The sequence below is a fragment of the Dysidea avara genome, chromosome 13 (genome assembly GCF_963678975.1).
Source record: "Dysidea avara chromosome 13, odDysAvar1.4, whole genome shotgun sequence".
Classification (NCBI taxonomy): Eukaryota; Metazoa; Porifera; class Demospongiae; order Dictyoceratida; family Dysideidae; genus Dysidea; species Dysidea avara.
The window spans coordinates 11,553,775-11,625,863 of NC_089284.1; the positions used below are offsets into that span (position 1 = coordinate 11,553,775).

General features: G+C 37.0%; 4 protein-coding genes and 1 long non-coding RNA gene across 9 annotated transcripts; 1 reads left to right on the plus strand and 4 right to left on the minus strand.

Moving 5' to 3' along the window:
- The first annotated feature begins 5,049 nt into the window (after window positions 1–5,049).
- Window positions 5,050–8,390, plus strand: LOC136242022 (uncharacterized). 5 transcript variants are annotated; one of them, XM_066033336.1, is made up of 8 exons: window positions 5,050–6,379; window positions 6,434–6,614; window positions 6,663–6,825; window positions 6,952–7,078; window positions 7,332–7,485; window positions 7,576–7,668; window positions 8,114–8,178; window positions 8,238–8,390. In XM_066033336.1, exons 4-8 carry the CDS (start codon window positions 7,035–7,037, stop codon window positions 8,311–8,313), a joined length of 432 nt encoding a protein of 143 aa, XP_065889408.1. In that variant the 5' UTR covers window positions 5,050–6,379; window positions 6,434–6,614; window positions 6,663–6,825; window positions 6,952–7,034; the 3' UTR covers window positions 8,314–8,390. The 5 variants fall into 5 exon arrangements, 4 of the variants coding, with proteins under 4 accessions (XP_065889408.1, XP_065889409.1, XP_065889410.1 ...); XM_066033337.1 differs by having other exon boundaries at window positions 5,050–6,308; XM_066033338.1 differs by having other exon boundaries at window positions 5,056–6,614; window positions 7,332–7,396; window positions 7,457–7,485.
- Window positions 8,391–14,089: 5,699 nt separating this feature from the next.
- LOC136242828 (uncharacterized) lies at window positions 14,090–33,165 on the minus strand. Its single transcript, XM_066034316.1, has 7 exons — window positions 32,895–33,165; window positions 28,923–29,524; window positions 19,295–19,350; window positions 18,774–18,881; window positions 16,868–17,208; window positions 15,361–15,869; window positions 14,090–14,212 (listed from the first exon to the last, which is right to left on the minus strand). Exons 1-6 carry the CDS (start codon window positions 33,069–33,071, stop codon window positions 15,450–15,452), a joined length of 1,704 nt encoding a protein of 567 aa, XP_065890388.1. The 5' UTR covers window positions 33,072–33,165; the 3' UTR covers window positions 14,090–14,212; window positions 15,361–15,449.
- Window positions 33,166–38,846: 5,681 nt separating this feature from the next.
- LOC136242238 (uncharacterized) lies at window positions 38,847–44,532 on the minus strand. The gene is made up of 5 exons (XM_066033654.1): window positions 43,904–44,532; window positions 43,409–43,464; window positions 41,372–41,479; window positions 40,707–41,047; window positions 38,847–39,404 (listed from the first exon to the last, which is right to left on the minus strand). The coding sequence occupies exons 1-5, from the start codon at window positions 44,530–44,532 to the stop codon at window positions 38,964–38,966; spliced, it is 1,575 nt and encodes a 524-aa protein (XP_065889726.1). The 3' UTR covers window positions 38,847–38,963.
- A 12,307-nt stretch (window positions 44,533–56,839) lies between these two features.
- LOC136243312 (uncharacterized) lies at window positions 56,840–69,257 on the minus strand. The gene is made up of 6 exons (XM_066034838.1): window positions 68,861–69,257; window positions 63,458–64,077; window positions 63,315–63,370; window positions 57,924–58,031; window positions 57,441–57,781; window positions 56,840–57,313 (listed from the first exon to the last, which is right to left on the minus strand). Exons 1-6 carry the CDS (start codon window positions 69,251–69,253, stop codon window positions 56,855–56,857), a joined length of 1,977 nt encoding a protein of 658 aa, XP_065890910.1. The 5' UTR covers window positions 69,254–69,257; the 3' UTR covers window positions 56,840–56,854.
- Window positions 61,953–62,638, minus strand: LOC136243313 (uncharacterized). The gene is made up of 3 exons (XR_010694835.1): window positions 62,177–62,638; window positions 62,035–62,128; window positions 61,953–61,984 (listed from the first exon to the last, which is right to left on the minus strand). It is a non-coding gene; the product is annotated as an uncharacterized lncRNA (long non-coding RNA).
- Window positions 69,258–72,089: the final 2,832 nt, after the last annotated feature.

Sequence of the window (72,089 nt, forward strand, 5' to 3'; positions counted from 1 at the left end):
CCAAAAACCAAAGAATAGCGGTGTCCGGAAATGGTAGTCAACGAAACAGGCTGACTTCAACGAGCTGTATCTTCCAAACCAAACATAGCTGAGACTCCAAATTTTTATCAACACATGACCATAGACTGATGTTGCATGCCCTAGAGTTTGGCGGGCTGTAGTTACTGAGTTCAGGGCCACCATCCGGATTATTGATCGCTTTATCCGGTTATTGATTGCTTTTCCGGACAGATATATTGGCTTCGTATTCCTAGTTGCTTCAAGCGTTTGGGCTGAAATTTTATATTCAAAGTACTTTAGCCTAGACCTTTATACGCTCCAAATTTTAGACTGATCGGTTTATCTGTTTGGCAGCTACAGGTGTCCGGTAAAAGGATCGTCCGGTTATTGATGACTTACTCTATACCTACTATTGTAATGTAAGTATAAAGAAATACCCATATATTGTCAAAACACACTCCCCAAGTAATATATTAGACTATTATGGAGGTCTAGGATAACTCGGATAAAATTCTCGCTGGTACCTAACCCCCAAAACCACGAAATCAGTGAAAAGTTTCAGCTCCCGAAATATTTAGGCTATATATACGGTATTATGAAATAAACACAGCAAAGCTGGAAGTTACAATTACATACAGTACCATACTGTATGCAATTGTAATTTCCAGCTCTGCTGTGTTTATTTCATAATAAATCGTGACTAAGTTCGAAGTTCTACCCGAACTCTGGGATACTTAGACTTCTTCTCATTAAGTGAGCTGATCCCAACAAAGTAGCTTTCAATAAAGGGCCTATCTTGTGTAACAGTTCCAAGTTCTTTGGTAAATTAGGGGTAAATGATCCCAACACACCGATGAATATAGGAATAAATTTAATGCATCTAAGGTTCCATCTTTTGTAGCTCCATGCAATCGTAAGTCAACATACTTTAAGATCTTCTCACGTTCTGTATCAATGATGTTCACATCTGCTGGTATAGCAACATAAATAAGTATTGCAGAGCGTTCTAAACTGTCACGTATAACAATATCAGGTCTGTGAGCTGAAATGCTTCGATCAGTTCTGATATCAACATTACACAAGATTTTAACATGAGTAGATGTTAACATTGCTTGGGGGCTGTAGAGCAATGGCTTTTCACAAGTAGGTATACCATAAAACTCACATATATGCTGCAGCTACAGAATTGTGCCGCTGTAAGTGTCCAGTAGGAGCTAAAAAAGGACATGAGCTCAATATATGACATACAGTTTCATCAAAAGGATGGCACAGATGGCACAAAGGGTCACTAGAGCAGTGCAATACATTGGTATTGTAAGCATTTGTGCATAAAGCCTGGTCTGGGGCAGCTGTAATTAAGGCCTCAGTTTCAAATTTCAAGTATGACAATCGAAGCCACTTGTATGCACACTCTATCTTAGTCAAACGATCCATAGCAGTAGGGAATTGTCCATGTAATGGTTTTTGCTTCCATGAGTTAACATGGTCCTGTAGCCACCTAGACTTAAAGTAACTTTGGTAATGAATTAGTAGGTAGTGGAAGTAATCCACTTTGTTGTACAGCCAACAACAATGGCTTTACAGACTTGTTCTTGTAGACATAGTGTGCCAATGCTTGAGTTTCAACTGCCATCATTTGCTGAACATTAATAAGTCCTCACCCACCTGATTTCCTTGGAAAATTACAGACGATCAACATCTGCTTTAGGATGTAATCCTTTATAAATAGTCAACAGTTTTCTGGACTTACGGTCAATATCATCAAGCTCTGCTTGAGTCCAGTTAAGGATTCCAGCTGAATAGCATATAACAGGAATAGCATAACAATTCAGAGCAATCATCTTGTAATGACCATTAAGATGGGATGACAGAACACTACGAAATCGTGAATGATATTCAGCTATGACCTTCTGCTTGACCCTAGTGTCTATGGTCAACATATCCTGAATGATTCCAAAATACTTGTATCCATGATGCACATCCGTCATAGTTACCAAACTGTTCAGTTCAAAATCAGCTGAAGTAACAATTCTGCCTCTGGATACAATAAGCTTAGCACTTTTCTCAACATTAATTCTCATGCCTATATCATTGCTGAACAAATACACTGTATAGATATAAGAGAGTTCAAGTCCTTTTCATTTTTGGCATACAGTTTTAAATCATCCATATACAAAACATGCTGAATGAGTTCCCCATGCAGACTTTACAGTATATCCAAATTTGGTAGCCTTTATCACTTCACTTAATGGATTTAATGCCAAACAAAAGAGCAATGGGGAGATAGAATCCCCCTGGAAGATTCCACAGTTAATATTAACACACGCCATAAATTCTCCACCAGCAAACAGGGTGGTATTCCAGTGAGACATTGACTGCTGTAAAAACAACATTAATTTTACTAATGGATGAATTTTGTACAGTTTTAAGGTCTCAATAATCCAAGAATGTGGGACAGAGTCATAAACTTTCTGAAAATTGATCCATGCAACAACTAAGTTTGTTCATCTGGACTTACAGTCAGTACCTATCATTTTAGAAGTTGATCTTTAGTGCCCCTGCTTCCTGGTTGGATTCCCTTCTGCTCAAAAGCCAAAAGTTTATTAACAGTCAAATGTTTTAACATCTTTTGTGCAATAATTCCAGACAATAACTTCCACATTGCAGGTAGATAAGTGATAGGATGATAGTTTGAGGTAATTGTACCTTTCTCTAAATTCTTTAAAATAAGACTGGTCTTTCCAAACACCATCCATGCAGGTAAATAGTGAGGATTATCAATGACATTTTGAAACTGTACTGCAAGACAAGAATGAAATTCAGTCAGTTTCTTAAGCCAGTAAACAGGCACATGATCTAGTCCTGCAAATTTCCAATTAGCCATGTGTTTTACCTGAAATGCAATGTCATCAAAAGATATACATACTGGGGGTTGTTCCACTAGTGTTTCATGCTTGGAATAAGGTTGACTAAGCCACTGAGTAGACACATTATGTGACCTTTATAGCTACCCCCCAAATGTTGTTCCAAAATTGATTGACTTCCTGTCTAGCTATCAGGTAAAAAGATCAGTAAATAACGATACTGGTCTTTGAAAGCTTAGTTCTTAAAAAGATTATTCTGTTTGTATTGTTCAGATCGAGCAGTGTATCTCTTCAAACGATGGGAAAGTGCTAACAACCATTGCTTGGCATCTTCCTTTGCAACAGACAGACCTCTTTCCACTACATGATACTTGGATGCCAATTTATTACTCAGTGATACAGTGTGAATTCTTTCAGCAGCATTTAACTGACTTAATTTTTACAAAGCACAGAGACATGATTTTGTAATCTAAATTTCCATGGTGGAATAGCTGGTTGATGGTGAATACTTGTAGGTTGGAGGACAAACCTTTGAGGTTAGTACATTATTATTATTATTTATTAAACACAGTATACATAAAAATGCAACTGGTAGCTATAAACTGTCCAACTTGGATCTATCCTAGATCTGAAAGTTGAAGATCTCTGCAAAGCATTGCAGCAGTTCCCAGGATAGCAGTTTTCTGAAGAATATAGGGGTTAGGTTTTTGTAGCTGGAGGTCCTTAAGAAATCTGCTAAACCACTTTGAAATAACTCCTAGTGCACCAATATCTATTGGTCTACTCCTGTTACTAAATGGAAACCTTAATCCCATATTATCACTTGACACTGACTGATTATGCTGACTATAATATTTCTGATTGCATGCCTGAGATAAAGACACATACCCAGTTGCTGAATCAAGGAATTTTTAAGACTATATATATATATATATATATATATACACAAATTTAAACATTTCATTGCCTCAAATGTGTGTGCCATCACAGATATTAGGAAATATAGATATCTATATAGGGACGTTGAAAACAGGCTTTAAGCCTTCTCACAGGGATAGTATTCACAGAATAAAGACACTTAATTAGGTGCTATCTGCTTCAAAAACATTAAAAACTGTACATTTAGGATGCTATCCCCATCATAATCAGCTATACTAATGTATACTGGCCCATCCAAGGTGCGTAACCAGAAAAGCTACAATGATAGTAAGCAATGCATGTAAATTACTACACCCCAAAAACACCTTCGCTGTAAAAAAGGCGCGCCCAAGAAACTACAAGTACCTGGAACCCAATGTAAAAAACAAAAAGAAAAATCAGCTTAGCTGAAGTGAAAAGTAACTGGTAACTTAAAGAGCTGATATCTGAAGCGACCAAGAATACAATTACTAAAGTTTAATCCATGCAAGAACACCTTGGCTATAAAACAGGTGTATACATGAAAGTAACTGGCAACTGAAATGGCTGATATCTGAAGCGGCCAAGAATGAATGGTCATATACAACTAATTCAAAAATTTAACACTGAACCTTTATAATTCAGCTGTGTTCTATATTCACTCTTGCTGCATCGTAAAGTAATTTCTTTTAACTCTAATTGGCTGGTAATTTGGCCGCCTTTTTTAATAGTCAGTATAATAGAGCAAAAAAAGGCGGCCAAATTACCAGCCAATTAGAGTTAAAAGAAATTACTTTACGATGCAGCAAGAGTGAATATAGAACACAGCTGAATTATAAAGGTTCAGTGTTAAATTTTTGAATTAGTTGTATATGACCATTCATTCTTGGCCGCTTCAGATATCAGCCATTTCAGTTGCCAGTTACTTTCATGTATACACCTGTTTTATAGCCAAGGTGTTCTTGCATGGATTAAACTTTAGTAATTGTATTCTTGGCCGCTTCAGATATCAGCTCTTTAAGTTACCAGTTACTTTTCACTTCAGCTAAGCTGATTTTTCTTTTTGTTTTTTACATTGGGTTCCAGGTACTTGTAGTTTCTTGGGCACGCCTTTTTTACAGCGAAGGTGTTTTTTGGGGTGGATATCACTCATTTTTGTCAGTGATAGACTCTATATTTGGTTTAAAAGGTAATTTTTTTGGAAATGAGCAATTAACATTAATGCAGAATATTATCTTGGAGAGTTAGTAAAATCCATACATAATAATGATTGTTTCATAACACCGTAAATTCGGAAGTATGAATTTACGGTGTAGTATGACTGTTCTATTAGAGTAAATTTATCTTTACTGCCTGCACGTGATGAATATATCTCATATCTGTGCATGTTAAATGCTTCAGACACCTAATTAAACTTGCAAGTGCCTAATTAGTTCACAGTTGCTACACAGCTATAAATACATTTGTAATTGTTATCATCATAATCATTTAACCATTTTTTAATATTTTGGTCGCAACTTCAGGATTAGAGCAGCAAAGAAAGGAATAGAGGACTCAACCATCAAGACTTGTATATGGGAGATGGAACAGTATTGCGATGGACAATGCCGGTACTAACCCCTCAAGGGTGTTGCAGTACAGTATAGATGCAAGACCAGAGCCTCGATCGTCACCTTTTGACTGTGGTCACAACTTCAGGATTGGAGCAGCAGAGAAAGGAATGAAGGACTCAATCATCAAGACTCGGGGAGATGGAATAGTATTGCCATGGACAATGCCAGCACTAACCCCTCAAGGATGTCACAGTGCAGTATCGATACAACCACTCCAACCAGTGCATAAGACCAGAGCTCGATCATCACCTTTTGACTGAAATTTTTATACTTGATGAAGCAATTAAAACAAAAAAGTTGTAGTACTTATACTTTCCTGAGGGAACATGTCCCCAGAGTCCCAGACTCCCTTGCCTGTTCAGCAGAATAATAGGATTGAGCCTTACTACCACTTTCACCTTTATTCTTGGCCTGAATGTACATATCAGCAACATAATACAGTAGCTGTAGATAATGCTAGTTAATGCCCCTAGGCAGAGCTATAGGGGTGGGAATTTTTCCCTACTATCATACTATCATAGTAGTTCTTCTCGCAGTTCTTTGCCTGGCCATCATCAACTGCTGTCCATCAACTGCTGTCAAAACATTAGTCTCGTCCCCCAGACCCTTCCTCAAGCATGCTTATCACACAAAAATAACTTAGTTTAGTAGTGTACAAACAATTATTCATTGACAGCTTATACTACACTTACCGCATTGTTGAACCATGTATACCACCAGAATCCACCAGATTGACAACTAACACGTGATCTATTTAGGGGAAATCTCGTGGAAAGTCCCTAATTACCTTAAGCGGACACTCATGATACGTGGTTTTAAATTGAATGGTTTAAGAATGTAACTGGATGGTGAGGCGTACTTTAATCGGCTCGACTTTACTGAGAAACTCGAGCCCCTCGTGAGAAACTACATCGATTGAGCAACGCTTGAAAAAGTAAGAGTCAAGAATACTGAGGGACTCTATGATATATTCCGGTCTTGAATGCTAACGAAACGAGGAGTGAAGTTTGTGCAACGTGTCACATCGCCACACACTGATTCACCGTGTTTGTGCGATAGGGTTTTTGGACCTGTCCACCAGATGTTGAAAGGAAATTCATTCCAACTTGTGAAGTTGTTGGTATACTCATTGTTGGGGTCCATGGGGACATCGATGATCATTTACCAGTCAGCTGTAAGTAATGTCACAACAGAAGGAAAGGAACCATTTCCATACCCCTATGGCATACTGATTTTCCAGGTCAGTTTATGTACGCCCAACCACAGAAATGTAGAACTTTGGTTGCAGGTGGAAAATAAACACCTTTTTACTCAGTTACAAGAGATTCACCCAGCTGGGATAAAATGTTGAAGTGAATGTCATTAGTACCTACTTGCGGTTCATCAGGTATTGGACAATTCCAAGTGTCCAGATTATGCGGTTGTCCTCATGTTCAAGTTTACACGTTTAGGCAAGTTCCACAACATCCTATAATCTATTACTATATCAGTGTGGAATAATGCTTATATAATATTTTTCATATTCCAGGCTTTAGGTATGTGTATTGTATTTAACACCTGCTTGTTGGTTTTTGCAGGCCATCTGGTCATACTGGTTTATCCACTAGCAGTTGAATGTGATCATGGTACATATGTAAGTTGAGACCATGCAGGAACAAAGATGAGACCATGCAGGAACAAAGATACAGGTGTCATGAATTTCAGGTCAGTTGACATTCAGAGGAATTGTATTATTGCAATTGTTCTTTTTGTAGTTATCAATTATCAGTGACCAGTTTGTGATAGCGTACTTTTGTTTGACTAATGACCAAATGTTCTGGTTTACATGCTTACCCAACAGTTATGTTACTCACTTAACCTGCATATGGGATATATATTTTTAGTTCATTTTGATTATTCATCCTTTATTGGTACAGCCCGGCATATTGATTTTTTGCACATTCTCTTTTTAATTCAGTGCCTGCTGGATTGTTTTGTCAGATATCGAAACAGATGTCTTTGGTGTCGCGACCGATGTTCCAGGTCAGTTTGCATGTGTGTTTAATTTAAGGTTGACTTCAGTGCCTGCTTATTCTTTTACAGGTCTCGGTATTGAGTGTCATGAATTTCAGGTCAGTTGACGTGCAGAAGAATTGTATTATTGCAATTGTTGTTTTTGCAGTTATCAATTATCACTGTATACTAGTGATGTGAATTTGCAGGTCAATCTACTCAGATGTATCAGGCATAGTGTTGATGGGTTCGAACAAGTATCCAGTGTAGACTGTAGTGGCATCAAGGGTGTTAATTTCCAGGTCAGTTTACATGTTGTGATGTTAGTGATTTTTTCCTAGTACCCAGATATTAAGTGTATTGTATTTAATGCCCACCTGTTATGTTTTTAAATTATGGTATATCAGTGTAGACAGTGCAACAGTAAGCCTTCTGTGTTGTAGTAACTATTTGTTTCATAATATTATGCTGTTGTCCCAGAATGGCACAATTTTTGGGCAACCAGTGTGAAGTCCAGTGGTACAAACATTGTATTATGACCAAGTTGTGATAGCGTACTTTTGTTTGACTAATGTCCTAATGTTCTGGTTTGACTAATGTCCTAATGTTCTGGTTTAACATGCTTACCCAACAGTTATGTTATTCATTCACTTAGCCTGGGATATAATTTTTGTTCATTTTGATTATCCATGCTATTATTGACACAGCCCGGCATATTGATTTTTTGTACATTCTCTTTTAATTCAGTGCCTGCTAGATTGTGTCATCAGATATCGAAACAAGTGTTTTTGGTGTTGCGACCGATGTTCCAGGTCAGTTGCATGAGTGTTTAATTTAAGGTTAACTTCAGTGCCTGCTTATTCTTTTACAGGTCTCAGTATCGTCATGCTGACATACAAGAAATCATCACTATTGTTGGAACTATTTTTAGTCAAGTCTTGATGTGATGTTAATTAACGTTGTTACACATTGTTGTATGTTTACCATATGGCAAGAAATTATCATGGCCATCATGAAATTTGAATATTGTGTAAGTTGTGTGGACCAACCCCAACTCATACATGGTCACTGGCAAACCACGAACCACATTCGAGCCACAACACCACCAACCACATTCGAGCAATCCATTACAAAATTTTGTTGCACCATTTGTGTGTGCATAATACTTAATGAAAGCCACAACACAAGCTACATGGTACATACTACATAGAGGTGGTAACCCCTAAAGGCTTGTTACCTTTTGTATTCACCTTACCGGCCTTTGTGGTTAATCTATTAAAAATTACATGTAAATAGAGAATTGAAGAGTATGCTTAAAGCACCTTCGCTAGTGATTTTGTTCTTCAAACCATAAGACAACTGGCGATTTATAAACGCTCGCATGGGGTGTGGTACTAAATGGAATTTAAAAGATTTCTGCTTAAAACGCCATCCCTAGGGAACTTACGGTTCAGCACGCTGTCACAACTTGTTTATCAGGCATTAGAGTTTGTGTCCACGTCGTGTCTTTAAAAGTTATTGTAGGGATTAGAGATTGATTGAAGAAAATACGCGTATAGGCAAACCAGGATTGGATAATGTCAGTGCTAGATGGACTATACAAACACGACTATGTTGACTGGTATAACGTGACAGTAGTTGTAACATAAGGTAGAGAAATAAAGTGAAATACGCCTATTTTTTATTTTGCGATGGTTACTTTTTTATTTTAGCGAGGTCGCAAGAAAACTATAACGACTCCTAAAGATTTTTTACACGTAACGCAATACAAATCTATTGAGAGATGTTGCGTAATTTAGGACTAATATTGCGAAACCGGCCCTACACGTAAATAACTCACAGTAGTGGCCGCGCGTCTTTTAATTGGGCGTGCGCTTTGTAGTTTCTTGGCCGCGCGACTCACTACCGTGAGTCTTGATACACAGTGGAACCTCAGTTATCTGAACCCCTTGGGACTAGGGGTGGTCCATAAGTCTAAAAAGTCTATATCTCTGAAACTGTAAGAACATTATTCAACTACCCAAATAGAACACTCACCACTCTAATAGAGCAGTCATTTCTGTAGTTCGGTAAGGATAAGTGGAGCCTGGATAACTGGCATTCCAGTGTAATATGAATTCATACATTACAACATTACATAGTTATTAAGATTTAATTTTCTGAATACAGTAGCTACTTGCAATTGTGAGTGGCTATGTCTGTGCCAGACTGGCCATGAAATTGGTCCGCATAACTAAAGAGGTGCATTGTGCACATACTTCAAATCAATGAAATTTCAGTTGCCATATGTCAGGAATATAATACAACTAGCTATAAATATAACAGTATAGTATACATTAGCCACTGGAGGAATTTGCACATTAAATTATGTGGTGCACTTTAGTTAAAGACAAATCTTTTATGTCAAAAATGCTGTATGCAAACCCTATTAGTTACTGAAATGACAGATTCTGAGGGGCTGCAGGGGCCATGTGTCCTTTTCCGTTTAACTGAATGAAACACAACTTTTATACAAGAGAAACAGTCAAATTCTCTAATAGAACAGTCACTGTATGTATTCTCCAATTGCACTATCTTTAGAAATGCTTCGTACCGAGTATGTCCATGATGGCATGTGCTGCAAATGCAGGTTTACATACTGGGTAGTTACTGACATCTGCATGCCACATATAGCTCAGTTCGCATTCACCTGAGCTCCCGGCCAATATAATCATATCAAAGAGGTGAAAATGTGTTCACTCCCAATGGTTTTGTACTGGAACAAGTATGTTTTCATGCTGTAAACATGTTTGTATGCCTCAATTCTCTATGCTAAATGTATGGATATTTTTAAAGCCCTACAACTCACCTTCTCTTGCCCGTATCAAAGTGCTTTTTTGATAAACATTCTGGCATTTAAAGAGCTTCACAGCACATGTTTGGGCCCATCTAATAAGAGTTATTAACAAGAAACAAGGGCTCAGGTGAACACGAAACAACTATATATATATATATATATATATATATATATATATATATATGTCACAATTTACACTTGGGTCACGAGCCACTCATTACGGAAATGATCAATGCAACTCATGCATGTTTAATGATGACTACCGTATGGAGGGAAACTTCGGCACTGTTAAAATTTGGCGAATGACCATGAATTTGCCAAATTTTTCCCATCCAAATATTTTGCTAGTGAAGAAAATAACAAACCAAGCCTAGAACTAAACAATTTCCTACTTGACCAAGGGATGGCATCAAACTAGTAGAGCCAAGCCTACCCTACCTCGACTACTTCACTAGCAATGGCGGATCCAGGATGGGGCATTTGGGGCAAATGCCTCCCCCCCCCCCCCCCTTTGACTCGAGGGGTCACTAACTCACGAAAAAGGGGTACGGATTTCAAAATCTTGAACAAATTTCTCAAGATTTCACGGATTTCAAAATATTTCACAAAATCGAACGAGAGCTGCAAAATTTGATTTCAAATTACAGGTTGGTGTAGAGTGATAAGTTCTGAAATCACCAAAAAATAGTGGGAGAAAGAAACAGAAGTTCAGCAGGCATGCAGGAGCAAAGCCTCATGAAGGAATTGCAAAGCCATATAAAACCAGGAGTAAAGCCAAGGCATATAACTATTAAATGAAACCCTACAAAACTAGGAGCAACTTGCAGCTGAAGCCCTATAAACCAGGAAACAAGGCCAATCATTCAGGGTAAATCCCGTGCAAAACCAGAAGCAACTGTCCAGCAAAGTTCTATCTGGTGTGAAACCCACAAAACCAGGTGCATCTGTATGCTTAAGTTGCTTTTGTAGTTGGTGTGTTGCTAAGTTTATGAAGTTTGTGTTGTTAGGTAAGTTTGTAGTTTGTTAAGTAAATCCGAAGCGGAGTGGATCATCGGATTTCATTCTTACTTTTGTGCAGGAGCAGTTTGCATGGCTTCTTCCCCCCAGCTCCTGGTTTTGTTTGGCTTCCACAACTCGCTTAATACAAATCCGAAGCGAAGCGGAACAGTAGATTTAATTCTTACTTTTGAACAGTTAGCATGGATTCTCTCCTGCATGGTTTTGTGCAGCTTCTTTCCCACAGCTCCTGGTTTTGTTTGGCTTCCACAACTCGCTTAATACAATTCCAAAACGGAGCGGAACATAGGATTTTATTCACAGTTTGCATGGATTCTCTCCTGGTTTAGTGTGGCTTCTTCCCACAACTGGTTTTGTTTGGCTTCCACAACTCGCTTAATACAAATCCGAAACGGAGTGGGATATCGGATTTCATTCTTACTTTTGAACAGTTAGCATGGATTCTCTCCTGGTTTTGTGTGGCTTCTTCCCACAACTCCTGGTTTTGTTTGGCTTCCACAACTCGCTTAATACAAATCCAAAACGGAGCGGGATATCGGATTTCATTCTTACTTTTGAACAGTTATCATGGATTCTCTCCTGTTTTTTTGTGGCTTCTTCCCACAACTCCTGGTTTTGTTTGGCTTCCACAACTCGCTTAATACAAATCCGAGACGGAGCGGAACATCGGATTTCATTCTTACTTTTGAACAGTTTGCATGGATTCTATAGATCTCCTGGTTTTGTACGGCTTCTTTCCCACAGCTCCTGGTTTTGTGCGGCTTCCACAACTTGATTAATACAAATCTAAAGTGAAGCGGAACATCGGATTTCATTCTTACTGTGCAGGAGCAGTTGAGTGTAAGCTATGGTACCAGAATGAGTATAGAATCAGAATCACGATAACAACATAAGATTTCGTATTTCAGGCAGGATTTCACTGAAGGTGTACGAGATTTCGAATCAGTTGGTGACCCCTCGCTTTGACTGACCTTGTGGAGGACATATATGCTTCTAGTAAAATAATACTAAGGCCAAGATCAGTTTTTAAACTCATGAAAATATGCATATTTTACTACCATTTATTACAAATTCACAAAGTGAACCAAAGCCAAACTAGCTGTGAAATTGTCAACCAGCCGAACACCTTCGTGCATACTAAGCGCCTCTAAAATAATTATCGTGTTGTTATTTAAGACAGTCAGAGCCTTTTAAACAGCTTTTAAGACTTCACAACTATCTGCAAATGCCAAAATGGCAAAAATAATCAACAGTGAGACACTACTATGAGGTGATTATTTGCTGCTTCAAAAACGCAGCAACTAACAAGAGAATCTGCTCTCGCAGGGGCGGATAAAGGGGTTCTTGACCCCCTCCAAAAATTTTTAGTATACCAAGATCGAGATACTCTAATAGAGCAGTCATTTTAATAAAGCAGTCACAGTATTAGAGCAGTGTGTAGCAAGCTATGTAAGGATTTTTATGTACTTTATCAGCAATAAATGCCTACTAGTTGGTTAGGTGGGCAGCTATTTTCAGCTGGCTGTGACCTTTTTTGGTCTCACCTTTCCAAACCAGAGAATTATTTTATTATTATTATTAGCGCTTTACAGTGACCAGCACTGAAGGTCTGACAGCAACATGTGCTGCAGCCTTAGAATTACCTAACCTACAAGGACTTAGACCTAGTGACTTAACTTACTGACTGAATAAGGTGTAACAGAAAAGGGGCCAAAGTAAGGAAAAAAAATGCGGTGTACGGCTTAGAGTTCATTTTGACCATAAGTCTGGATCTGCCCCTGTGCTTTCCCCAACCACCTACCAACTTAGCCTGTTGTGCCCCTCCCCTTGCCAGCTCCTGGATCCGCCCCCTGACTAGGTAGCTAGCTGTATCCGTGATCCTCAAACCTCACCTCGAAACGGGCGTGACAAGTCGCGAGTGCTACCATCAGATATCAAGCACGATATTTATGCGCCTATCAATGTAATGCCCGACTACCACTGATACGGGCTGAGGGCGGGGAAAGGTCGGGGATGGTGGGGGAATTGATCGCTAAATTTCCCCGACATAGTGGGGATTTGTCTTCGCTAAAGAAATTCACTCAGACAGCGAAGATGTGTGGTTTAGGAAAGAGAATCGGGTGCTAGCTATTACGTTTATACTAGAATCTACTCGAACTAACTCATCACTAGACCAACGCCACACGACCGTACAAATCCCCGCCTAGCCCCAGTATTCCCGGGGTCTGCAGGTCGAGACTTGGTCAGGGTTTGTATCACCAATACTCCCCCAGTAGGTGGGGAATTGTAATTTTCAGAAATGCAAATCCCCATGCACCTCAGCCCGTATTAGTGGTAGTCGGGGATCACATTGATAGGTGCATTACTATTTCAGAGGGTGTAGATCTATTGTCTATATAGTATTATGCACCTATCAATGTATTGCCCCACCACCCCCCCCCCCCCCCCCTCGGGCGTAAGTGGGGCTTTACAGGGGGAATTGACACGAAACTGCTGCCCCACTATGGAGCATTTGACGATCGTTCAGTAAGCACCCAAATATTTTTTTGTTGTAACTTCCTTCGCTATGTCAAATCCCGAGTAAATCCCGCGTTGCAACTGGGGCCAACGGTGGGGATTTGACATTTGCCCTACTATGGGGCATTTGACATTCGGCTGTGTCAAATCCCCACTATAGCCCCATATATGCCCGAGGGGGGGTAGTGGGGCAATACATTGATAGGTGCATTACCTCTTAGTTGATTGCTGACTCCAGGCCTCAAAGAAGCGTGGCACTCCAGATTTTGCTTCAGGCACAGCGTTTAATAATCTAATTAATTAAACAGGACGCGCGCTTTGGCTAACAATTCGCCAAATTTTATTTCGCCAACATTTATCAGTGCAGTTATTATACAAAATACACATTTGCAAGGATAGCTACTTCATTTCAAAATCTGCAAACCCTGCACATAGTAAACAAAGGTATAAATGCACACACTGACCTACATATTTAACTAAGGCCACACCAAGTCAAACCTTAGTTTCTGGTCACCCGCCCGCATGGCAAACCTGAAACCCTAGTTTATGAGGACTATTATTAATATTACAGGTGCTTAAGTGCACGTGACCCAGCAAGACACTTATTTTTACTGCAAAAGATCGATATACTCTAATAGAGCATTCAGGGATTCCAATAGAGCAGTCACACTACTCTTAACTCTAATATTAGGTATATATTAGGTATATATTAGGTATATATGCCACACTAATAAAATGTTTCTAACTATATAGCTAGTTTTGTCCTTGATTATATAGCTGCTCAGATTATAACTGTTACTAATGCTTCTGTAACCAAAGTAATTTCAGTAGCATTAACTACTAGTCCATGCAGATGGGCCATAGCTTTAACTTTATAATTCAAATGTAGTCCTCTAATGACTAGTCTAGTAACTTCAAATTCCTTATCACTGAACACTACAGGGGTATGGAAAGCCGGCAACATTCGGTGAGCTTAAACTTAAACTTTTCCATAACTAACATTAGATTGGCAAGTAGAAACCCTTATAGTTTAAACATTCCCAGATGATCACTAAAAAACAGTAGTCTGGAGCACTCAATGACTCAAAACTTTGACAGTTACTTTTCTCAAGGTTACTGAATAGAAGGCTGGAAACACATAGCTAGTGGGCTAAGACTTTACATTTGAATGAAGAATTTCTGATGTGAAAATAGAAGTTAAATTTCATTGTGTATCATGATCATTTGAACAACTTAGCTATAAGTCATAGTAATACTTTCCTGACATAGCTAATGAGACATTTATTTCACTTGGAAAGCATAAGTAGCTACATGAGCAAAACATTTCCTATAGTATATTCTAAATAAATAAATAAATATATACTTAAATGCTATACATCAGTGTATAACTAGCTAGCCATGATCCATCAACAACTTTCCTAGTGCATTTTTTTCCGAAGCACAACTACTTATGTTGTTGGTTAAGTATAAAATCAACATGAATTTGCTAAATTGAGCAAATAATAATACCATACAGTATATTGTCACAGTAGAGTCTATAGTCCTGAAGTCCTGATCATCCGCCCGCCCGCATCCATTTGTAGGCTTAGGAGTGACCAGAAACTAAGGTATGACTTGGAGTGGCCTAAATGCTTCAGATAGACTAACTGTGTAAACTTATAAGCTTAATACATAAAAAGTGGTAGCTAATCTGTGAGTGAAATGTATAGTTTCTTAATGAATACTTTCATTGACAGTTGAAGTTGAGTTATCATGAAATTTGCAACCAGACAGTAGTTTTTGTATAGCTGTTTTAACATCCCTGACTTGTACTGCAAATAGAAGGTTTGACCATGGAAGTAAACCCAACAAAATGTAAGTAACAGCATTCAGCTCAGGTTTAAGATAATATTCCAGTTCATCTCTTTCTTTACCACATGTATCTGGTCCATTGTAACCAGTAGATTGACAAATGAAGTAAATGAACAGTTTTTCTAATATGATGTCCAAATCTCTTGCACTAATGCTCACATTAATCAATGCAGTTATTCCAAAAACGATGAAGTAGCAAGATAACATAAGAATTTTAACCTCTGGTACACTAAACCTGATGATCCAAAAACATTTAGTCGATCGCTCAAAGAGCTGCTCTCTCTAATAATGTCATTGATAATTAATTAAAGTGACTGACTGTAAAGAAAATTTGAGTGACAAAATTTCAATGTGCAATTTAAACCGGATCCATAAAAAGTTTGTACTTGAAGTAATATTAATTTTTTATATGCGGTGGCTATTGACACAGACTATTGGTGCCATCACAAACCATTGACACAGGCTGAAGTATCAAGCAGGCTAGTTTAATAAAGGTTTGGGTGAGTAGTCATGAGCTAGTATTGGAATATGTAACTGCAAAGATGTGCCAATCCTAGTTCATCTTGAGCTATCCAAAATCTTACCTTCATAATTATGCAGACAGGCGAAGCACAATTAGCACAATTATGCTTAGCAGGCAAACCTCAATTAGCATTAGGGTTGGGCTCATCTTTGGTTTCTTCTTCACCAGGCATAGTAGGTTCCTTCGTTTTATTTTATAACAACCTACATTTATAAGGTAGACAACAGAGGAGTAGCTGGTAGTGATAGCTCAGCAGTTTGGACTATATAGAGGTCTGGAGGCCCTAGGTTATCTCAACTCTTTTTTCATCAAAATAATGTTTTTCCTAAGTTATTTGGTCAGTTGGTGTCAATAGTGCCAGTCTTTTAATTACGTTTCAGTATATTCTAGAAAATACCTTTAAAACTTGAACTTTGTCACTCAAATATTTCTAGTGGTTATGAGTCTTGCAATGAGTCTGTGCAAACTGATCAGAGGAAGAATAATATGAAAGTGGTTTCCTATACAAAAAGGGGCCCATCAAGCCAGGCCCAGGGAAATTTGTCTCAGTCTCCTATGGGTACCTTGCGAGATGCATATATTCTTCTTGATCAAATTTACAATTTTTTGTTTCCTTGGTACCTATTAACTTTTAGATTTATTACTAGATAAACTTTCTCAAATTGTGCATGCCAAATTACATTAAGTGCACATGTGTGTTCTAACATTTGGCAATGGTATAGCTACAGTCACAGGCGTGGAAATATTGTACACTCACCCTGTGCAGTGTCCAAAATGTTGTTATAGTGAGAATCATTCCACATCCTATCATGATACACAGTGGTACACAAATTGTATAGAAACCGACTGCTCTAGATGGGAAACACAGCACTGGAGGAAATCGGCCAAATTTATATTCTGATACTGAAAGAAATACAACTGGTGCCAAGCCACTTAATATAATTGCTCCTGTTATTTCTGTCACATGTAATAAAACCTTTGTCTTTTTCATAGCAAGTTTTCTTGCCCATATTGGAAAACTGATTTTCAGATACAGATGGGTTAAATGTAACAACCACAGTATGTGAAGGAGTACCACCAGCCAGTGGAAAAGACATCCTGTATGTAAAAGGTATGTATATGCAGATAATATTCAGGTATGTACATATTTTAATGTGCTCTGTACATATAAAAGCAGCTAGGGGTGGGTAAAGCAGAGGTGGCACATGTACAGTTCAGAGAAAAGGTCAATTTCAGATCACATATACATATATGACTAAAGTTTGCTAGACTGTAAGGAACGAAATCCAGTTACTGGATTTCTTATTTCTTTGTTTACAGTCTAGCAAATTTTAGTGAGATAGTTTTGGATGCTATTTTAGCGACTGTTCTATTAGAGTATTTAAGCTATTACTTTTGAAATGTATTATCATTGATTCTTCCTCTTGCAAGCAAGCAATTGTACTTTTTATCTGCAATTTAACCTGCTAGTTCCTTAGCTAGCACATGATACAAGTTTGAGGGGGTGCCTCAACACCCCAAGCACTCTCCACCCCTCCAAAAACAACATCCTTGACAAACATATCCATAGGTGGATCTAGGAGACTCTGTCAGGGGGGCCAAGGATGGGCAAGAAGTCTTAGTGCACACCAGTGTTTATTCCACTAAGAGGATAAGAATAAAATTCTAGTACACAAGTTATATTCATTTGCATAACTTTATTCAGCAGATAGCTGGAAGAATGATGGACAAACAGTTTTTAAGACTGTAGTTGGAGAAAAATTACACCTCCTAGGTTTGAATTTGAGAGCATTTTTGATAGCACTTAACTAACAAAGTGTATGCTTTGCAATGCATACAAGGATTGGTTAGCCTATCTGAGAAAAACCTCGTTGATGGTAAAGTGTACACTAAATAAAACTAAGGATTAGCTAGTTTTGTAATGATTTAAACTGTAAATTGATGACATTAGAATTGCGACTGTTTTATTAGAGTAGTGACTGCTCTATTAGAGTATCTCGATCTTTGCACAAAAATTCAAATTTATTTGACTCACTTTCTTTACAATGTACAGTTTAACTACAACTGTAAAATACATTTATAACTGTTGTTTTCTGTTTGCCCATTGGCTTTCTATGAATATACTTCTGAATACAGTGTGAATGCATGATTTTAGTTTCTGGTATCAATATAGTACTGTAGATTCAAGGGGGGGAAGAGAAGGGCCGGGGGGGGGGGGGGGGGGGGGGGAGAGATCCGCCTATGAACATATCTAATGATTTGCGTACTTATGTACGTCAGTCTTCTATATTAGCCGTATACCTACTAAAGCCATTGCATTTCTTTCAAGCTTTATCTTTATCAGACAGCCCTGAGACAGGTTACTATTCCCAAATTTTATTCTGGCAAAATTATATTAATCATTGACTACGTATACTCTACTAGAGCATGCAACTTTACATAAATAATATTAGTCTCTTTTGCTGTTATCAATACTACATTTACATAACCATGAACAGTGGCCATGGTGTAGACTATTTCTAGTTTCACTATGTTAGCTGTGCCTTTTCCAAATGAGTATTTCTGTACACTCTTTCTCCATGCAGTCAGTGTTTTTTATGCCATTCAATATCAATGTGTACTACTTCCAAACACTGAGCATGTACACATATACAATACTATACCTGAAACTTGACAAAATGCTGATGGATTATCATAAGCAACAGTTAAAATCTCATGTGTGCAGTATAGCCTCTCTTGTCCACCAATGTAGGTGATGAGGATTAAACAAGCTGAGTATGCATACACATTATTGCAGATAGTAATAGGCAAAAGATATTAATAATATATATAACATATGCATCATTCATAGCAATTATGTATTCGGTAAAAGAGATTTTAGTCAGATCGTATTTGTGTAATACAGTGGAACCTCAGTTATCTGGACCCCAAATATCTGGATTTTCGGTTAACCGACCCACGGAAATGACTGCTCTATTAGAGTAGTGCCTGTTATATTAGGGTAGAAAAATGTTCTTTATGCACAGTTTCAGAGATACAGACTTTTCAGACTTATGGACCACCCCTGGGTTCAGATAACTGAGATTCCACTGTACTTTGTATGAATGTAACATTCTAGCAATAACAAAATAATTATGGTACTTAGTTTATATTACAGTGTTTCATACATTGTGTATGTACTTACCTATAACAAATGTGCACACAGTGCTATAGACCACAAGGATTGATGGAAAGTCTAATCTGAATTAGATATAAATGTAATTTAATTGACATAAGTGGCAAATGATTTACATATTTATTTATTTGTTCATTATGCAAGTTCCATAAAGGACAAAGGTCACATAGCCATAAAAGTAATAAACCACTTTTATTGTAATGCATAGATGTACTTGCAACTGAACATAGTAACCAAAGTGGTTCAAATCAGCTTTAGAAAATCCTATGCATAGTATCAAGAATCCATAATTATGGACTCTTGATAGTATGCTTTGATGTTTGGCAGATAATTAGGTCTTTAAAAACCATGAAGAAACCTGCTAGTAGGTTTCTAAAATGGTTAGAAACCTGCTAGCAGATAGACCTCAACATTGCAAACCTCACTTTCGATCATTGATTTGCTATGCATGCTCTGCAAAGCATATACAGGCTAATAGCCCATAGACCAACAAAGCTTGACCTACTCCATTCCTTTTATAAACACACCTACGCCAATTCGATTATGGGAGCTAGACTATAACGTTGTAGGTACGTTTGCTATCATAAACGGAGAATTCCAGAAATATAACAGAGTTCTATTTAATGTCCGTCAGTGTTTCAAGCCTGTTCAATATGCTGTTACTATACTTTAAGCGGACTCCCTATTAAAAGAACTAAATAGGTAAGCTTTCTTGTAGAATGTTTATTTGTTTCTTGAAAAAAAGTTATGTAGGTGTGAAATCATGTATATACCGGCTTAGTCACAGAAGGCCTAGCACCAGACCAAGTGTTATTAACCATTGACAACAATCTACTCACTGTTACCACTTACTTTAAACCCTTGGTAGTGCTGGCTTTAACTTTATTGTCACAGTAGCTATCACTCTTTGATTGATAACAGAAGTAGCGATAATGTAGCTAGGGACCCGCCGATTATGCTCATAATTTTACCTATTATGCTATGCTGCACTGCTCAAAAATTTACCTATTATGCTTAAATTTATGCTCAATACTTACCTATTATGCTCAACTGAATTATGTCCAATTATTTATGCCTCAGTTCTCATCCTCTACTAATAATTTCCAGTTTATGGATAAATAATAAGTGGCTGAAGCACAAACTTACTTGTCAAAATGCATATCACAGAAAAGATCGATATACTCTAATAGAACAGTCAGCTATGTGATTGTTATATTAGAGTTACTGGCTGTTCTATTAGAGTATATCGATCTTTCTGTGATAGCTCTTTTAATAAGCAAGAATTCATACTATTACACAAATATTCTACCTATTATGCTAGCATTATACTCAATGCTTTCAGGCACCTGTTATGCTCATAATTATGCCAGCATAATCGGCGGGTCCTTAAATGTAGCTAGCTACAAGCTTTAATTCGAAAACACGTTCAATCTTCTCTACTGATCGCATGACCTGTTTTAACACTGTGACGATTTTGAAACAACATATAACTCAATCCCACAATGGCTCCACCTACATAGCGATATATATATATATATATATATAATGCCCGCATTTTCTAAGTCGGTTAGGAACCATGCCCTCGGCTCTTCGTGTTTTAGAAACCTCGCTTCACTCGGTTTCTAAAACCACGAAAAACCTTGGTCTAGGTTCCTCACCTATACATCTGCCGCAAAGATGGCTTACTAACTACCCAACTGAAAACAATAAAGTGGCTAATTTGCTGCAAATGATGATATTTGAAGCCAAATCACAATATGAATCCAACCTTCCATTAACATGAGTTCATTCTAACAACAACAAAAATTGTCAGTAGTATACTGCTATTATGAAGGGTCACAACCATTATCCTAATGAAATGACTCAATATGATAAACAGGCATCTACAGACTTCCATGCAGCCTTTTAATGATTTCAGTATTTTCATCTTGTAATGCTGATACAATCAAATGAACCTAACTTAATACCTAGTGGAATTAGTCCAAAGGTATCCTCCACGTTGTCATCTGCCTCCCACTCTCCTCCAGCCTGCATAACAGTACCATCTGTACTTACTGTGTGGTCCCTGTCTGTCTGGTGAAAAGTCCTCCATATGCAACTACCATCCTATCTCCCTATTCTGCATCCTCTCCAAAGTAATTGTGCACAAGATAAATATCCGTATAGAAGGAAAGTGCATAAAATGCCAGCTAGGCTTTCTAACCCAAGAGATCCGCACTAGCTAAAACAACTACTAACCATGGTATCCAGAAACTCCTTCAAGCCAGGTCTGAATCAGATGTAGTACACATGAAAATCAGGAAGACTGTATCTCATGATGGCCTGCTGAAATATCTCAACTCTTTAGGTTTTAGGTTGTACGAATACCTATAAAGAAGTGTCAAAATTGGTGGCACTGCACAATGTATTTTCTGCAGTGTATTTGGGGCCATTGATGCTTGCTGATTATTTTCATCAATGGTCCCATCCAATCTGCAATACCATTCATTTTTGCTAATGAAACCAAATGCCTGCTAGCAGTCAGGTCAGCAGATGATGCACAAAATCCCAACATGATATTACAAATGCTACTAAATAGTTGCCCTCTGATCTTCTATTCAGTGAAGCTAAATTTGCTCATGTACACTTCTGGGAAAACTAAACTTTTAATCTAGACGTTCCAACTTGGATTTCGTTTGGGTGGGTAACAAATCTCATATTTTCCACCTTGGGTTCTAATGTTCTTCACACCTTCAGGCACAATAATATAACATATGCTCAAAATCTAATGACTATGTATAATCCTGACATGCAGTGATGTAACGAGAGCACTTAATTATTTCGATACGTGGCAGTCATGTATGGCGCTAGTATTAATGTGAAAGATCCAGCCACTGGCACAATGATGAGTCTATGAAATTTTAGGCCCTCAGTAACTTTCTTATTTTGCTTGTGTGCTGCAGCCGCTGGCCTTTGGGTTTATAATTCTATAGACTCCACACTGTATCCGGTATTACTTATATAATCAAAAAAAACCTATAGCATATACAAAGACTTTGGCATTATATTTTTAATCTCACCTGGTCAGACCACTACAAAGACATTACTGCATAGCAATACCAAACCATAGAGGGCTAATCAGACGCATATTCAAAATAAACTGCACAGATGCAAAGAAAACTCTACATTGCTCTATTCCGTTCGCAGCTATGTATTGTTCTCGTTATGGCAACCTCAACTAATCAAAGATATTACCACCTTGGAACATGTTCAGTGTAGAGTCACAAAATGATATACACTTCACAAATTAAGGCTCCAGCAACTACACCTATACAGGGGCATAGCTGCAAAATTTAAAGTGAGGGGACTAGGAAGAATGTCATCTGGTTCATGCAGTTTGCACAGCTTGCATATACACTCAACATGCAAAGCATGCTCTATCTATACAGGGGGATTTAGGGCATGCTCCACACAATAAAGTTTGACAAAATTTTGCTTGAAACTAAAATTAATTTTTTTTGAGTACATGACTGCCTATTAGAGTAGCTAGAGTATACTGATCTTAAAAAGTGGAGAAGCAAAGCAATAAAAGTGGAGGGGTTCTAGCTCCCTTAGCTTCCCTGGTGCTTGCACCTAAATATATATAGTCACTACTTTTAATGTACATAATATAATGTTTCAACAACTTTGACATAAAGCTTCACCAGTAATAATGCCAGCTAATCTAAAGCTGGTCTATCCCAGATCAAATTAGCAACATCTTTGCTTTAAACGAATTGCCAGTCTACCTCACCAGTTGCTTAGTGGTTAAGGATTTGGGTGTTCAGTATGGAGGCTAATCTGGTAAGTTATTTTTAAAATTACCTTGCGGTAAATGTTCTATTAGAGTATCTCTACCCCATTATTTTGCACTTGTCTAGATTATTCTTTTCACATACATACTTTGCAAAATTGTTATAAAGTACAAATGCATAACTCTATTGCCTTGAAATTCAGTACAAATATAGAGCATAATAATTATAAAGGTGATATTCATCAATCTATCTCAACAGTGCTGTGTTATCAAATGACATTATATCCGTGGGATCACTTCAATGCAAACTTTTGTTCATGCTACTTTAAGTTCTGTTTCCATGCTACTGATGCTCCAGACAAACCATCACTTCTTCCAGTACACAACTAATGTATAGATACTGTACATGTATAGCAAGTAAATAATATATGATTCAGTTACTTATACCAAGAGTTGCCTCAGAGTTCATAATAATATATATCAAGACAGCTGTGGAAGTGTGGCTAAGGAAGCTGAAGCGCCACAATGTGTGTACATTGACAGGAGGAAAGAAAATGTAATTTTCACACATGCATGGCTCCATGATCTCATCTCCAAAGCACACTATACCAGTTATGTATAGGCCACACAAAAGTTTTTATTGAATTCACTCCCAATGAGATATAGGTGGCTTAAGTTTTGATTTTACTCTTTGTTTTCTTCTTTACTTAAGGAGTCTTGATTATTCTTTTCACATACGTACTTTGCAAAATTGTTATAAAGCACAAATGCGTAACTCGTATGACTTGAAATTTGGTACAGATATAGAGCATACTATTAAGGTGAATTTATGCAATAAGCTTGCTATGAATCTGCTAAATATCCATGGTGCCATGTAAAAAAGATTAAACTTTTGCCGGGGAATAATAACCCATCCAAAAACAGCTTATAGCTGTAAAAAAGTGCGCGTCCAAGTAAAGCAGAGTTAACTGCGACAAAAAGTAATGATATCATAATGTGGCCATGTGCAAGGTGTGCAAGTTGTAAAATTAATATTAGCTAATCAGATAATACAATGTTATTGTTAAAGTGTTAATGAGAACTAAGTGATGTTGCTAGTTTTTAAGTGTGTGAGCATCTTCATAAATGCCACACAAATTTGATTCTCAATAAAGCAATGTGTATAGATTCTCTGATAGCAATAAATAGTTTGAGTTTGGCTGCCTTTCTTTTGTTCATAGCATTGCCGTATACAGGAAAGGCGGCCAAACTCAAACTATTTATTGCTATCAGAGAATCTATACACATTGCTTTATTGAGAATCAAATTTGTGTGGCAATTATGAAGATTCTCACACACTTAAAAGCTAACAACACCACATAGTTCTCATTAACACTTTAGCAATAACATTGTATTATCTGATTAGCTAATATTAATTTTACAACTTGCACACCTCGCACATGGCCACATTATGATATCATTACTATTTGTCGCAGTTAACTCTGCTTTACTTGGACGTGCACTTTTTTTACAGCTATAAGCTGTTTTTTGGATGGGTTTATAATTTCATAGAATGTAACTGTATGCAGTGAACATTTCTCAGTAGCTCAATGGATGGCCTATATACTGAGAAATTCCCACTGCATGCAGTTGTCTAAATTCATTAAGGCATGCTTATAACACTGAGGGCTTGACTTAGTTTGGTTGCTAGTGACATTGTTAGCATACTTACAATTGATAATGGTCATCATTAATTATAGTAAGAGAAATGGGCAAACTTGTAACTGTTGATCATCATCTTTTAATGATACGTGTATTATGAAGTCTTGTTATATAGAGAAGCTTAGCAGTACAACCTAGCTGAATGGGATATATTCAAGAGTATACAATGCTCTTGATATAAGTATATGTTAAAGCATAGCCGCAAGTGCTAAATGAAAAATAAAGTATGAGGCGCGCGGCCGAGTACTTTATTTTTCATATAGCACGAGCAAGGCTATGCTTTAAATGATTTATGGACCTTTCTAGTCGTGTAGCTTCACCATACACTAGGACTCGTAATTAACAAGCGTTGCACAAACTATTAGCAGCCTGAATGCACACAAACTAGTTTAACAAAGTAACTCACGTCGCCGCTTTGTCATGTCTTCTGTTTTACTAGACCATTTACATATTTGGAATCAGTCTGGGGGAATTCATAGCCTTTGGAATTCTTTGCTAGATGATCTCAAAGTTTCTAAGCCTCGTGGAGGGGTTTCTCATGGTTTGTATTGTAAGGCTCATGCTTTGTATTGGGCTAGGGAGGGAAGATATAGTAATGCTCTTCAGACCCTTTCATCTCAGGGTGTTGCTGGTCATGATGATGATTCTGCATATGAAGATTTGCTCCATCGTCACCCTTATTCGCCATGTCCAGATGTAAGTGTGTTGCCTTCTAAGCCTGCATTGACAGTTGATGACTCAATGGTTTTGTCTTGCTTGCGAGCATTTCTAAAGGGCACAAGCCCTGGAGCTTCCAAACTCCGTGCTCAACATTTGTTGGATGTGATTGCTGGGTCCACTGCTCCTGCCGCTCGTGATTGTCTTCTTCTCTAACCTGTCTGATGAACCATTTGCTTTCTGGAAAAGCTCCTTCTTGTCTTTCTCCTTGGTTGTGTGGAGCTCTTTTGACTGCTTTGCTAAAGAAAGGTGGAGGGGTCCGCCCAATTGCTGTGGGTGAAGTAATTAGGCGCCTAGCAAGTCGATTATGTTGTCTTGCTGTTCGTCCTTCTCTCCCTAGTGTTTTTATCCCCTACGGTCAAGTGGGGGTTGGAATTCCTGGGGGTTGGAGACTGCTATCCACGTTATTCATCATTATATTTACCAACATGCTTCTGACTCTTCCTTAGCTCTGTTAAAAATAGACATGAAGAATACTTTCAATGAATGTAGTTGTACTGCTTTTTTCAAACGAGTTGCTGAAGATTTCCCAGAGATTTCTGCTTGGGTTAAGTGGTGCTACTCACAACCTGTTGAGCTTCGTTTTGGTTCTAGACGTATCATGGCCTCATCTGGTGTACAACAAGGTGATCCTTAGGACCCTTTGCTTTTTTCTTTAGTTTTGTTACAGTTTATTGATTTTGTCAAGCTTCATGATTTAGTCTAATTACATCTGTGGTATTTAGATGATGGGACATTTATTGGTTCGAAATCTTCCTTACTGAAGCTTTTAGATTCTTTCTCAATTCATGGTCCCTGATTTGGTCTCCATTTAAATTTGTCCAAGTGCGAACTATTCTGGCCTTCTGGAGACTCTTTCTCTGAATTTACCACCAGTATCAACCGAGCTGGTGAAGGTTTGGAGCTTTTGGGATCTCCTATTTGGGGAACTGACAACTTTTTCGATCAGTTCTTGTTCTCTCGTTTAGCCAAGGTTACAGCTGCTCAAGACAGCATTGCAATTTTAGAAGACCCTCAAGTCGAGCTTCATTACTACGCAGCTACCTTGGAAGCTGCAAGATCATTCATCTTTTGCGCACAGTGCCATTCTGTATATTGCACTCCTTTTTAGAACAGTTTGATTCTAATCTTAAATCTTGCCTAAGTTGTATAATGCAATGTAGTCTTCCTAATGATTCCTGGTGCCAAGCCACTTTACCATTTCGCTTGGGGGGTCTGGGCTTGCGCTCATGCTTTTCTTCCGCTGCTGCAGCCTTTTTGGGTTCATGTAATAGTGTTCGTCTCCTGGCTTCTCATCTTCTATCCCAGGACTTTCATGATCTAGTGTATCCAAATGAAGAACATACTATTGCTACCTTTGAAAGGTTTACATCTGATATCTTTATTCCCTCTGCTACCCAGCAGGACTTACAGGCTCTGTTAGATCAAAATCAGTATGACCAACTATTTGCTTCTTTCAACATCCGAAACTGTGCTCGACTTACTGCTCTCTCTCACTCATCTGGTACTAGCAGTGGATGGCTCAAAGCTATTCCTCAAGTCTCCCTTGCTCTGGCTATTCCTGGTCCTGAGTTTGTTGTTGGCCTTCGTTTGTGGCTCGGAATCCCTCTATTTCCACTTTCCCCCATTATGTGTGTGTCTTACTTCCATTGACCAATTTGGTGACCATCTTCTAGAATGTTCTCATGGTCCTATGAGAATTCGTCGCCATGATGCTCTAGTTGACATTGTTTGTCATGCTTTGTTCCAGAGTCACTCAGGAGTTTTGAAGGAACAACGTGTTTCTTATGAAGATAATTCTCGCCCAGGTGATGTGTACCACCCTGACTTTCAGCATGGTCGTCCAGCTTATTTTGATGTGTCTGTTCGTAGCACTACCCAGCCTTCTCACATTTCTTTTTCTTCTTGTGCTGGGGTAGCTGCTGCAGCAGGTGAGTTAGCCAAGGACCAGAGACATCAAGATGCTGTAGAAGAGGCAGGGTGTGACTTTGTCCCACTTGTTGTAGAAACTTTTGGTTTTTGGTCATCATTTGCGCTTCAGACCCTTCATACCATCGCTGAACGCACCACAGCCAGAAGTGGTGCATCAACCAAACAGGCTCATAAACATTTGTTACAACAACTTTCAGTTTCTTTATGGACGAACAATGCCCGTATGATTTTACGGTACAGGGCTTTGCAGTGTGAGGACTCTGATTTTCCTTTCCCCAAACCCCTGTTGTAATTAATTGTGTTTGTAGTTTAGTTGTAGAGTAATTTGTATTGTAACTGTAAAAAAAAAAAAAAAAATTAAAAAAAAAAGTAACTCACACGTATTTCACCATAGTTTGGCATAGTAGACGTTCATCGCATCTTTTGGCAGGTTTTGCTCACAACCCACAATCGATTCTATTGCAAGTCACACGGTGAAGTATTTCCGTGATATCTCCAGGACTTGTCCGTTTACATTAACAAACGTAACAGCAACGTTATCTTCTCCCACCCATCATCGAAGCATTTAGGTATGTCTATAAAAGCAATCCAGTGGTGGAACTCGTATCGGCTGGGGTGATTGATCAATTAGCACGGCGAGGCTATCAGCCTTTACCGGCTTGGGTGATTAGTCGTACTGGCGCGAGCCCCATAGGCTATTAGCCTACACTAAGGCACGTGGGCAACTGTGCTTTATTGCCCACAAAGAGTGCTTTATTGCACCGCAAAGAGTGCTTTATTCGTTTCAACTGCTTCATCGACCACAAAGAGTGCTTTATTGCACCGCAAAGAGTGCTTTATTCGTTCAATAAAGCACTCTTTGTGGTCGATGAAGCAGTTGGCCGGTTGAGAGTGTACTTTATGAAATTTAAAGTACACTTTTTCCTTTGATCTCGCCCACGCAAAGTTCTATAATATAATAAGAAAATTACTTAATCATGTTGTACTGAAGGTCTGCTGGCAGCCTGTGCTATCAGCTAAGTTAAACAAGGAATGATCACTTTAATATGAAATATTCGCTTGGGTGATATAGGATGTTTTTACTTTGTTATATACCACATATACATGTTGTCTGTCTGTGAGCCCAACGCATACTGCATACATACTACCATTATGGGAATTATTATGAACATGCATTCATCCTCACCATGTCTACTTAACATTGTTAGATTGTCTATCTAGACCAAGCTTATAAAGCATTTGTTTCCATTGCCTGCCACATGCATGCATGCATATAAATTTGCTCCTGCCCAAGTACTTTACACACATTTTCAATTAAATGCGCTCCATTAATAATAATAATAAATCAGTATTGAATGCATCATAAACATTAGAAACTGTGTAAAATTTTGTGATACATGAACATGTTTAGGTGGTTGGGGTTCCTATAATAAATTACTGTATAGAATAGGAGACAGCATGCTATAGCTACATACTGACTGCACACATATAATTAATTTTGTTAATTTTACTTACAGTACTTTTTTTCTGATAATCACAGCAACAAACACAAGAATTCCACCAATAAAGGATATGGCTCCAGCAAAAATTAATAATATTCTTTCCCTCAGTTTAGTTGTAATTCGGTATTGTGAGAACTTTCCACACAGTGGTAGACACAAGCCACAGTATTCCTTAAACTGATAGTGACATTGTAAAGGTTGTGATATAATGTGTGTAGTGTTATCATAAGTGATATTATCAACATCACTGAAATGTTCACAGACTGGTAAAAGTGATGATGATGATGTAGCCATCACCAGCCTCCACTCATCAGCACACACCACATCACGGATATTACTACATTGTTCCTGGCTTATAAGGTTTACACTACCATTACCATCACATGGGGGATGTGTATAGTGGCATAGAAATGGTAACACAATTTCAGCACATTGTTCACTGACAATACCTGAAAATTGATTTAAAATGTCAATAAAACTAGCAATATCATTTTCAGACATCCCATTCAATGTAATGGTAAATAATGATGAGTCATTGTTCAGACTTAACAGATAATTTGTGCATTGTCCAATGTAGTTAACACAAGTAGCGTCATATACAGAAGAATTGTTAACCTGAAAATGAAAGAGTAGCTATTTAATGTCTGACAATTGGTAAATAAATTTGATTGTGTATACAAAATTCAACTATTATGAAAAATGAAGTGTGTAGCTATTGCACACCAAAATGTCATAATATACACACAAATAATGCCAATTGGTGTGAAAATTGTGAAATATTGACAGGACACACTTTATTTTTACAGTGCATCAAGTCACTCAACAAGCCATAACATATTCAGGCAGTAAACAATTATACTTAGTAACATGCAATAATTTTATGATTTGTGTCACTTTAATTCCATTTATAACTATGATGCTACTAGTGTGGGGTAGTACAATTCTAGCAATAAGATATGTCGTATACACTGTAAATATTATGGTGACACCCTAAAGTGCAATGCAGAGGTCCCACAGTAGCACTCTAGCACTACCACAATGCTCTGGATGTTCTTATAACACCCTATAAGGGCTCACACTATACCCCATGACACCATAGGGTGATTTAGTGTGTTGTAGTAACCACAACAATGTTCTGGATGTTCTTATAACACTCTATAAGGGCTCACACTACACCCCATAACACCCCAGGGTGATTTAGTGTGTTGTAGTAACACCCAAGGGTGTCATTGATGTGTTGTGGTAACACCCTAAAAGTGTACTTAAGTGCTATGTGACACTCTGTTTGTCATGGTAACACCCCAGTTTATTGATGAGGTGTAAGGGTGTCAAGGGGTGTTTCTGTAACACCCTTAATAGTCCTATGACACCCCTTAGTGACTAACTCTTTTCATTTATCCATCAATTTAACCTAATGTTTTTTCAATGTATTTATAATATTTTTCCATAGTTTCTTTTAATTGTGGGTTTCACTGGCAATTTTGTGGTGCAGAGTTGTATGCTAGAATTTCCCACACAAAAGCCAAGTATGTTCACATGACTTGAAAATATTCTAAAACCCACAATTAAAAGTTTCTTTAGGAGTTACATTTTAAATACAAACAGCAACTTGTATGAAGTGTAGAAAGACAAGTGAGTGCATTTGTAATACGTTGAATTGCTGTATTTAACAAATCATATGGACTTCCTAAGCCATTAATAATCAAGAGAGGATGATGGATGATAGGGGCTCACCCAATGAAGTTAGTTAGTATAGAGCATCAAGGGTGTGTTGCTGTAGTAATCCACCAGGATGTTACACAACACCCCAAATGATACCCTCAACTTTTTATGTTGTGGGTGACATCATCTGGGGTATCAGAAAGGCTGACACCCCAAAGCAAAGGGGGTTAGAAAGGTGTTAGTGTTGCACAGTGTGCTTGACATTCCAATTTGGTGCTACCATAACACCCCTGTTGTTACAGTGTACTACATGTATTTGTGTACATACTATGGCCTCTAATTAGGTAAATCCTTCTCTAATGGATTATTTATGTTACTGTAAACTGATGCACTGTATTACATGCTGATACACACTCACTTTTGTGCTGCCAAACTAAATGGGTGCAAACTTAAAAATCTCCCAATGCAGGTTAGGGAGAAAAGTTTTCTTGAAAGTTCTGTGGCTAGTTAAATGTTTGCAGTGAGGCATTTATTGTATCTGAGTGGTCTAAATATGGCATATATAGCTACTAATGTCATGTGTGCAATGTTATAACTGAAGCAAAAAATGGTATTGCAGTGACTGTTCATATTGGACTAACTTAGAGTATATATATTTTAATATTCTTTCTCAACTCTGAATGCTTGTGTACCGGCACTGATAGTCCACTGGTATCCTGTACCAGTGGCCAGAAGTTACGCTAATTACATAATTAGCTACAGCCTCACTTTTATTGTTTGTAAAATAATTTTTCATATTGAAAAAATTATACGAAAACTTCTTACACGAAAATGTTAGAGATAAAAATAAAGCCAATCACGTATTGATTGATTGATTGTTAACTTATACTCCACCAATCGGCCATGGCTGTTCCTCCTTGGCAGAGACATACATACAATAGTACACCCCACACAATGCATACACACAAACCTTACATTTTAATACACATGCATAACACTATAATGTAAAACAAGAAAAAAAATTAACTAAGTCTAGATGTCCATAAAGAGTATGTAAAAAATCACCAGACTGAGTAAATAATACAGATGGTAAACTGTTCCACCACATGGTTGCTTTACAACGGGAAAAAACGTTGGCCAAAACTAGTGTTGTGACGAAAAATTTGGCAAAAGCCGGGGTATGGGTCTCGCATAAATTATTTGCTGGATTCAACTCAAGTGGTGGCTCAAAAGAAATTGGAGTATGATTAATATAATGGTGATACATCATGATGAGTGCTCTGTACTGCACTAGCAGGTTAAATGGTAACCACCCAAGATGATGGCGACTGTCAGAAATGTATAGAGCTATAGTTAAATTAGCTATACGAAAATATTTTTGCACAAAAATTAATAAGGCCATACCAATATGTTTCACGGATTGTTTGCCCTCTAGTAGTGACCTGACAGGTCGAAAAATAAATAAAAGTGTAAATCATTTCAGCTGCAACTGACTGCTTTGTTAGAGTTTATGTGACTGCTCTATTAGAGTAACTCGATCTTGACAAGCTAAAGTCTACGTAATAAATTGATGGAGCTCCATTTCCCTCCCTTTTGCTACTACACCTGCACTACTTGTACAATATTGAAAAGTCTACAGCCATTTTAGCTTTATTTTTGGGTTTGCCAAACCATTAGGAAAGCACCCTTGTACAGGCTATGCCTTTTGGTGCCACCCTGTTATTTTGACAAATTAGATAATTATACCATTGACCCACCGCATCTGTGAAACATAAGATTAATTTTTCATGGCCTAATATAACTAGGAAAAAAAAACAACAACATCAACAAAAAGAACAGTTGTCTCTACCGCCTACATTCTGTGAATGCTATCCCACCAGGATCTGTGAGACAAAAACATGTCAGTAACTAAAACGTGAAGATTGAAGGAAAAAATCCCACAGACTCAGGTGACTTGATCCTCATGCAGTAACATGCAGTCAGGCTTTTTAAATTAAGGAATTACGGCACAAGTGCTGAAGGTCTGTAGGACACCTGGTCCTATAGCCTGTTTACAGTTGGGAAGTGCCGGGCTACTGAATCAAAAGGTTTTAATTTTTGCGCGGCTAGTAGTTGCCTCTCGCCTCGCCTCTCCTCGAGCATTCTACTTTAGGGGACACCGCGTCTAGTAGTTGCCCCGACTTGAGCATTCGACACTTTAGAGTTGTTACTGAAGTAGAGTATATTTGAAAAGGTTGAGAAAGGAGAAAAAAATCCATGACTGGACCTGGGCAGCCTCGAACCTACGGACATGCAGCTCGATAAGCTATTTATTTTGACTAACCTTTGGCTTTGGCCTCGAAGCACAATTATCTACACCAACAGCAATCGATGTTGTGGAATATTCCCCACCTCTATCGCTATCGATGGCGTAGATAATAATTGGCACACAAAATCCCATTGCCACAACCGTGCAAATAGAGCCCAAGACGATGTTTCGTCGCAGTTTCGTGGACATCATCGGGCCTTGGTTGGTTGTTCAGTCACCGTTTTGCTCCAGTGAGTGTTGTTTACACCTTTGGTAAAACCTTCCGTGACGGCAGAAAGACGGAATTCTTTCCAGTTACCGGAATGAATTATCATTATTATTAATCATTAATTGCATCAATCGAGACGATACCCGCAATGACGAAATTTGATGTCATAATTGATAAAATGGCCGTGTTAGTGTGGGGCTTCAGAGACTCAAGGGCGGATCCAGGGAGAGGGGGGGGGGGGGAGGGGGCTTTGGGGGCTGAAGCTCCCCCTTCATATTTAGGCTTTACTTGATCAATATGCTGAGTATTATAATGAAATTTTGTCTTAGCATAATTATATGATCACTAATAATACAAATACTCATAAAACCACCTTATAAACATCTTTCCAAGGTATTATCAGTAGATTTATGCTAAAGTTTATGCAACAAGGACCCGGATCAGCATTGGAGGTGTACAGGATCGAGATACTCTAATAGAGCAGTCAGCTAACTACTCTAATAGAACATTCACTGGAAACATGTAGTTGGTTCTGTTATGGAATTTTTCCAAATCTTCCTGCACCTATACATACAATGAAGTGCATTGGTCTGTTTAAAGGGCTTCATTCATCTACTTGTCACTGCTTGAAGTTTCTTAGTTTACTAGAGTGGTACATTCCCAGTATATGGAACAATTAATTGTTTGTTATTGTAGTAGTTTTTCAGCAGACCCAAATTCACTGATGTTTTACTGAGGGTTTAAAACATAGTAAAACAATTATGTTCCATATACTGAAAGTTACTGTCATTTTACTATCTGTATAACTGGGTACAACTACAGTAAAGCAGTTTAACAAATTAGTAAACTAAGAACCTTCAAGCAGTGTGTGTAGTTAATATGTATGGCAATACTTAATTTAGGTACACAATTTCCACTGAAAATGCTCTCAGATTCAATCTGGTATTGTTCAAATTTCAAAATTTTCCACTTTCAACATTCTTATTCTAACATGCACCTATTCAGTGTTGTGCAATTGTGAGAGGGGTGCATCATGTACTTGATTGTCTGAACCTACCCAAACTTTTCCATTAGCAAAATGTTTCAGAGAGCCATACCTATAATCTAAAGGCAGTATATAAAATATCTACAGGCAGAAAATATTATGAATTTTATGTGGAAATGTCTCCAAATTGCAGTATTTTAGCATTCATTTTTCAAAATTTTCCTGGGGGGTATGCCCCCAGACCCCCCTAGTTCCAGCATGCTTCGCACATCTCTATCCAAGAGATTAGTACCTTGAGTTAGCCCCCCTTTATAAATCCTAGATCCGCCACTGGGACTATAGCACGCAGTGTTCGAAATGAATGTTGTTTATAGTTTTCTACACTTGGAACTACGAGATAATAAAGGTAAGAAGTAGTACACCTACCGTCACGTACTGTACCGTGACGATGCAAAACGCGATCCAACAAGGAAAGCAGACCGAAAATTTTACTGAAATTAATAATAATAATAATAGCTATATTGCTTTACAGAATTGTGGTACAACTATACACATACAGAAAACTTTGGCTTCAGTGCAAGGGACATACAATTCTGAGGTTCTACCAGACACCAGCTCTGGTAGCCTATGTAGCTAGTTAACTAACTAGCTATCTAATTGCATGATATAACTTACAATAACTATAATTACTTGGTGCAGGAGTCTTGGAGCATCGAGAACAAGGGCACAAGTAATGAAATCTACAGGGAGTATTGTCAAAATTGGGTTCCATAGAAATTTCTTCAGTTTTACTTTGATTACTTCTAAAGATTGAAACAAGTCAATTAGCTATTGGTAGGGAATTCCACAGTCTGGGTAGGCGATAAAAAATATTAATTCATAATAGGGTTGGTGTGGGCTGTCTTGGGGTAGAGCTTGGAGCCAGCAGATCTTGTAGTACCAGTAGTAAAATTAACATAGTTAAGTATGTCGAATTTATCAGATGGAAGTTTGATGGATTTGATAAAGAATAGGATATGTCAGCAATTTCGTAAGTGTGTACATTAACTGCAGTATACCACACTGGATTAGCCTAGATCTGTAGTCTGAATGATAATTAGATAAAATAAATTTGGTGGCTCTTTGCTGTATTTTTCAAGTGATTCGATATCCTTTAATAGATAAGGTCCCCACAGTGCTGAACAGTACAATAATTTTGATCTAACTCGAGTAATGTATAATGGTTCACGGGCCTAGGCACATTCGGAGTCCTTGAATACCCTACACAGTAAACCAAGCGATTTGTAGGCCTTAGATGAGATCATTTCATAGTGGTCTTGCCAAGTAGTGAATTGGTAAAAACAATGCCAAGATCTTTACAGCTGGAGGGTTCAATAATTGTGTGACCATTGACATTGTAAGTGGAATTGAATTTACGGTGGAAGCTCATAAACCAAAACTTTGCCAGGTTAAATGAAAGTAAATTGTTAACAGACCAGTTAAATAAAGAATTGAGGTCTTTCAATGTCAAGTGTGGACAATATTTGTCTGAAGCACTTTGTATCATCTGCAAACTCAAATAGTTGTGAAGTAATGACAGATGGTAAATCATTGATGAATATTAAGAAGAGCAAAGGACCCAGTATGAATCAGACACAACTAGGCTTATTTGTATTGCATTATATACTAAATGCCTCACCTTCGCCCTTTTTTGAATTTATAAACGATATCATAGGGAAACACTATCTCACCCAATACCTCCCTGTACAAAGTCTCCACACCAGCAAGGCCATTTTGTTTTGTGACATCGGAAAACGTCATTGTGGATATCGGAGGTTGACGTAATTTTTTAAGTTCATTTCATCTCCTTTTGGGGCTAAATACATGTAGCTATGGGCTCCACTATAATATAGGTACTTCAATGTATATAACACATCATGTGCTAACATTTTATAATTTCACTAATAATAGTAATAATCAGTCACCCAAATAGAATAAAAAACCATACAACACAACAATAATTGCCACACTTCAGGTAGTAGCTACAACTAGCTGCTTAAACTACAAAACACCAAACTTTACTATACAGCATTAATTGGCAACTGCTAAACATGGAATCATATGCATGGTTTTGCACCTGGCCTGCCTTGCTATCTTTAAATGCCATAACATAGAATTTTTGTCATATGTCATGGGCAATGGTGTCTGTACATTGTATGTCACACAACTTGTGTTAATATGCATGCATACAACAGAACCTATTAAAACATGCATGATTATTGTTTGTGTATTTCAACAAAGCCATGCACAATTATAACTGTATAGTGATATAAAGCAGATATTTCTTTACTAGACAATGAGTTTCCATGCATGTCATGATATAATTATTACAGTAACATATACTACAATGTGACTGGATCTGTGAAATTAAAGCTCAATAATTATAATGACGCATTTTTGAATACTTTTGTTATACAATATTTATAGTCTCCTTAGCCAAATGTATATGCTTTGGTAAGTTTCAGTCTGATATGCCAAAATTTTTTGTTCGAGTTACAGCCCTACAAAGTTGCAACAAAAAAGTAGCTACAGCAAGTATAGCGAAAATAAATTACAGGTATGTAATCAAGTAACTTCCAAACACAATGATTATGGAATTGATACTTGGTGTTGCACCATCATGTTTAGTGGCTGATCCAGAGGGGGTCACAGGGGACGTGCCCCCTCCTTCATTCCTTTCAAAAAAATTGTATACAAGATATAGATACTCTAATAGAGCAGTCAATCACTCTAATAAAACAGTCATAGTGTTCATGAGGTTAACTATGAAGCTATAAATAAAGATCTTTATATACTTTACTAGCTATTCAAAAATTTTCAAATTTCAAAAGGAAGTATAGGGGTTGATATAATATACAGTGAATATGCACACTACAAAAAAGTACGTAAACAAGTTTAAAAATGTTACAGCTGAAATGAGAAATGATCCTGCAGTAGAAAGCAAGGAAACAAGATTAGACGACTACTTGCTAAAATGAGACACACTTTAATGCCTAATTTTGGCTAGCATCTTGAAATGAGACCATCAAAATAGCCAAAAGTAGGGATTAAAGCCTGTCTCATTTTAGCATGTAGTCGTCTACTGCAAACTGAAAAATCAACTTTTACAAATCAATTCCCCTACCATTGTGGGATGTTCATCGCAGCATATCATTGCTATATCCACCATGAAACTGGAAGCATGATTGTTGTCTTCACAGAAATAATTATCGAATTTTATATCTCACGACTGAGACGTAAAATGTATTTTTAAAATTTTGTGCTCCACACAGATGACTGGAAGAAACTTGCTACTTAGGCAGGCAGGCAGGCAAGTGAAATGTAGGTGAATTTTGAATTTTTTAAAACTCACTGTACATTGAAGCATCGCTTCGTTTACCCAAGGTACAGTATCATTATATCGGTACTAATGCATTCCGAGTCCAGGTGTTTTTTTTCGGGTAAAACTAGTCTTATTGCAAGACCATTTTTTTAAGGTGCGAAAATCCACGAAACATATGATTTCTTACCAACCCCTACTATACAGTACTATTGTACTGTATGATAATATATACATATGGTAAAGGACAGCCATTATTGCTGTGACCTTTTTTTATTTTTTGCTCTTCAACTTTTCAGCAGTGTGCATCCTCTCTTTCCAAACTCTGGATCCACCCCTGATGTTTACCACGAATAGAGAAATCCATTACTGGGTTTGTATCACCTTTCTTCACTATACACATACAGACGAAATCAGCCAAAGTTTTTAATAAATGTATACTATCACTTTTGATGTAATGTAAACAAATGTCCATATCCATTATTCTACAACAACAAAACAAAAATCCAATTTCTTTTTGAGTAGGTAAATAAGATAGTATCTAAGATTTTTCTTTATAAAGAACAAAGCATTTGAAAATTTTATGGGATTTTTAATAATATGCAAGTATGTTACCCGTTGTAATCAATGCTTTATACTGTAAAATTTAGGCTTGCAATGTTTTTACAAATCTGGTCACCAATAATTACACAACTAGTACGATATGCTGATTGTTTCATGATTTTCCACCACTACGCATTCCACAGAAACTTGAGTTGTTGATTGCAGAAACATTCTACTATTCACCATGCATAATAACAGGTATAGGCGGCGGAAAGGGGGGGGGGGCTAGGGGGCTAAAGGCCCCCTCGGTCTGCTGAGGGGGGGCTTAGCCCCCCCCCCTCAGAATGATATCACACCGAAATTATCTTTCTTGGAGTGGGACTGAAAACCGTGATTAAGATCGAGATACTCTAATAGAGCAGTCACTCTAATAAAGTAGTCAGTGTGTAGCGAGCTATGAAAGGATTTTTATGTAGTTTATCAGCTAGAAATGGTAGCTGGTGAGGTGGAAAGCTCTTGTCAGTCTCACCTTACCAAACTATAGAAATAAGTCTGGGTCAGCCCAGCCCCCCCTCATATCAACTACTTCCTCCGCCACTGATAACAGGTACAACAAAGCTGAAACTATGCATATCATACTTAGTGTAGAAGAACAAAATTAGTAAAACAAATAAAAAAAGCATATATAGCCACATACGTATACTTACATTCAAATACTGATTGAATCTATAAGCGTACATGTCTGCTAAATACTGCTTCATCCAGTTTCTTGTAAAAGTTTAATAATATATTAATGAACAGACTGAAAACAACTATTTCATTGTTAATATACATATATAATCACAGTATTTGTATATAAATGGTTGGCTCTTCACCTTTCGAAGGGGAATGTGCCGAAATATGTATGCACATGACATAATGTTTGAATTGATATACCTACACAGCACAAAATACAGAATGTAATACATTTACTATTATTCAGTTAATGTTTCATAATTGAGTGCCACTGACATCATCAACTTTGACAGTTGATGTTTTTTGTTGAGCATTTTGATGCAAAATTGCTAGTATTCTATGTAATGCTCTCTTGATGTCTTGAACTTGGATAGCAAATAGAAGATTTAACCAGGGAACTAAACCCAACAAAAAGTAAGTAGCAGCATTTAACTCAGGCTTAAGGTGAGACTCCAGATCGTCTCTTTCCCCAGCACATGTATCAGTTCCATTATAACCAGCAGCTTGACAAGTGAAGTAAACAAGTAACTTGAACATGGCAATATCTCCATCTCTGACTGTGATACTAACATTGACTAAGGCTGTTATTCCAAATATGATGAAGTAACATGAAATTATTAGGACCTTTACTTCAGGTACACTAAACTTTATATAACAAAACCATTTTGATGACTGCTTCTTGAAGAGCTGCTGTTTCTGAAACAAATAATTAAATAGTCTGTATGCATGCATTCAAATTTGGGTAGCCTTTGAGCATGGCCTTGAATTACAACTGTCTATAACTGCCTGATTATTATGATAGAGGAAGACAGGAAGCTGTTAGGCTTGACCACTTAGGTCAACATTTGTTAATTCCCTGTTTCCTGCCATCTGCCTGTGTGCCACTTTGCCTACCGCATGTTGAGGCATTCGTAATTATTATTGTAATTAAGATTTAAAATTATATAGAAATATAAATTATTTCTGTGCTCGAGATCGAGATACTCTAATAGAGCAGTCAGCAACTCTAATGTAACACTCAGCTATCCTACTAGGCTACTACAACAGTCATACCTATTATTTATTTCCTGAGAGGCATTCAAACTCCTCTAATAGTTATTTTGTTACTACATATCTTGGAAAGTGCTTTGTTGCACTTATGAAAAGCTTACAATCCTTTGAAATATCTGCCCTTTTGCTTGTAACTGATTCACTGGTGGACGGTGTATTGTCATTTTGAAGGCTCACCAAAATAATGAAGTTTTAGTTATTAATAATAATAACCACATGCCCTCATACACTACCGGATTGCTCTCAGGAAACAAGGAATCTTATCATGTTGGCCTTAGCTGTGAACATTAATTTATAAAAGCCTAAATAACAGTTAGCAAGAGTGGAAGGTATAATTATTGGAGAGCCCTATGTAGTGCATCTATAGAGAAGATAATATTTTTATAAAAACAAAATCGAATGGTTATAAAGAGTACTTTTTTAAAGGGATAAAAAGCACATAAAAGTCTAAGTTCTTTACATTTTCATGGGAAACAACCAGAATTTACTTTTGGATCAGTAACTATGCTCACATAAACAGCAGCAGTGGCGGAAGTGGCAGCAGCAACATTAGAAGCAACAGCAGCAGCCACAGCAGCTGCAGACAACAGACTCTTTCGTCTGCAACTCATTACCCAATTTGAAAACTTTGGCTATGCTCTTCATCAGTATAATACTCTAATATAACAATCAGTGATTGTTCTATCACAGAATACAGCTAGGTATGTTCAAAATTTCTCTGGAATTGGTTTGCACTATTCTAAACTTAAGTGTCAAAATGCTGTGCATATCTTGGCACATGGCTAGTCTGGCTGGTTTCCTATGTCTCTATATGGCTGCTGTGTATGAACAAGTACTCACAGAACATTAATTTTAGTATTTAAGCAAAACCTCACTGCAATTGTAATTTATGTCTACAGATGTAGGGTAACTACTAGCAGATCATCATACATCCTAAGTTAGATTTACCTGATGTAGTATCCAAAACATTACAATAGTAAGAACTACACCAGCTCCAACTGTTACACAAAGTGGTACACACATTGTGTAGAAACCAACTTCTCTTGATGGAAAACACAGCACCGGAGGAAATCGACCAATGTTATACTCTGATACTGATACAAATATCACAGGTGCAAGAATGGTAATAAAAGCAGCTCCTACTACTTCTATCACATGAAGGATGATCTTTGTTCTCTTAAAGTCTAGTTGTCTTGATTTGACAGGAAACACAATTTTAATAAACAAATGGATTACATGTAACAGCCATAGTACACTGAGAAGCACCAACAGCCAATGAAACATGAAACCTAATTAATAGAAAAATATTTTCATTGGAGAAATATGCACATACTATATGTGACCGAGTGTGACAAAATGGGGCTTATAGCCCAAAAATACATGTGTTTGCTTAATAATGTGTATCTCCATTTCTGTGTAAGCTATAACAATTCTGTAAGATTCAGTGAAATCTCCATAATTTTCTACATAAGTAATAATAAACTTTAAATAGTTAGCATGTCCACAGAAAAAGTTATAAAATTTCAAACTTTGAAAATATGGTCAAAACTTGACAGGCTATAAGCCCCATTTTGTCAGACTGTGTCACATATTATATAATATACTGTACATACCTGAAACTTGACAAAATGCCGATGGCTCTCCAAATGAAACACTTAATGCTTCATGAGTACAGTACAGTCTTTTTTGTCCACCAATGTACGTGATTAGTACAAAACACACTATAATTATATTGTGTACATTATGCAAGATCACATGTTCCATTAATATGTGCTTATATCAGAACACAATTATAGTTTTGCATACAGCTGCAGCCAAGAGAATTAAGGACTTATGGGGATGCTCTGAAAGGTAAAAAATTGATGCATCTCTAGTGTAAATTTCATATGTGTGCTCACAACCCTTGGAAAGTTATAATGGCTTGAATTCTTTAAAACTGTCTATCTCAAAGTCATTGTTCTTTCAAAATCTATAGTATGTATGCATTGAGCTAGATCCTCAAAAACATTTAATAACTCGCAGATGTGATTACACACAATCTTGAAATTTGGCTCATTTGTAGTACTGATTGACTTGCTAAAAATATTTATTTCAAAATCTATTCTTTCAAATGACTGACATAATATTTATGGCCAATCAAGATTTTCACCATACATTTCCTATGGGAAGCTATTAAAGTGCAGTTTCCATTACAACCCATCCTCAAACTTGTTATGGAGCCAAACCGTATGTGTCTATTGTTGACACCTTTGCTGTTACCACTAATCATCTGGTTAGATGAAATGTTAACTCTCTTAAAACAAAATTCACTTTTAATTTGTAGCTGTTTTTCAGGATCCAGCTCAACTTGCAATTGTACATACTACAGTCACATTTACTATATATTCACATTGAGTGCTGTCACCTATTATAATTAACCATGATCAGGCATTTTCTTAAATGAGTTGTAATTGTTTTATCCATAGCTCACCTCAATGACGATTCTACTACAGGGGAGCCAAGTAGGGCACAGCATGATTATTGTTGTATGGCTGTAATATTAAGTAGAATTTCAGGAGGGTCTGGGGGTACAACCCTCCTGAAGCTGGAAGAGTTTTGCAATTTGAAGGCTTGAAAGCAGCCTAAAATTTATGCTAAAAACATAAAAACTGCTAAAATTCTATACTGCAACCTTTCCCCAAGATTTTTCAAAACCTATTTTTCAGTGGGAGGGCCATGGCCCTCCATGTCTTGCCCTTAGAATCATCTATGGCTCACTTTATATGGATTGCCCAACATTATTTATAAGATGTTGAATAAATATCTGTGGAACTGCATAGGGCAACAAACTGGAGTGCAGATTTGGAAATCTTCCCAGCTCTCTCACATGCACACACACACAGTCACATGGTTATAGTTACACACATGTACATGCACACACACACACACACACACACACACACACACACACACACACACACACACACACACACACACACACACACACACACACACACACACACACACACACACACACACACACACACAGAGTCACATGGTCATAGTTACACACATGTACATGCACACACACACACACACACACACACACACACACACACACACACACACACACACACACACACACACACACACACACACACACACACACACACACACACACACACACACGTACACGCACACATTCACGCATGTACATAAGCACGCACACAACACATTGCTACACATATACACACAGAGTATACATACACAGATACACATACACACACACAACACTCACACATGCATGCAAGCTGCAAACACATGTGACCAGCCAATTTATCACCTTTTCAAATACTCTTTATGTTCAATCTCACCAAATATAATTTTCTAGACTACACAATGAATTGTAAAAGTCAGACTTCTAGAAAGGCTATGATTTTTCATTATACTGGTATATCCATACAGATTTATTTGTAATAACAATAATTGTTGTTTAAATATTTTACGTAGATGGGAGTAATGCCAATCCTTACTGAGAAAGTAATGCAGTTATGCACATTACAAATGATGCAATTATGTACTAAATTTCAAACTAGATAACACCAAATGTTGGTTATCTTATACACACTATAATAGCCACATACAGTACTGACAGCAATACATATGCATACCTATGACAAAGGCACACAGAGTTTTGTATAGTACTAGAACAGATGGAAAATCCAGCCTGCAAAAATAATTATTTAATGACTTGTAAAGATACAATATGCAAATGTGTAGCATGCATATATATCAAAATCAAGATTATGTTAAAGAGCTAGCTGTTGTACTGGTATTTTCTGTATTGCATTCAAGTAAGCAACTGCTCTATTAGAGTATCTTGCAATTGATCCTTAAATTTCATGATTTGCAAGCATTCTGCAATTTAACTCTTTAAGTATAATGTGTGTATGTACTTCCTAATCATTTATAGACATTTATAAAGCATGCTTAAAGAATATGACCTTATACCATAAAGAAAAATGTATAATGTAATGATGCAGATTTTTTGTTATCTTAATGCTTAATTGTGCAATTCAATAGATAAAATTACAGTTTGCAATTGCAACACTTATACTGTGCTTAGTACTACTACTACTACTACTACTACTACTACTACTGCTTACAATGCTTTTTGTCTCCAAATGGCAGCAATAAATACCAATACTCCTCCAATAAAGGCAACTATTGAAGAAAATACTATCACTGATCTTTCTCCTAGTTCAGTGTTGGCTCTGTATTGTGAGAACTCTCCGCACAGTGGTAGACACAAGCCACAGTATTCTTTAAATTGATAGTGACATTGTAAAGGTTGTGATATAATTAGTGTAGTGTTATCATCAGTGATATTATCAACATTACTGAAATGTTCGCAGACTGGTAAAAGTGATGACGATGATGTAGCCATGACCAGCCTCCACTCATTATCACACACCACATCACGAATATTTCTACATTGTTCCTGGCTTATAAGGTTTACACTACCATTACCATCACATGGGGGATGTATGTACTGGCACAGAAATGAAAACACAACTTCAGCACATTGTTTACTAATGAAATGAGTGCCCATAAACTGATTCAGAGTAGCCATAAATTGTCCAATATCATTTTCAGAAATCTTCTTCAGTGTGAGCGTAAATAATGAAGTAGTGTCATATATTTCCAAATACTCTGCACATTGTCCACTATAGCTAGTACATGTCTCATCATACAAAGATGGAGTAAAAATTCCATCACCACTCTGAAATGACATTCTTAAATGTATAGCATACACTCTTAATTTTAAAAGCAAATATTTGTTTTGAATCTGCTAAATAACATAGCAAAAATCTATTGTTGGTACTGTATATATGAGGCCATCATTATTACATTGCTTGTTTTCCATCACCTAGTAGAGCAAAAACTGATGCGGGAGGGAGGTGATTATTGATTATTAATTATATAGTTGACTCTTGTTATTTGAGTATGTGACTGCTCTATTAGAATAATTCGATCTTGAAAGGTGCAAAGACTGTGTACCCATGCACCCTGTTGAACAAGAGTGGAAGGTCACTAACCCTTTAGTTACTCTTTATATGCACAGCTAATACATTTACCTTAACCCTTGGTTTCCCACCAATAGTTTTTGTCATACATTTTTGACTTTGTGATAATATTTATTTTTAGATGAATGGAGACAGCTTTAATAAATAACATACATTTTTATTGGATCGGTAACCTCTAAGCAAACATTAGAAATAAAAATTTCCTTATAAGAATCTAATACAACTAGGCTTTGATATATATTCTTATGTATTCCCGCATCTACGTCGTGACAGTATTTTCTTTGTAAAATCATCATACAATAATCTTTTGCCCTGATTTTTTTCTGTTTGTGCCTATATGGTGTAGCTACCCAGCAAATGTCTAAAAGTTGTAAATAAACAGAGTGAATCTATTGTCATAAAATCTTACATATTTATTCACCCATTTTGGGACTTTAATTTACATCATACTTCTAATTAAATTATTCAATCACCATCCTATTTACACCACTAGTGCATAATTATGTAAAAAAGTGCTGCTAAAATTTTGGTGATGATACCTGTAAGTATACAAGAGTTATAAGGTTATAAAGCTGTTTGGTTAAGGAGTTTGTAGTTAACACTTGGTCATCTTGTGCCTCCCTCTGTCATGAAATAGTGCATTCACATGGTTTATAATCAAATAATTAAAATTTGATGTGGGTACTTAAAAATTGATGACGGGAAACAAGGAATAAAATAATGATGGTCTAATTTAAAGTTGATGCAGACCCAGATAAATAATTAATTGTTACTAATAAATGCAAAAATACAACCTAACTGTCTACATGTTGTGCAGTGCAATTTTATGTAGAGAAAGGGGATAAATGAGACGTGATGAACTTTGATCAGAACATGTGAATAAGTATTGTGAGGTACAGTTGGGAGTTTAGGTAACCTTGTGCCATCAATTTTGAAGTAACCAAATGGCTTTAATGTTGATTTACATAATAATTATGTGAATGTTCAGTTGCTAGTGATACCAATACAGCACTGCGCATGCCAACTGATTATTAATATAGAAACAATTAGAAGGCTGGGGGCTCACAAACTTCAATCATGCATCTCACAGTACAATACAGTAGTGATCATGGACATTTGGGCTTTCTTGCCAAATATCGCCCAAAACCATCCTCACTTTTCTTTCTTTCACAACAGCTTGGCAGTAGTATAGAGGGTATCCATTTGATGTCACACCAAATATTTTCCATGTTAAGTTCATAAATGCATGAGACAAGAGTGAGTTACAATTATTTTGAAGAATGCCATAAAAAATTAGCTATGGGCTTGACTTCTTGATTGTTTAACATAACTTTAGTTTTGCCTGAGGCATGCCTCTTTCAACTTCAGCAGCTACATTGCATCCATCGTGAACTTACTATTGTCCGTGTACCATTTCTTTTCCTCCTACTGTATAGGTGTTAATTCATGGTAACCAGTGTTGGGCAAGTGACTTTTTATAAGTAACTAGTTACATATTACATATTACTTGCAACTGAACTATTTAGTTACAGTTACATATTACCCATAAAATAAAGTAACTAAAATAATAGTACATATTATATTACTCTATGTCCACAGCCTTAAACTGTCACGTGTGAAACTACCACCTTATCACGTGACATGATTGCGTTGTTGGACAATGTGCAAATCTGGTTATAAGTAAGGATCTGGTGAATAAGCTTCATTCAGTAGGCTTCATTACTTCGTTGTGGCTTGGCGTTACTCAGTGGATTACTAACGAGATAAGTAATTTCATTACTTGTAGTAATAATATTATCTAATCCAAAACAGCCAAGCTGTAAAAAAAGTGTGCGGCCCTGAGAAAGGCTATGGTGAAAAAAGATGTGAAATCCAAGGTGGCAGCCAAGAAATGGCTGTGATGGTAGGTTAATGGTAAAAATTTTAATAACAACAATTCAGGTGAATTTCGTGCCAAGACCAAGCGGCACCAAATTCACTTGAATTGTTGTTATTAAAATTTTTACCATTAACCTACCATCACAGCCATTTCTTGGCTGCCACCTTGGATTTCACATCTTTTTTCACCATAACCTTTCTCAGGGCCACACACTTTTTTTACAGCTTGGCTGTTTTGGATTAGATTTCACTTCTTTTTGTATTTGTATACCCCAAAGCCGGCCTATAGCCGGCTTTAGGGATTTTTAACCTGTCGTTTTTTCTTTACTACAGGAAGAAGAAAAGATGAAGCAGGGTGATTTCTTTGTAGCTGACCTCTCTGCAAGGTGATCCTTCTAGCTGATCTCTCTACCGGATGACTTGTTTGTAGCTGAACTCTCTACAGGGTGATTTGTTTGTAGGCGAACTCTCTACAAGGTAACTTCTTCTAGCTGATCTTTCTACAGGGTGATTTGTTTGTAGCTGAATTCTCTACAGGGCGATTTGTTTGCAGCTAAACTGCTGAACTCTCTACAATGTAACTTCTTCTAGCTGAACTCTCTACGGGTGGCTTGTTCCTAGCTGATCTCTCTACAGGGCGACCTGTTTCTAGCTGAACTCTCTACAAGGTAACTTCTTCTAGCTGATCTTTCTACAGGGTGATTTGTTTGTAGCTGAATTCTCTACAGGGCAATTTGTTTGCAGCTGAACTCTCTATACATGGTAGTTTCTTTGTTGCTGAACTCTCTACAATGTGACTTCTTCTAGCTGATCTCTCTACAGTGTAACTTGTTTCTAGCTGAACTCTCTACAGGGTGATTTTTTTGTAGCTGAATTCTCTACAGGGCAATTTGTTTGCAGCTGAACTCTCTATACATGGTAGTTTCTTTGTAGCTGAACTCTCTACAATGTGACTTCTTCTAGCTTATCTCTCTACAGTGTAACTTGTTACTAGCTGAACTCTCTACAGGGTGATTTGTTTGTAGCTGAATTCTCTACAGGGCAATTTGTTTGCAGCTGAACTCTCTACATGGTAGTTTCTTTGTAGCTGAACTCTCTACAATGTGACTTCTTCTAGCTGAACTCTCTACAGGGTGATTTATTTGTAGCTGAATTCTCTACAAGGTAACTTCTTCTAGCTGATCTTTCTACAGGGTGATTTGTTTGTAGCTGAATTCTCTACAGGGTGATTTATTTGCAGCTGAACTCTCTACAATGTGACTTCTTCTAGCTGAACTCTCTACAGGGTGATTTATTTGTAGCTGAATTCTCTACAAGGTAACTTCTTCTAGCTGATCTTTCTACAGGGTGATTTGTTTGTAGCTGAATTCTCTACAGGGCAATTTGTTTGCAGTTGAACTCTCTATACATGGTAGTTTCTTTGTAGCTGAACTCTCTACAATGTAACTTCTTCTAGCTGAACTCTCTACAGGGTGACTTGTTTCTAGCTGAACTCTCTACAGGGCAATTTATTTGCAGCTGAACTCTCTACATGGTAGTTTCTTTGTAGCTGAACTCTCTACAATGTAACTTCTTCTAGCTGAACTATCTACAGGGTGACTTGTTTCTAGCTGATCTCTCTACAGTGTAACTTGTTTCTAGCTGAACTCTCTACAGGGTGATTTGTTTGTAGCTGAATTCTCTACAAGGTAACTTCTTCTAGCTGATCTTTCTACAGGGTGATTTGTTTGTAGCTGAATTCTCTACAGGGCAATTTGTTTGCAGCTGAACTCTCTACATGGTAGTTTCTTTGTAGCTGAACTCTCTACAATGTGACTTCTTCTAGCTGAACTCTCTACAGGGTGACTTGTTTCTAGCTGATCTCTCTACAGTGTAACTTGTTTCTAGCTGAACTCTCTACAGGGTGATTTGTTTGTAGCTGAACTCTCTACAATGTAACTTCTTCTAGCTGAACTCTCTACAGGGTGATTTGTTTGTAGCTGAACTCTCTACAATGTAACTTCTTCTAGCTGAACTCTCTACAGGGTGACTTTTTTGTAGCTAAACCCTCTACAGGGTGATTTGTTTGTAGCTGAACTCTCTACAAGGTGACTTCTTCTAGCTGATCTTTCTACAGGGTGATTTGTTTGTAGCTGAATTCTCCACAGGGCAATTTGTTTGCAGCTGAACTCTCTACATGGTAGTTTCTTTGTAGCTGAACTCTCTACAATGTGACTTCTTCTAGCTGAACTCTCTACGGGGTGACTTGTTTCTATCTGATCTCTCTACAGTGTAACTTGTTTCTAGCTGAACTCTCTACAGGGTGATTTGTTTGTAGCTGAATTCTCTACAAGGTAACTTCTTCTAGCTGATCTTTCTGCAGCGTGATTTGTTTGTAGCTGAATTCTCTACAGGGCAATTTGTTTGCAGCTGAACTCTCTAAATGGTAGTTTCTTTGTAGCTGAACTCTCTACAATGTAACTTCTTCTAGCTGAACTCTCTACAGGGTGACTTGTTTCTAGCTGATCTCTGCAGGGTGACTTGTTTCTAGCTGAACTCTCTACAGGGTGATTTGTTGGTAGCTGAACTCTCTACAAGGTAACTTCTTCTAGCTGATCTTTCTACAGGGTGATTTGTTTGTAGCTGAATTCTCTACAGGGCAATTTGTTTGCTGCTGAACTCTCTACATGGTAGTTTCTTTGTAGCTGAACTCTCTACAATGTAACTACTTCTAGCTGAACTCTCTACAGGCGACTTGTTTCTAGCTGAGCTCTCTACAGGGTGATTTGTTTGTAGCTGAACTCTCTACAAGGTAACTTCTTCTAGCTGATCTTTCTACAGGGTGATTTGTTTGCAGCTGAACTCTCTACATGGTAGTTTCTTTGTAGCTGAACTCTCTACAAAGTGACTTCTTCTAGCTGATCTATCTACAGGATGACTTGTTTCTCTCTACAGTGTGATCTGTTCATAGCGGAACTTTCTACTGGGTGATTTTGTTGGAGCTAAACTCTTTGCACAATTGTTTCTTTGTAACTGAATTCTCTACAAGGTAACTTCTTCTAGCTGATCTCTCTACAGGGCAATTTGTTTGCAGCTGAATTCTCTACAGGGTGATTTATTTGAGCTGAACTCTCTACATGATGGCTTCTTTGTAGCTGAACTCTCTATTAGGTATCTTCTTCTAGCTGATCTGACTACAGGATGACTTGTTTGTAGCTGAATTCCCTACAGAATAACTTGCAATGTAATATAACTGAGTAAATTATAAATGCAGCTGAATGCTTTATTAGGGTGACTGTTCTATTAGAGTATCTCGATCTCGCATTTGCTGCACGTAGTTGCCTTTCGAATCATAACTCAGTGATTTGTAATCCGATTCTTCTGTACTACTGCAAGAACTTTCTATGATGATTATTCCAGCTACATACTGATTGTTAGCTCGTTGCTCTAAGCGGTTTGCCTGGTAGATACGAAAACTAATAGTTTGTTTATTCATAAAAATCGATCGCGTAATTTTGACACAGGTTGGGTTTTGTGTCATATCTCCATGGTCTTTATTCCGATTCCTTTCAAACCACAAAAAGGCACTCCTACAATGGTTGCTCCATCTACATATCAATTTTCAACTGATTCCTCCAAGGGGTTTACCCTGTAGGCGTGACAGACCTTCGACCTTATTTTACGCAAATAATCGGTTATAACTCCGTGGATGTTCATCGGATTCCTACCAAAGTTGGTACGGAGATCCGCCTTAATGAGCCCTTTACATGTGCCAAATTGCAGCCCAATCCGAGCACGAATTCGTGTTTTATGGCGAATTTTGCGAAGTGTGCGAAATGAAGAAGATGAAGAAGAAGAAAAAAACGAAGAAATTAAAACGAAATTTTGTTCGCTCGTATCTCGGAAATGGCTGGAGCGATTTTCTTCAAATTTGGTATGTAGACTCCCCTAACTGGGCGGCACGTCTCTAGCAAATTTGGTTCCAATCGGATAAGGGATCACAGAGCTACATAGGTGTGAAAATTGCGGCCTGTTAATATACTCACGGTGTGGCGCGCCGGCTTCTTGGGCCGCACGACACACTATCGTGTGTCTTGATGTAATATTAGATTCGTTACAGTAACTATATTACTTAGGTAACGTGTTACATTTGTAAGTAAAGTAACTTGAGTTATATTACTTGTTTTTATAGCGTATTTCGTTATAATATTATTACTTAGATACCACAAAAGTAATAATAGTACATAACGCATTACATAAGTAACGTGTTACATAATAATTATCACTTTTGTGGTAACAACTAAATATGCTGTAAAAACAGGTAATATAACTCAAGATACTTTACTTGCAAATGTAACGCATTACCTAAGTAATGAAGTTACTGTAACAAGTCTAATATTATGTAATATTATTACTTTAAGTAACGAAGTTACTAATCTCGTTAGAAATCCACTGAACAACGCCTATAGCCACTACGAAGTAATGAAACCTACTGAATGGAGTTTATTCATCAGCTTCTTGCTTACAACCAAGATTTGCACATTGTCCAACAATGCAATCATGTCACGTGATAAAGTGGTAGTTTCACACATGACAGCTTAAGGCTGTGGACACAAAGTAATATATTGTATTGTATTGTATTATTGTATTGTATTACTGCTTTACAGTGACCAGCACTGAAGGTCTGCAGCAACATGTTCTATTATTATAGTTACTTTATTATATGGGTAATATGTAACTGTAACTAAATAGTCCAGTTGTAAATAATATGTAATATGTAATGAGTTACATTTAAAAAGTAACTGTCCCAACACTGATGATAAAATGTACATGTGTTGGCTTCTGGCTGTCACAAGTATCTTATTCCCATAGTTACTGGATTGATCTTAGACCATGTTACCAAGTGACCTCCCCTGTTTCATAAATTTTATTTTTATGATTTGTACTCAATCTTAAAATTCCTTATTTTCCTTTTTGTTTACTTTTTCTAACATAAATTTTGACTGGTGAACCCACACATACCACATGAAAAGAAAGAATGGCTACAGTAGTATCATAAACTTATCTTCCCCATTAGCCACAATTAATGAAAAGGCATATGGCTATTTTACTTTGTTTTTCAGCCACGGTCCACCTGTTATACAATGCATTAACTAGTAGAAGTGCCTCTGCAATCAATCCACTCACTACACCTTAATTACTACTTAAAGTTACAGATGATTTCCATTATAACATAAAGTCAACACACAAGAAACCATTGCACTATCTGGGAATCAACACTACCTATAGAAGAAATTGAACACAAAGGAACACAACAATAAGTTCATGGTACATGCATTGTACATACTGTGGTATGTCAAAAAGCACCTGTCAGGATGAAGTGTGAAAAAGAAATCCCATAGCCTAAGCCATCAGTGTTGGGACAGTTACTTTTTATAAAAGTAACTAGTTACATATTACATATTATTTGTAACAGAACTATTTAGTTACAGTTACATATTACCCAAAAAATAAAGTAACTGTAATAATATTACATATTATATTACTTTGTGTCCACAGCCTTAAGCTGTCATGTGTGAAACTGCCATCTTATCACGTGACATGATTCTGTAGTTGGACAATGTGCAAATCTTGGTTATAATTAAGAAGCTGGTGAATAAGCTTCATTCAGTAGGCTTCGTTGTGACTACGCATTACTCAGTAGATTACTAACAAGATTAGTAACTTCGTTACTTGTAGCAATAATATTACATAATATTAGAAACTATATTACTTAGGTAACGCATTATATTTGTAAGTAAAGTAACTTGAGTTATATTACCTGTTTTTATAGCGTATTTCGTTATATTACTGCAAAAGTAATAATATTATGTAACGCGTTACATAATGCGTTACCCGCCATTATGGATTACACTGCCAGTGGTCTAAGACATCAGTTGGTCGGTCGGTCGGTCGGTTGGTCGGTCGATCGGTCAGTCAGTTAGTCAGCTTGTCTGTCAGTCACTTACCAGAAAATTCAACTGAATGGTGGTTACCTATTATCACTGAAGAATCAGTACTGAGATTTTATTAGAGCTATTCACAGCCATCTGTGCCAGAACTCTATTCACTAAACTGATTATTGTGCATATATCGATGTTTTATACTTGTTTTCTAGCTGTATTTACTTGTATAGGGCTTTGTGTTTTTCCTAAACTCCTCTATGGAAAGATCAACTATGCCAAATAGGGAAGTCTGGTTAGAAAATTGAGTCAATTCAATTCAAATCAAATCTACTGATTAAAATTTCATAGCAGCCTATTGGTCTCATGGAAGGCAATTTTGGACTTGATTATACTTAATCAATACTACCAAAGCACCACGAAGGTATGGTTTGTGGTCAATATTTTTAGTGAGAAAGTGCAAACCTCCATGATCCTTAATACTATCAGGAGCTCATAAGCAGGGGTGGATCCAGACTTTTTAATAGGGGGGTTCTACGCAACTTCAGCCTAGCTGTAAGTCGAAGACCAAAAGAAAAGGTAACTACCTGCTGACAATAGCTGCCCTCCACCAACTAAATCTCCTTATTTATAACTACATACATAGCTTGCTACACTGCTCCTCAGAAGAATACTGTGACTGCTCTATTAGAGTATCTCAAATTAGAGGCTCTTCCAAAAGGGGGGTTCCATGGAACCCTTTGAACCTCCTGGATCTGCTTTTGATAAGCACTGCATTTTCGGTGCTTATAAGCTCTTGATGCTATACAGCCACTACCTTAAGATGCAAAATGGTGCAAACAGTGTCAGTTACGGCACTTTTGCGTAATTATAACAGCTAAAACTGATGGCAAATTACTGATAATGAATTGTTGGCAGTGGATACTGAACCAAAAGTCAGTTCAATAAGCCATACTGGTTATTGAACTGTCAGTAAAACTTAGATAAAAAGGGTTACTAGCATGAAAAAAAAACTACCCACAAAACTCAGATGGGCTTGAACCCTGGACTAATGGTGTATTGGGCAGCTGTGCTAACCACTGTGCTAACCACTGTGCTACTGTTGCTAGCTACCCACCTGCCCTTCTTTTCTATCTTATAAATGCAACTCAAGTAGTAGTCTCAGTATAGTAAGAACATAACCTAAAGGTGAAGAAGAAACCAAAGCTGAGCCCGACTCTAACCCTAACGCTAATATACTATTTGTCGCGTGTCCTAAAGTTGAATAATCTGGGCAGCTACTAGACACATGCCCTAAAGTCTAATACTTGGGGTAACTAATAGGCACATTCCCAAAAGTCGAATACCAATCCTAATATACAACTAGTTGCTTGATACTCATGTAGATGGATGACTGTCAGTTATTTTGTGTTATCTGTAAAAAAAAAAGAAAAACTTTTCGGTACAGTAACCACTTCTTAAATTGTTTTTGCTACATACATACATACGTAACCGGCACCAAGTACATATATTATAGCTAATGTAGCTACGTCAATATTTAGAATTTAAGATTAGGCAGCTACTGGGCAGTCAGCTCAGCTGGTTTGCCCAGGGGTGATAACCACAAATGGTACAATCATATACATTTTAGCTAATCACAATAACTATGGTAAAGTAAGTAACTAATTATAAGTATAATGTATAGCTGATAGCCTAAAAAGGGGTATATACCTACAGAAAGGATATATACCTATACAAAGACCTACAGACCTACTGGGGGTGGTGGGGGATCAAATACAGCGGACACCTTGGTCTCAGCAATCACGAGATCCACAGGACAAGAATGGGTATAAGGTGGTCCAGAGCTTCACCTAGAGCCACGAATACACATTATTTTGATGACCTCAACAGTGAAAAGCTTAGACAGCAGCCTAGCCAGCTACGGGTAGGTGTCGAGGTCACCATGCAAGTGTTTGCCTCGAGCTCATGTATGGTGTCAAATAACTATAAGCTAATAGCTATATAGCTACTTAGCTAATGGCTAACTACGATACCAAACCTGTGAAAATGTTTCCAAAGTCCAGGCCGTAGTCGTTGCCGAAGACTGGCACTTATCAACATCAAAACCAATTGTAATTGTCGTAGAGTTACCACTTCTATTGATGTTAACAACATAGATAACTATCGGCGTACCAAACCCCAATATCACTGCTGTGCAGATCAAAATCAAGATGACCCTTTCAGTCAGAACCTGCGGTCTCAAAAATTTTACAGGATTCTCTTGGACCACGCGAGATTCAGTTCTGATGCTATTAGCCAAATTATCCAATTTGTCTTCTATTAACACGCGTTCAACACCACTACTCCCCGTCTCCTCATTACAAAAAATTTCCCTGGGATTGCCAAAATCAGAAGACATTGGCTTCTCACTCCCAGTTTGCAGACGTGGCATAGTCGGAAGGTGATTTATATTTATAGCTAGCCTGGTAGTTAAACAGCTTTACGCTATTAGAAATATTAAAGGTATAGCAAGTGCATTTGCAGCTAAAATCTCCCTTTTATAGCGAAGGAACGATTTAGAAGACATGTGCTGTAAAAGCAAAAAAATTAATGTAGTCCGGCAGCGCCCGCCCCGTCACATGCCTTACGGGGTAGCATGCATAACAAGTTTCTAGCCGTATAGTAAACAAACAACATAACCATAGCAAATACAGTAGCAATGAAGCTATAGCTAAAAGTAGCTATCTAATTCACTAACAGAGAAATATGCCATGAAATCCCTATGATTGTACCATGGAAAGTTATACAGTTCTATTATAGCTATTTAACATGTAGCAGTTGTCCAAAGCAGCATAGACAATTAATTATCAAAGGTGGTGAACTTGTGGCACTGCATTTGCACAGAGTATACGGGACTATATAGCTGCTGGGAGTTTATTACTCTCTCTTACTTCCAAGTAACTAGCTGTCAGTTTTAAAGTTCTTCAAAACTATAACTGTGGTGACCATGAGCCCATTTGATTCAACAGCTATAAATCCTAGCTGGTAGCTAGATGCATTTAACAAAATATCCATTCAGGCCACCTGATTTTGAACTGAGAAATTTAGCAAGCTATCCAGTTATGTTTGCTTCCCCTGGCCAAATGGCTAGAATTTAATGAATTTGTTGTGTTAAAATAAATTAGCTAATTACATATGCATCTACACACATTATTAACAGAATTAAGAGTAGTTATATATAAAATTTGAAGTTCTCAACCAGTAAAAAGCTACTAGCTGCACTTTCAGTAGTTTTTTTTACAATAACTAGCTCTGTCACTATTTATGTAGCTATACAGTATTTACAATTAGGCTTAAATTAGTCCCTTGGCCACAGCTGCAACTATAGCTGCTAGCTAAAGCGTAAAGCTAGCAGCACTAGCTATTACATGCATAAAACACCCAAGCACTTTATAGCATGCACTCATTGAGAGATCCTTAACAATATTATAGATACACTCATTAAATTAATTTGCTATAGTTAAACATGACCTAGCTATATAATCCATACTGTATAATGTGTAGTGTATGTTGTACTCCTATAAAATACATGTATGATTTTGTACTATTAAGCTACGTATTGTAATATTTCTTTTGTTATGTAAACAGTTTACACACACACACACACACACGCACACGCACACACACAAACACGCGCACGCACGCATGGGTGCATGCACACTAAAACTCTAGTATCTTAGTCAACACCGAACCTGTTTGAATAGCATAGCTATGACAAACAATTTAAGAAGGATCAGATGAAACCATAATTGTTCAATTTGACTTTTAATGTGTCACATACTTAGCTTATTGATTTTTAACTGTACACCTACTTGTAATGAATATATGTGCCAAATTAATAACCAGACAATGTGGATCCAAGATGTATGGTGTATCACATGAAACCATAGCTTTTAAAGTTTTTGCTAGCTGCTTTGCTTTACAGAATGGCTTCAAGTGGTGTATCTAGTTACATATTCTGAATCAACTCAATGATTGCGATAATGATGCTTAGTATATACATTAATTTTTATTTATAGTAGTGCTACATTTACAGCAAAACTTTGTATGCACACATTTTCACATAATATAGATGCAAGTATATCTAAAACAGTATAGTAGGAATATAAGAATAACCTTCACCTACAAAAAGTGCAATAAATGATTCACAGGTTGTTATGTGTATGTGCTTTGCAAGTAAATTATAGATGTATCATTTCGTGTCGCCATATGAGGTACTGACTGTTCTAGTGCAATCTTTGCTGGTTGTTGCTGTTCTGTCTCGAACAACATGACATTTGTATGCTGTCAGCCTTCGTATTACTTTCTTTACATCTTTGACTTGGATTGCGAACAGAAGATTTGACCAGGGAATTAAGCCCAGCAAAATGTAAGTGGCAGCATTTAGCTCAGGTTTAAGATGAGACTCAAGGTCACCTCTTTCTTTAGAACATGTATCAGGGCCACTGTAACCAGCAGCTTGACAGGTGAAATAAATAAGCAATTTGTCTAGGATGATATCCGAGTCTCTGATTCCAATGCTTACATTGACCAGTGCTATTACTCCAAATATGACAAAGTAACATGATATAAAAAGGATCTTTAATTCTGGAACATTGAATGCCACACTACACAAGTACTTAGATGATTTCTTTTTGAACATTTGATGTCTCTACAAAAATAGGAGGCACTTAGGTAAAGTGAGTAACAAAAGATTTTAAACCACAGTATATATACAGTATAGTATGTCAGAAACATCCTAGAACATTATAAATACACCATTATTTTAATGCACTGACCTCACGTAAAATCCAAAACATCAGTACAGCAAGTATAACCCCAACTGCCATTACAATGCACAATGGTAAACACACTGTGTAAAAATATACTTTATTAGATGGAACACATAACACTGGAGGGAATCGGCCAATGTTATATTCTGACACCAGCACAAATACAAAAGGTGCCAGAATGCTAACAAAAGTAGCCCCAGCAACTTCCACCACATGAAGAATAATTTTTGTTCGTTTAGTGGAAAGTATTCTTGACCAAACAGGAAATGCTATTTTGATGAATAAATGAATGAGATGGAGCAGCCATAGTATTCCAAGAAGCACCAGCATCCAGTGAAACAGAAAGCCTGAAATAACAAAATATTTATACAGCAAGCTAACAACAATAGCATACAGTGAAACAGAAGTCTATAATGAACAAAACTGCTATACAACAAGTTAATAGCAACAACAAGAAGAGTACTACATTGTCAGTATAGTAGTTCATACCTGAAGCTTGGCAAAATGTTGATGGATTATCATAAGCAACACTTAAAACCTCATGTGAACAGTATAGCCTCTCTTGTCCACCAATGTATGTTATTAAGACCAAGCAAGCTACAGTATAAGTGCATTGATTTAATAAAACATGTCAAAATATGTGACTGGACTGGCAAAAAGGGTCTTCCACACACATACAATGTACTGACTTTGATGGCCCATAAGTTGAGCTATTGACTTGAAATTTGGTCAGTAGTGAATACTAACATACTTTAATGGATGGAGAAAATTTCAGGTTTAAATGGTACTAGAACACAAAGTTATGGTCTTCCAAGTTCATAGAATTTGATGTGTGTGGAAGACTCCTTTTCACAAATCCGGTCACATATAGTGCAGTACATCAGTCTATGTGGCTAATCGACTACACACAAGAGTATGGATAAACATACATGCTTGTCAACCCATCATGTAAGCTGACATACAATCTTGTGCTTCCAATCTTACTAGGGGATTGGAAGCATAATATTATTATATATAGCAGCTTTAATCTCTCAGTGCTGGTATTGTGATCGGTAACAACCATAGCAGTAATTCCACAATTCTGGAGCTGATGTCTGGCTACTGATAATACGCTTCAATCTTTGTGATCATCATGCAACTAACTATGAACTCAACTTGAAGAATTTGTGTTTACATCAAATGTTGGATAAAGGGAAAACATGTTGCATTTAATCATTTAGAAGAGTAGAAATGTGTTTGAATTTATTTTCAATGAGAAGGATATCTGAATGCAAATCCACGTACCTGCAGTAATGGATCCAGTACGGTAATGAACTCCCTTTTGGCTTATCAAATTTAATTCAATTAACAAGTGGTAAGGTTCTTCTCCCAAACTGGGGAGTGGAACCCTACTTAAGTGGAGTAGAGCACTGCCATGAGTGCTATTGGTCAAATATGGTATGTAAAAGAGTAGGTGTGAGACATAAATATAGCACGAAGGAAAGCTGAGTGCCAACTATATTTCATCTCAAGACCACTCTTTGATTGCTATATTAACCTATAGCACAAGCCTAGTATAGTCCAGTCATTTTACCATTTTACCTTTAACTAATTGCAACAAAACAGTTTCAACTGTTTCTGGTACAGAAAAATGTGCTCTACAACATATCAAAAGTCTCAGTGAATCTCATGTGGGGAAAGTGCTTTTTCGGGACCTTATGTAGCTATTTTTAGCTTAAAAATGTGATTTTCAGTTCTATTTCATCTGTGCATTATCCAAAACACTCAAATTTGGTATTAAATGATTGGTCTTACCATAAGGAACACTGTGATACTTGTTTGGTGTCCATAGCTTAATCTATTCAAAAGTTGATCATTATTTTTACCTGTTTAGCCCTGCCCACACATATAATTAAATTTTGTTTAAAGCAATGGATTATTGACACTTTAGCCATGGCAGGAGACATGTTTTTACAACAGAGGGTCATGATAAAACCTTAGATGTATTTGTTACCATGGAAACACATAGTAGGTACTTTGTACAATGATTATAATGTTATAATGATATGAACAATATTTCAGATGGTATACATTATGGAAGATGTACACAACTGAGTTGGTGCAAGTGTAAAGTAGAAATGAGTACAAACAAATAGTTACTCATGTTGCATCATCATCGTTGTCATCATTTTCAATTACTTCTGAATTAGTACATCCTGACCATTTGCAGTTGCCACAAGCAACAGAACATATTACATTGTGCTTCTTGCATGTGCACCTCATACTGTTACAGTCAGTCTGACAGTTACATCTATTATGCCATTGTACCAGTCTGGAGTCTCATAATCTATTTTTTCTAAACCCAAAGAAAAATGCAAAGAAGTTCAAAGGGTGGAACATCAAGGCTATCAAGGAGTAATTGGGTACTGAAATATACAGTGTAATATTCCTTTTCTGCATGCAATGCTTGGCTGTGATACTACTGTACTTCACACCTGTATGGTATTGGAAAGGGCATATCTAGCAAGAAATTCCAGTCAAGTGAACACTTTTGAGAACAAGCTAAGGTAGTTGCTAAAGAGTCAGCTACCCCTGAACAAATTTCCATTGCAGGGCAACAAGCATTATAATTATATAGTAACTTTGTACAATGGGACACGATAGACTCTTTGTGCTACAAACATTTCTGTGAAAACGTTGCCACAAACACATCTTGTATACATTCACAAACTTTGCCACCTACTTCAGCTGCTGCAGCCTATAAGTTTATTTTCAAATATTGTGGAAAGGTAGTATAGTGGTGAAATGAACCCCCTAGAATGGGGATGGATGAAGAATAATGAAAATTTATGCCATTACTTACCGATTTACCCAGCATCAAGTGAGCTTCTGAGAATAATCAGATTTAACTGTATGTCAGACTGACTGTAGCAGTATGAGGCAGGGGCGGATCCAGGGGGGGTTCCAAGGGTTCCATGGAACCCCCCTTTTGAAAAGCCTTCTCACTCGAGATACTCTAATAGAGCAGTCTAATCGAGATACTCTAATAGAGCAGTCACAGTGGTCTTTTGAGGAGCAGCGTAGCAAGCTATATATCTAGTTATAAATAAGGAAGGAAATATAGTTGGTGAGGTGGCAACTATTGTCAGCAGGTGATGACCTTTTTTTTTTTTTTGGTCTTCAACCTATACAGCTAAGCTGAAGTTGCAATTTCAAAGTGGAACCTCCCTTTTTAAGAGTCTGGATCCGCCCCTGTGAGGTGTACATGCAAGAGGCACAATGTGAAATGTTCTATTGCTTGTGGTAACTGTAGAGGGTCAGGATGTACTAATTAAAATGATGAAGCATGAGTAACTACTTGTTTGTAGTAAACTTGAGTTACGTATGTACACCTTCCATAATACATACTGTCTGAAGTATTGTTCATATCATATAGTATTACAATCATTGTACAAAGTAACTACTATGTGTTTCCATGGTTACAAATACATCTAAGGTTTACCTCTGTTGTGAAAACATGTCTCCTGCAATGGTTAGTCCAGATATAAACAAAATTTAATTATATGCATGGGCGGGACTAAACAGGTAAAAATACATAATGGTTATAACTTTTGAATAGATTAAGCTATGGACACCAAATAAGTATCACATTGCTCCTTATGGTAAGACCAATCATTTAATTCCCAAATGTGAGTGATATGGATAATGTACAGATGAAATCCAGTGTAGAACTGAAAATCCCATTTAAAGCTAAAAATGGCTATAAAAAGTCACGAAAAGCACTTTCCCACATGAGATTCACTGAGACTTTTGATATGTTGTAGAGCACATTTTCTGTACCAGATCTAGAAACAGTTGAAACTGTTTTTGTTGCAATTAGTTAAAGGTTTACTCATTGTTTTGCCAAAAATGACAGGACTATAGGCAGTGCTTTAACTGTTACAGAGAACTTGAATAATATGGTTCAGCAGCATCAACTCTACCTGATTAAATGGTTACAGACCCAAGGTATATTCAGTATCCTTGGAGAATGACTGTCGAGATTTCAGTTTAGATGGTGTCTTTGTGATCATGTCGGTGAACTCATCCAGGAGACTGGAGGCATACAAGTCCTCGTAGTTTCTACTTATGGAAATAAAATATCAAAAGTTAGTTTATATGCAAATAAACTTGTTTATATTATATTATATTGGTACAGAGAGTAAATTGAAGACAAAAGAGGAACTCTAGATCTGTAAAGACAGTTAGAATTCCTGTAGACTCTGACAATGGTATTGCCAATAGTCAGGTAACTACGAACTTTATAGTTCTTAGTTACCTGACTATTGACAATACCATTGTCAAAGTCTACCAGAATTCTAACTATCTTTACAGATCTAGAGTTCTTCTTTTGTCTGTAAAGACAGTTAGAATTCCTGTAGACTCTGACAATGGTATTGTCAATAGTCAGGTAACTAAGAACTTTTAAAGTTCTTAGTTACCTGACTATTGACAATACCATTGTCAGAGTCTACCAGAATTCTAACTATATTTACAGATCTAGAGTTCTTCTTTTGTCTTCAATTTACTCTCTGTACCAATATAATATAATATAAACAAGTTTATTTGCATATAAACTAACTTTTGATATTTTATTTCCATAAGTAGAAACTATGAGGACTTGTATGCCTCCAGTCTCCTGGATGAGTTCACCGATGTGATCACAGAGACACCATCTAAACTGAAATCTCGACAGTCATTCTCCAAGGATACTCAATATATACCTTGGGTCTGTAACTATTTAATCAGGTAGAGTTGATGCCGCTGAACCATATTATTCAAATACAGTGAAAATCATCATAGTAGTGGAATGGTGAGTCTGGAAATAACAAAAGTGTACATGTAAATATTTGTCACACAACACTGTATTGTTTTATGTTCACAACTAGGCATTAGAACTTTAGAACTTTATGAGTTCACCGACATGATCACAAAGGCACCATCTAAACTGAAATCTCGACAGTCATTCTCCAAGGATACTGAATATATACCTTGGGTCTGTAACCATTTAATTAGGTAGAGTCGATGCCGCTGAACCATATTATTTATATACACACAAGATAGCTAGCTACGCAAAACACAATTAGAAACTCGTGGAGTACTCCTGAAATCAACTATATCTTTGGTAGAATAGGCATTTTTACCTGTGTTAATATTAATATACCTTGTTCTGGACTTTGAGGAGTCTAGACTGTCTTTGCAATAGCTACAAGTAGTTTATAAGTAGTTTACAAGTAATACTTGTAAACTAGTACAAACTTTTAATAGTTTACAAGTACGGTATGTCTATAAATCCAGCAGTTCTAGTTGTACTAGTTGTGTTGACTGGTCAACCAGCGTAGCATGGGATAATAGTTTAGATCATAGACTGGGTTGGGTGATTGGTTGTACTGGCCAGAATTGGATCATTAATCACTTGAAGCAGGCTATTAGCCTGCAAAATAGGCCTGGCAGTTCTATAACTACCTGATATAGAACTGTGCATGTGGCCTATTAAAGGTTCTATAACTGTGTTCAATATAGAACATGTTCAGTTGTGTTCTGTATATGGCTATTATAGAACTGTTTTTTGCTTTGATCCTGCCACGCAAGGTTATCATGGTTTTAACACTTTAAGATTCTTTTAAACAATCCTAAATGGTAAGGTTCAACAGTGAAACAATACTGAGGAGTGATTTTAAACATTCTGTATGTGGGTGGTTTCATACATCTACTATAAATTAAACAATATTAATGCCTTGCAGTAGAGGCCATTTCTAAAAGCCACTCTACATTAACTATACTTAAATAATGTGCCACACTTAACAATAAATGTTTACTGCGCATGTCCATGCACTTCTACATATGTACAATGTAACTTACCTATAACAAATGCACAGAGAGTGTTGTATACAACTAGAACAGATGGAAAATCTAACCTGTAAAAAAATAGCAATGAATGTTATTCACTAGCACATAAACAACTACTGCACAATTATATATTATTAAGCCTGGTTTTTACTTACAGTGCTTTCCATCTAATGATGGCTGCAACAAACACCAATATTCCACCAATGAATGCAGATATTCCAGCAAAAATAAATATTGCTCTTTCTTGAAACTTGGTTTTAACTCGGTGTTGTGAGAATTCTCCACACAGTGGTAGACACAAGCCACAGTATTCTTTAAACTGATAGTGACATTGTAAAGATTGTGGTATAATTTGTGTAGTGTTATCATCAGTGATATTATCAACATCACTGAAATGTTCACAGGCTGGTAAAAGTGATGATGATGATGTAGCCATGACCAGCCTCCACTCATCAGCACACACCACATCACGAATATTACTACATTGTTCCTGGCTTATAAGGTTTACACTACCATTACCATCACATGGGGGATGTACATATTGACACAGAAATGGTAACACAACTTCAACACACTGTTCAGTGATAAAACGAGTGCCCATAAGCTGATTTAGGATATCCATAAATTGTGTAATATCATTTTCCGAAATGTCTTTCAGTGTGAGTGCAAATAACAAAGTGGTTTCATATACTCTATCCAAATATTGTGAGCATTGCCCACTATAGCTAGTACATGTCTCTGTATACAAGGATTGGACAGCAATTCCATCGCCACTCTGAAGAGCAAAAATCATGCATAGTTGGTTAGCTGATTCACAAAAAAGCATCAACGTAGAATGGTACATGCAGTCTCACTTATCCAATCTCCTGGTGACTAAGTATTTAAACATCTTTACTATTAAGACCACAGGCCACACATGTGGAATTGCAAAATAGTATGTATACTTCAAAATTATACAACTGTAACAACTGTTACCTCTCATATTGGAAGAAACACTCATCACCTCTTCATACCAAGAGTCAGGACAACATAAATTATATGGCAATAGTTTTTGCTTCAAAGGCATACTCAAATCTGAACTCATGATCACTTAATGCCTCACTTGACACTGCAGCAAGTCTTGGACAATTTAAACATTTATACAAGTCTTATTTTTAGTGTACTTGTGCATACGTATATAAATTGGTGTTAATGGTGTATGTTATATATATATATATATCATGTACCACGGTAGTGGTACATAATAGGGATCAGGCAGAAATTTTTCAAAACACTCTAATAGAACGCACGCCAAAAGCAGCCTTCCGGGCTTTAGATTTTATTTCTAAAACATTCTAGACCTTTCTTTTGTGTTTACAACACTAGCCAACAAGTATTAAAAGTAAGGGAAATGGTTTTAGGTGTTTTTTAAAATTTTGAAAATGGTTAGATTCTCCATCTTCTTCTTTCTTTCTTCTTTCTTTCTTTCTTGTTTCGCGCGCCTACAGCTCGTAGGAAGTAGATATCAGCCCTAAAAACGTATGGCGTATTTAAAAAACATTCGTACCCAGGTCTGTGTGGTATTAAAATCTTCCCTCTCTAATGCGATTGCGAGATATAGAGCAAGAATCACTCTTCGAGACGCCATTCGATCGAGAAGCCATACAGATGATAATATAGAATTGTTTAAAATTCCATTGCTTTAGCTCACAGGACTAAAATGCATCAAGTTGTATCACACTAAACATTAAACATAACTATTGTTCACTGAAACTCGGGTTTTAGACTTTCTTCATTACGAGACAGTGAAGGGGGTGTGGCCCGCACCTCGTCACTTAAACTATTACTGTACGCCTTTCGTGTATACTTTCTATTATATTCTTCAGCTGTTTACCAGCTAAGAGTCGACATAACAAGGCTTGTAAGCTATTGGAACACACTGGTAAATTTCGAATTGAAAAGGGGTGTGTCCCTTCCGTACGCGATTGAAAAATAAAAAGCGGGATACTCCGTATACTCAGCACTTTAATTGGAGTCGACCACGTTTTGTCAAGCGTGTGTTGAAGAGGAAGAGGAAGAGGACAATGATTAAACTTAATTATGTAATTGTTTATTAAACTTATTTATGTAATTGTTTATTGCCAGTTGATATTACAATGGGTTTCTTTATTAAACAATCATGTACTGTTGAACGTATATTTAAGAAGTAGTCCATGTGCATGGACATGAAAAAAATTATGAAACTAGTGGAGCAAAAAAATTATTAATTTTCAACAAGTAGAATAGGGATCAAAGATTTGATTTTGAAAAAAACTGCGTAAACAAGAAGTAATAGGGATGATAATCCACAAAATTCTATGCATCATCAGTTCAAAGCAAGTTATTTGAATAGTGTACACTCAATTTGCGATTCCTATTTCAACTTGTGGTTAAATTTTGTTAAAATGTTGAAATAGGAATCGCAAATTGAGTGTACACTATTCAAATAACTTGCTTTGAACTGATGATGCATAGAATTTTGTGGATTATCATCCCTATTACTTCTTGTTTACGCAGTTTTTTTCAAAATCAAATCTTTGATCCCTATTCTACTTGTTGAAAATTAATAATTTTTTTGCCCCACTAGTATATATATATATATATATATATATATAACACTGCTGAGTAGTGTTTTCCTATAAAACTCTAAAAAATCTAACAGTGCACAAAGTAATTCACTTTCAGCCAATGTAACATTAAATTTTCCAATGCCTGCCATATGTTTTCCAAGCTATTCCATTGACCTATATTCAGTGGGTTGAATATGAGATATACTTCAGTAGTTAAATTGCATTGCCATCAGCAAAGTGTGAACCGCCTTTGTAAGCCCAAATATTGACAAGGACGCATTTGTTAAAATTTTAATGTGTTTATTCACAAGATGCAGGAACAGATATGGTAGCAGCATTGCAGCAGGTTAGCTTTTCGTGTCATGCACAACAATATGTGACTGGATTTCACATAACAAGGCTTCCACACACACAAAATCAAACTTACGATTTTACCAGAAATGGATTGCTGGTCTAATACACTATCATATTTCACACTGTACTTCCTTCAGCACTGACAAGTCTGGTTTCTGTAGCAGCTTTCTTCCGACCCTGTCAAAGCCACGAGTGTGAGATTGGCACCATTAAATGGCCATGGCTTTGAGATAATGGTGTGTAGTGAGCTGGGACTTCACAGAGAGCTCGCCAATAGTGTTCTCAGTCAATTTGGAGTAATTTGAGGGCCATGGAGAGCCCAAACTTGGCCTCTGGATTCCAATCGTCTTCTTATTTCATTTTATACCCGTATATTAAGACCACCGTCCACCCCCACCCTCCCACCCTATTACTACCCCCACCCTCCCACCCTATTACTACCACCTGTGATATTATTACCAGCTTGAAAAAAGCTGCTCAAAACAGGGCAAATTTTGGGTATCAGAAATGTATACACCCACTCAGTGATAGCTAGTAAATAGATGCATACTTGGTGCAAATTTTGTTTGCACAGCTGTAGGCACTGGGAAGTTATTACACAATGATTCCTTAAAATCGCCATATCTCCTAACAAAGCTTTGTGTGTCGAAGCCTTGTTTTGTCAAATTCAGTCACATATTGTCAAACACTTTAATAAAACAGTCATTCTAACATTTGAAAAATGATGGTATACTTTTTGTGTTAGCCGTGCAATAACTATTCACTTTAATGAGGAGCAAACAATTTTGGCATCCATATATGGAACTGACCACCCTCATAGCCAGCTTCCTATCATGATAGCAAACAACCAACAGAAAAAGATCTACAACCAGCAGTGGATTTGATAACAACAAGCAACAGCACAGCAAAAGGAGGATCAAGAAGTCTGTCCACTTTTATTTTACAGGGAGCTTAGCTTCATGCACTGTTATATAAAAGCCAATAAAGTTATTAGTAAAGTAATATTATACTATTGCATAATTTCCCTTTAAATTCTTTGAAAATTCCTCTGAAAGTCCAACAAATTACTATAGATCTCTTCAAATTCCTAGCTGGTATCCCATTACAAATAATTGGGCCCAAATTTTATCGTGCATGATTGCTTTCTTCAGTAAGCATCTTCAATTTAAAAATATCTTTCAGAGCATGCTCTAAGACTCTTCCACCCCACCCCATTTTTATACACTGCAAAAACTGTATTAATTGGTGTCACACTTTTAGTTTTTTGCTACGCCCCTAATAGCAATTTAAGTGATGTCATGAAATACCAACAAATGAATCAATGACAGAAAGTTATTTATAAACACAGCTGTATATGGCATTAAGGAATCTAGCATCATTGGAGCAGTTAATATGGAACCTATTTATGATCCCATCAAAACAAATAGCTATGTGTGTCACCTACACAGCAGCAAATGAGATCCAGCCCACGGTAGCATTTCTCCTAAAGTACCAGGCAACAACTCATGATCAACAAGGTGATACAAACAGTATCACTATGGACAAAGCAACTGCAACATAATATCAGATGCATGACATAATTATGCTTCTTTTCTAGCTATATGTACCAATGCCTTCAGCAGCTAACTAATAGTACAATACATGAAAACAAGTGTGTATAAGGTATCGGTCTAACTGATAACAGCTAATTCAGTTTTGATATATACTTTACAAGCAACGCTATAATTACAACAGCAATAACTACTGCACGCATGCTTGTAAAATGTGTACATAAATACTGGAAAGTCTGGAAAGTGCCTATAATGGTTGTAGAGTCATTTGAGATGGAACCATGCAGACATCCCAAGAATTAATTTGTGTAGTGTACCCAGTCAATAAAAGTTACATTTGTTAGTGTTTATTTATCTGCTGAAAGAAAATTAGAGATTGAGCATTAGCCAGTTCAAATCAAAATAGCTATTGATACTGTCATACTGTAGCTGGCTGTAAGCTATTCATGATAACTTTTTTAACTTAGGCCAGGCCAAGCTGATTCACAGTTTATTGTCACCGCCTGCATGAGTTTTTAGGAATAGAGCAATAATTTCATAATTCATTATTTCTCACGTGATAATCATTGTTTATACTCTCGAACTCATTTTTGTATATTGAAACATGGTGTGTGCAATAAATGTAACGATTATACCCAGTCTGGACTCGTTAGAACCTTCAATAAATAGACTAGATTCTAAAGAGAGAATGCATAAACGAGTAAGTATAAATAGTGACATATCAAATAAGCTTGCAATTGTTGTTCAAATATGCAGTTAGCTACTGTGTGAAGCTATACTTTTCAAATGTTTTTCCATGTTAAAAAAATTATGAAATATGACCTCCCGCCCGCATGACTTCTTCTCAAGACCTCTTCTCAAATATCCCTGACGATAAATTATGAATCAACTTGGCCTGGCCTTAGCTATATAGCTAGCTGTCCTCAAACCAAATTGATTACCTCCCCCCCGCTGTACATTTATCGCTGCATTGCGTAACTATGTGTGGTATTTGTTAACTAATTATAATTAGCTACGATGATCTCATGCAGTTTTTCCCACACAATACATTTAAGGATCAACAAACCTGCAAAGACGTTGTATTCAGTACCGAAGAGCACTGGTCGACGTCGAAGTCGAGCGTGATTGTAGAATTGTCTCCACCACGATCAGTATCGACAGCATAGATAACGATAGGCACACAAAATCCCAATGCTACCACTATACAAATCGACACCAGCACAATCCTATCAACCAGTACCACTGGTCTTGAAGGCTGGCTCCGGTTGAGTGTATTGGTATCAGATATTCCGAAAGTAGTTTTAACTAGTATACTGTTGATTGTATCACTTCGTTTAGGCTTTGGCTTAGCCTTCGGAACGTCCTCACCTGACTTTTTCCCATTTTCAGGGCTTAGTTGAAAGGACGTCGTGCTATCTTCTTTATTGAAGAAGCCCTGAAGATGTTCATTGAGAGACATGACCAGTCAGTGCAAACTGAACTTCTGATCTCGTTTCTGATAGTTTTATGTCAGCAGAAACCGATTTACGGAGAATTACGTGCCTACCTCACTATAGCTGTGCGTATAGCTGTGGGAGTTTCTTGTCTCAGTTCATAGCTAAGAGCTATAGCTAGCGGTGTTTTGTCAATTAGCTATTTGCTTTACAGAAGAACGGTACCACTATATAAAGTTGCAATTCAGGCAAAAATAATATTAGTCAGTCCCGAGGGTGTACCAGTGCCTGCAATCTGTATGAGCTTTTTATTTGAAAAGGATCTATATAGAGGCGGGAATTCTTGGCTGAAAATTTCGTTTGCATCGCTGTCAGGACCGCCCTTGCCCATCGCTGTCAGTATAGCTAGCTACCTACATTTACAGTATTTAAGCTATAGCCAAAGGCCTATATATACTTTCAAACAAGCTAGGCCAATAGTTATGCAGCTATTGAGACTGCATCGCACTAGAATCATGTAACTATTATAGCTAGCTATACCTCTCTTCTTTCTCAGTTCTAGAATAATGTACTAATGACAATGCAATATATATTGATCTCAGTTCTAGAATAATGTACTAATGACAATGCAATATATATTGATCTCAGTTCTAGAATAATGTACTAATGACAATGCAATATTGATAACTTATCAATATTGCATTGTCATTAGTACATTATTCTAGAACTGAGATAGAAGAGAGGTAGCTAGCTATAATAGTTACATGATTCTAGTGCGATGCAGATTTTGTAACAGTTAGCGATAATATATATTGCAAATATATGTAGCATTATTATTATATATAACTAATAATTATCAGATACCTGGTTGTCCAAGTGCTGCCATTTCTAAGACATGCATTTGCACGCTTTCTGTAGTTTTATTTAAAAGGTAGCTATAAGTGGCTGAGAAGGTATAGTTAAAAGAAATTATGAATTAAGACTAAAATTAATAATATTATACACCTACACAACTTGCAGACATTGCATAACTAAGATGAAAGTAATTCACCATGGCTATTAGCTGCTGTAACATAACATAAGTCATAATGTTTCCTTAGTGCATGTATGGAGCTATATCTTAACATACACATCAGCTCTAGATCTCCTAGTAGCACTCAATTAACCAATGGTTTTGTGTGCTGAGGGCATGTATTATATTCGTCCATATACTTATCATGAGTGCTACTAGGAGATCTGGAGCTGATGTGTATGTTAAGATATAGCTCCGTACATGCACTAAGGAAACATCATGGCTTATGTTGCATTACAGCAGCTAATAGCCATGGTGAATTACTTTCATCTTAGTTATGCAATGTCTGCAAGTTGTGTAGGTGTATAATATTATTAATTTTAGCCTTAATTCATAATTTCTTTTAACTATACCTTCTCAGCCACTTATAGCTACCTCTAAACAAAACTATAGAAAAGCATACAAATGCATGTCTTAGAAATGGCAGCACTTGGACAACCAGGTATCCGATAATTATTAGTTATATATAATAATGCTACATATATTTGCAATATAATATTAACTGTTACAAAATTTGCAAGCAAGATAACTAAGCTACATTTAAAGACCGACACTTGCAATGAGACCTGTATAGCTGTATAGGTGGTGCAGCAGAATGCGGATAGTGTACCACATTTAGGGACCCGCCGATTATGCTCATAATTTTACCTATTATGCTATGCTGCACTGCTCAAAAATTTACCTATTATGCTTAAATATATGCTCAATACTTACCCATTATGCTCAAATTATGCCCAATTATTTATGCTTCAGTTCCCATGCTCTAGTAATAATTTCCAATTTATGGATAAATAATCAGTGGCTGAAGCACAAACTTACTTGTCAAAATGTATATCACAGAAAAGATCTATATACTCTAATAGAACAGTCAGTTATATGATTGTTCTATTAGAGTTACTGACTGTTCTATTAGAGTATATCCATCTTTTTGTGATAGTTATTTTGATAAGCAAGAATTCATACTATTACACAAATATTCTACCTATTATGCTAGCATTATGGTCAATGCTTTCATACACCTATTATGCTCATAATTATGCCAGCATAATTGGCGGGTCCCTAACCACATTTACCTGAATCTGTATGGTGTATAGCTACATACTGTATACATGCAGTTTTGTAGCTAGGAAGAGGTATAGATTTATTATAAGGTTAAGTGTGTGTAATCTCAAAAGTAAAAATTAACGTTTTCATCAGATGTATGCATGTGCAACCATGTGCATGTACAACCATTTGTGACCCGGTCTGCGAAAAGGGCTCTTATAGCCTTTCCAATTATCCATGTTTGGCTAATCATAACTCCTAATCTACTAAAGCTATCACCATGTAATTACAACCACAGCTACTGCCAGGTTAGGGTTGTTGAGTGACCAAATTGTAGGCTTGTACCATATTCACCAGTCAAGTTATGGGTTACCATATATATGCAATTGGAAAGGCTATAAGAGCCCTTTTCGCAGACCGGGTCACATTTGCATGTACATTGTATAATATGGTGGTGCACCCATACAGCATTTAATTAGCTAACTATATTAGGTCAATCAGAATATTGTGTGGTACATTATTCAGCTTATTGCTTAGCCATATTTGTGTCTATATGATACTTTGTAAAGCTGTGTGTTGCATGGTATAAAATTTGCTCAGTTGTACTTTTAGCATTGTATAATTACACTAGCTGTGTACTTTTCTATTAGCTATAAATTTTCCATTTCACAGTTACATAAAATACCACCATTTTGTACTCAATAATATATGTGTATTATTTATAACTGAAAACCAAAAGTAAAACT

Excerpts from the sequence above, each read along its gene's own strand:
- LOC136242828 (XM_066034316.1), bottom strand. The coding sequence starts at position 33,071 with ATGATGTCCACGAAACTGCGACGAAACATCGTCTTGGGCTCTATTTGC. Across the intron at positions 19,351-28,922 it reads ATTATCAGAAAAAAAGTACT|ATTAGACTTTCCATCAATCC; the intron begins GTAAGTAAAATT and ends TATCTAATTCAG. Across the intron at positions 18,882-19,294 it reads TGTGTGCACATTTGTTATAG|CTTGTTTAATCCTCATCACC; the intron begins GTAAGTACATAC and ends ATGCATACTCAG.
- LOC136242022 (XM_066033336.1), top strand. The coding sequence starts at position 7,035 with ATGAGACCATGCAGGAACAAAGATACAGGTGTCATGAATTTCAG. Across the intron at positions 7,079-7,331 it reads ACAGGTGTCATGAATTTCAG|TGCCTGCTGGATTGTTTTGT; the intron begins GTCAGTTGACAT and ends TTTTTAATTCAG. Across the intron at positions 7,669-8,113 it reads TCAAGGGTGTTAATTTCCAG|TGCCTGCTAGATTGTGTCAT; the intron begins GTCAGTTTACAT and ends CTTTTAATTCAG.
- LOC136242238 (XM_066033654.1), bottom strand. The coding sequence starts at position 44,532 with ATGTCATTTCAGAGTGGTGATGGAATTTTTACTCCATCTTTGTATGAT. Across the intron at positions 43,465-43,903 it reads ATTTGGAGACAAAAAGCATT|GCTGGATTTTCCATCTGTTC; the intron begins GTAAGCAGTAGT and ends TTATTTTTGCAG. Across the intron at positions 41,480-43,408 it reads TCTGTGTGCCTTTGTCATAG|TGTGTTTTGTACTAATCACG; the intron begins GTATGCATATGT and ends ATATAATTATAG.
- LOC136243312 (XM_066034838.1), bottom strand. The coding sequence starts at position 69,253 with ATGTCTCTCAATGAACATCTTCAGGGCTTCTTCAATAAAGAAGATAGC. Across the intron at positions 63,371-63,457 it reads ATCATTAGATGGAAAGCACT|GTTAGATTTTCCATCTGTTC; the intron begins GTAAGTAAAAAC and ends ATTTTTTTACAG. Across the intron at positions 57,782-57,923 it reads AACATTTTGCCAAGCTTCAG|GCTTTCTGTTTCACTGGATG; the intron begins GTATGAACTACT and ends TTGTTATTTCAG.